Source organism: Anabrus simplex, chromosome 3 (genome assembly GCF_040414725.1).
Source record: "Anabrus simplex isolate iqAnaSimp1 chromosome 3, ASM4041472v1, whole genome shotgun sequence".
In the NCBI taxonomy this organism is placed as follows: Eukaryota; Metazoa; Arthropoda; class Insecta; order Orthoptera; family Tettigoniidae; genus Anabrus; species Anabrus simplex.
Window position 1 is genome coordinate 12,029,628 of NC_090267.1, and position 72,089 is coordinate 12,101,716.

Sequence of the window (72,089 nt, forward strand, 5' to 3'; positions counted from 1 at the left end):
ATTTATTTACCGTCCTTTCCACTTCCTCAAGCATAGTTTCACCAACATCATTTTCCTCGTCTCCATGACCTTGGCTGTTTGCAACACCACCAGGAAGATTTCCTTTTACATTGAGAAGTTGTTCAAAATATTCCCTCCACCTTTCGAGTGATTCCCTGGGATCTATTATGAGTTCACCTGAATTACTCAAAACACTGTTCATTTCCATTTTCCCTCCCTTCCTAAGATTGTTTATTACTCTCCAGAAAGGTTTCCCTGCTGCTTGACCTAGCCTTTCCAGGGTATTACCGAAATCTTCCCACGTCTTCCTTTTGGATTCAACAACTATTTGTTTCACTCTGTTTCTTTCATCTACTTACGAATCCCTGTGAACTAACTATCGGGCTATGCGAGGAGTAACATAACCATGATACCACATGTTAATTAAAATAATGGTTTATTCAACATCCCAACATCTCTATACACATTCACTCTTCTAGTACACAGCTTACTACATCATGTGCAAGTACCGTCCCACTGCACACTTATTAAATGATTGTTACATCCTACTATTGTATCCATTCAGCAACTACAACTGCTTAGGGACTTATACTGCTCTACCACTGACACACATAAATGCAAGACTTAGCTGATCCACAGAGTCTAATCATGTTCATGGAATAAATGCATCACCCAAGGAGTATGCAATATAAGGGAACATTGACACTCAACATCTTTACATAACCTTAACATCTCAATAACTTGACAACCAAGACCTTTCATACAATTGTTAAGAAATACATAGTTTACAGGTTTAGTTAACGCATCAGCTAGTTTCTTATCTGTTTCGATATATTCTACATGTACATGTTTCTTTTCCACTTGATATTTGACAAAGTTATACTTAATGTCTGTGTACTTCATACACTTCTGATCTGGATTATTTACAACCTTTATTGCACTCTGATTGTCTTCAAATATTGTTATTCACCCTGTATCAATATATAAGTCTACGAACAGATTTTCAAGAACATTGCCTTTTCAGTTGCTTGACACAATGAGGTTAATTCTGCTTTTGCAGTGCTTAACGCCACAACAATTTGCTTCTTACATTTCCATTCTACCATGTTATTGAACATCTTAAATACACAACCTGAAGTTGACCTACAATCAAAGTCTCTAGCCAAGTCTGCATCTGCATAACCAGTTAACACATCGCAGTTGTTTGATTTACAATACTTCAGTTTTATGTCCATATTTCATTTTACATATCTAAGTACCCTTCTTAATGCTAACCGTAGCTCATCAGATGGCTTGTTGTGAAATCTACTAAGATAGGACATTGCAAAAGCTAAGTCAGGTCTTGAATCATTTGTTGCATACATAACTTAAGCAATACATTATCTACATAATTTTACACAATCTTCAGCTTCTATCCATGTAACATTTTCTTCAAGTGAATGTAGCTCTTCCTCAATAGCTCTTTCCCATTGCAATCTATCACTACTAAACTTAACATCACTGTAACTTGATGGGACATCAACCTCTGACTGAACAAATAATGCAAGTAGCACCTCTTCTTCTGCCACTTCAACCACCTTATCCATATTCGTGTCATAATCAACATACCACACTGGTTTCCTCCTAATTCATTTCTCTTTTAAAATTTGATGTGAACTCCATGCATTACTTTCAACTTAATTTTCAGTACTGATTTTAACTGATTGAACATTAACATTTTGAGGTTGAGATTGGACTGAAACAGGTCCTATATTCTTGTTCCTTAGCTTAAGTTCATCAAAAATTACATTGCGACCCAGAACAATCTTTCTGTTTTTAGCATCTCATAATCTCAAACTTCCTGCTGGAGCATAGCCTACCATGACTAGCTTTTCACTTTTTGGGTCTACTTTTCTCCTGAACTGTCTAAGCACATGCTTAAAAGCAATACTACCAAAAACTGGACTTCTATTTCGTAGATAAGTTGAACAATAAATTGCTTCTCCCCACATTTCTTTGGGTAACTCAGATTCAATCAGTAAAGTTCTAGCCTTTTCTACTAACGTTCTATTCATTCTTTCTGACACTGTATTCATTTCTGGATTGTATGGAACAGTATATTTGAGCTTTATACCCTTACTCCTGCAAAATTGTTTCATATTATTACTAATATTACTGCTCTAAGTTTTTAGAAATTTTTAGGAAAATGATTTGTTCCATAATTATAATATCAACAAATTTGTCACATACTTCATGCTTATTTCTCAATAGATATACAGCAGTAAATTGTGTGAAGTAATCAGTAAATGTTACAAAATATTCATATCCATCCCATGTTAAAGGTTTAGTCACACCACACACATCAGTACGAACAAGCTCTAAGGGGTTACTTGACTTTTCTCTTCTACCACTAAATGGTTGCCTAGTCATCTATCCAAAAATGCATTTTTAACAACTATAATTTTCAAAACTACCATCTTGTACGTTACTTAATCCAGTAACTGGCTCTTTCTTTGCTAAATTACTTAAACTTTTGTAATTCAAGTGACCTAACCTTGCATGCCATAACTCTAATTCTTTGTTGGGTTTACAATTCTTCAAGGAATTACCATAACCAGCATCAGGTTTTTCAACTTTAATTTTAACAGTGTACAGTGAACCATCACTCTGTCCTGAAAGTATTAATCTATTATTCAAGGAAGCTTTGACATTACTCCTATGAAATATCACTTTGCAGCCAACGTGCTCCAACTTTGACACTGACAATCAATTTTTTTCTGAGCTCTGGTACATAATATACATTTTTAATAGTACAAGGACCAATTGTTCCATTTGCATACATTTTAGCATTAATATTCTGTATACCAATTGCCTCAATGTCTATGTAATTTTTTATACACAAATCTTCTTTGGAAGTCTTAATTTCGTATAGGTATCAAAAACATCTAATTCAGACACAAAATTATCAGAACAACCTGAATCCACACACCAAACAAGATCACTCTCAGTATTACCTTGCTTATTTTTCTCTACATTACCTACAATGTTATCAGAGTTACTCGAGTTTAAATTTTGCTCTAACTCACTTTCACTTTGAACTTCATTTTCATCTTCTGCATAAATGACACTTTGCCACCCTCTTCAGTCTTGAAATTATTGCCATTGCTGTCCATTTTCCATGAAATATTTCCACAGTTCGTGGAAGCGAGTGCGCGACTGTGCTCGACCATGTCCTCTTGACCTTGAAGATCCTTTTCTGCTGTCTGCAGTGAACTTTCCTTTTCCTCTGTAGAAGCTTTTAGATGAAGAATTGGAATGCTCTTTACACTGATATTGTTTATCACCTGGTTTACCACATCAAAAGCAGAGAAAAATATGATCACTTCTGGTAACAAAATTTTGAAGTTTCTTCTGTTTTTCTTCTTCTCCCAACAGATGATTTTTCACAAAATCTAATCTAAGTCTGGTTGAGTTTCCTTAGCTGTCACCACTGAATTATAACTACGAGGCATTGAAACTAACAAGTAATTAATTTTGTCATCCTCAGATAACTCACTGTCAGTGTCCTTCAGTTGTGAGAAATAGTCCTCCAACTTCATACAATGTTCTGCTAATGAACTATAACCATTTTTTTTGCTAGTTGCTTTACGTCGCACCGACACAGATAGGTCTTATGGCGATGATGGGACAGGGAAGGGCTAGGAGTGGGAAGGAAGCGGCCGTGGCCTTAATTAAGGTACAGCCCCAGCATTCGCCTGGTGTGAAAATGGGAAACCACGGAAAACCATTTTCAGGGCTGCCGACAGTGGGGTTCGAACCCACTATCTCCCGAATACTGACTATTCAGAGTAGATCATGGCTACCCTCCATCATTAACTCGTGAACATCTGTCTCCTTGACTCTGGGGGCCCATTCTAACAGGGTCTCTCGATTTTGATACTGATTACAATTAAGTAATAAATAATAATAATAATAATCGTATGGCCTCAGCTACCGTTTGCAGACATTTCGATTTGACGCCATCTGGCTGTCTGCTCGTCAATTTCGACGTTCCGGCTTACTCTGTCTGCCATCTAGCGGACCTAGAGTAAACCGGATCTCTCTTGGGCGTCTATGGCTGAGATTTAATTAATTTTGTCGGGTAAATACCAAATGTATCACCAGAGATCTTTTACATGCCGACATCGTACGACATGGAGAGTCGAATGGACTTTTTTCCGCCCTTCAAAAATCCGACTACCTCTGCCGGGTTTGAGGTAGTGATAGTTGCCAATACATGCTTTGTTATGGCTCTGAAGACGATCCTGGTTGCTGGATCAAAAAGCATCAGCAATTTATTAACATTATACAACCTAATATCGCCAAATGATTATAATGTCAATGGAAAGGTATATCTCTGCTGGCTTCCTTAGGTAAACTAGTCATTTGCAACAATACCAACGGTATGCCTTCCCTGGCTACTTAAACTGGCCATCTATGTCAGTGAACACGACCTTTTAAAAACTTCCTAAAACATTCTTCTGCAATGGTGAGATGGTTCTGCCATCTAATTTCTAGTGATATCTGGTTGTAGTTGGTAACTTTTTTCTGCTCTTTTTTTGTGTTCTGAAGTTGTCAACACTCCACCTGGTTCCTCCTCTAATGTAATCTGCTTATCACAAGCCTGTAACTATATTCTCTAGCATATCAAACCCGGGGGGGGGGGGGTGTATGGAAATTTATTCCATCAGCACTATTTTAATTTAATCTGGGATTTTCCCTACAGTATGATAGTACATATATCACACCCTCGCACTATATGTAGAAGTAAGAGATATTATTGTTAGTATTCAATTTATTATTATTATTATTATTATTATTATTATTATTGTTATTATTATAATCTGCATTTCAATTGTATATTTTGTCATTAATATTTGTAAGCTGGGAGGTCTCCATATATGTGGTATGAGTAATTTGTTATGTACAATGGCTGGGAAAACATTGCTATATTGAACTTGGAAACTGCATGAGTTGTGTATATATCCCAGTCTGATGAGATGAGCTTGTTGTTGTACTCAGATAGTTCTATGACTCATGTGAAGCACCCTAGAGTTTGTTATTGTCTTGGGAGCAAGAAGTACTCCAGGGCATGGTCTTGACAAGAGGATCTACCATGATTGGCTGGCCAGGCTCAATCTCAGCATATCATGTGAGAGCTGAGGTCTTTATATACTTCGACATCACAGCGGAAATGAACCACACTGTATGGGAATGAAGTAGTGCGGACACACGATACGGGAGTGGGACTGAATGTACGGTACTGGAGAGACACTGCTGCAATATACTGGACTGGCCTTCAAACGTGTGGAACGTAGTCTTGTTATGTTCGTGGAAAGTGACTGATATACAACTAAGTATTGTAGCACATGTGGCGGCCTGGCATTATATGTTGATGAATGCTATCTCAGACTTTCCATAATTTATGTTCAGGAATGACAAGCGTGTGTTGCTCAAATCTGTAACAAGTAAAACAAGTGTTAAAGTCTGTGAACACAGTATTACGAGGTACAGTACCTGTGTGATGTTATAAGTGCCGATTATGAGAATTGGCAAGTCATGTTAATACAGAGACAGTGAAGGGTACTTATCTACATATATGTACATTGTTCAATGAACTAACTAAAAATGGTGGCTTATTTCTCGCTTTCATTTTTCCACTGTTTTCTTTGTTGTTGTTGTTGTTGTTGTTGTTGTTGTAGTAGTGAATATGGAGTCTTCCAGTAATATTTTGTTTGTGTATTGTAAGTGTGTTTTGGTGTGTTGATGAGGTGCTCATGCACGGATTTTATTGAGAATATAATTAGGTATTTTAGAATCAGTGGAGTTAGTGATGAACCCAGGTGCAGTTCCTACCTATTTAGTTGTTTTCAGAAGGTTAGGTAAGGCCTGAAGCAGATGTAGCAGTACACAGCATTATGTACACACACTGGGAGATAAAGAATTATCATGCTCTATCTAAATTCGAGGGATCCATTCTGGTGTACTCTGGTGCCCATACTATGGACATTTCAATAAATTATGTTTATTATCTTAATTTATTTCAAGTATTTTATTGAGTTTTTTAGTAGTTTTAATTATTCAGTTATTTATATATTTTTATTTATGATATTTTATTATTATTTATTAGTATTCACAAAATGTTACAACAGAGCTATTTAAGGAGAGCACTTTAGGGCCACCTTGGCCGATTTGCACCGGATATTGAGAGTTTGAATTGACGGAGATTAGTCACAGCAGGAGACAGGGATGCAGTTATCTTGAAGAAAATCCAGTGCTATTAGATAATGGCAGAATTTACCTAAACATCTGATTGTTCCTGCAGTTAGTTCGAAGGAAAGGTTTCAGCAGTTTTTAAATTATCTAATATGCAATCTTTTCTTTCGGGCTGAAATGTAGGACTCTGTTTATATTCCCCACTGGGCAAAGATTTCATGTAAGGGAGCAACCGCTCAATTTTTGAGCTGCATGACTAAAGTTTTCAACCTCTAAATTTTGGAGTCACCTTTTTTTTTTGGTATGGGATTAGCCAGTGTGTCATTGGGCCTTAAGCCCACTTAGGTTCTTGTCTCTTCCAGAATGTTTATTAAGGTGTGCTGATGTTTTGCCTCCTTGCCTTTTTATAATGGCCTGTTATGTGCAACCTTTCCTTCTTATTAAGCCCTTGTAGTATGGGTAATTTTGCCCCTGTTTAATTTTTTTTGGCTCTTAGGGTAACTGTGTCTATGGTTCGGTTCCCCTTGGGAGCAGTACTTAAACTAATTGTGGGGCTTTGTAATAGATAAGCCTGCTATGGGGCAACCAGTATATGAACACTTTGAAGTGGGGTCACCCTTGGGTTGCCAAGTTTAATTGAGATTGTAAATAGCAAATGATTGCTTAATTGAGGCTAGCCTCTATTGTATCTTGTAGCTGAGACTCCTATAATATTGTATCTGCTTGGAGCAACTATCCTTATTCATAACATTGTACCTGTCAGGAGCAACTATGCTCTTTCATAACATTGTACCTGTCAGGAGCAACTATGCTTATTCATAACATTGTACCTGTCAGGAGCAACTATGCTCTTTCATAACATTGTACCTGTCAGGAGCAACTATGCTCTTTCATAACATTGTACCTGTCAGGAGCAACTATGCTTATTCATAACATTGTACCTGTCAGGAGCAACTATGCTCTTTCATAACATTGTACCTGTCAGGAGCAACTATGCTCTTTCATAACATTGTACCTGTCAGGAGCAACTATGCTCTTTCATAACATGTACCTGTCAGGAGCAACTATGCTTATTCATAACATTGTTCCTGTCAGGAGCAACTATGCTCTTTCATAACATTGTACCTGTCAGGAGCAACTATGCTCTTTCATAACATTGTACCTGTCAGGAGCAACTATGCTCTTTCATAACATTGTACCTGTCAGGAGCAACTATGCTTATTCATAACATTGTACCTGTCAGGAGCAACTATGCTCTTTCATAACATTGTACCTGTCAGGAGCAACTATGCTTATTCATAACATTGTACCTGTCAGGAGCAACTATGCTTATTCATAACATTGTACCTGTCAGGAGCAACTATGCTTATTCATAACATTGTACCTGTCAGGAGCAACTATGCTCTTTCATAACATTGTACCTGTCAGGAGCAACTATGCTTATTCATAACATTGTACCTGTCAGGAGCAACTATGCTCTTTCATAACATTGTACCTGTCAGGAGCAACCATGCTCTTTCATAACATGTACCTGTCAGGAGCAACTATGCTTATTCATAACATTGTACCTGTCAGGAGCAACTATGCTCTTTCATAACATTGTACCTGTCAGGAGCAACTATGCTCTTTCATAACATTGTACCTGTCAGGAGCAACTATGCTTATTCATAACATTGTACCTGTCAGGAGCAACTATGCTCTTTCATAACATTGTACCTGTCAGGAGCAACTATGCTTATTCATAACATTGTACCTGTCAGGAGCAACTATGCTTATTCATAACATTGTACCTGTCAGGAGCAACTATGCTCTTTCATAACATTGTACCTGTCAGGAGCAACTATGCTCTTTCATAACATTGTACCTGTCAGGAGCAACTATGCTCTTTCATAACATTGTACCTGTCAGGAGCAACTATGCTCTTTCATAACATTGTACCTGTCAGGAGCAACTATGCTTATTCATAACATTGTACCTGTCAGGAGCAACTATGCTTATTCATAACATTGTACCTGTCAGGAGCAACTATCCTTATTCATAACATTGTACCTGTCAGGAGCAACTATGCTTATTCATAACATTGTACCTGTCAGGAGCAACTATGCTTATTCATAACATTGTACCTGTCAGGAGCAACTATGCTCTTTCATAACATTGTACCTGTCAGGAGCAACTATGCTTATTCATAACATTGTACCTGTCAGGAGCAACTATGCTCTTTCATAACATTGTACCTGTCAGGAGCAACCATGCTCTTTCATAACATTGTACCTGTCAGGAGCAACTATGCTTATTCATAACATTGTACCTGTCAGGAGCAACTATGCTCTTTCATAACATTGTACCTGTCAGGAGCAACCATGCTCTTTCATAACATTGTACCTGTCAGGAGCAACTATGCTTATTCATAACATTGTACCTGTCAGGAGCAACTATGCTCTTTCATAACATTGTACCTGTCAGGAGCAACCATGCTCTTTCATAACATGTACCTGTCAGGAGCAACTATGCTTATTCATAACATTGTACCTGTCAGGAGCAACTATGCTTATTCATAACATTGTACCTGTCAGGAGCAACTATGCTCTTTCATAACATTGTACCTGTCAGGAGCAACTATGCTTATTCATAACATTGTACCTGTCAGGAGCAACTATGCTCTTTCATAACATTGTACCTGTCAGGAGCAACTATGCTTATTCATAACATTGTACCTGTCAGGAGCAACTATGCTCTTTCATAACATTGTACCTGTCAGGAGCAGCTATGCTCTTTCATAACATTGTACCTGTCAGGAGCAACTATGCTCTTTCATAACATTGTACCTGTCAGGAGCAACTATGCTTATTCATAACATTGCACCTGTCAGGAGCAACTATGCTTATTCATAACATTGTACCTGTCAGGAGCAACTATGCTTATTCATAACATTGTACCTGTCAGGAGCAACTATGCTCTTTCATAACATTGCACCTGTCAGGAGCAACTATGCTCTTTCATAACATTGCACCTGTCAGGAGCAACTATGCTTATTCATAACATTGTACCTGTCAGGAGCAACTATGCTTATTCATAACATTGTACCTGTCAGGAGCAACTATGCTTATTCATAACATTGCACCTGTCAGGAGCAACTATGCTTATTCATAACATTGTACCTGTCAGGAGCAACCATGCTCTTTCATAACATTGTACCTGTCAGGAGCAACTATGCTTATTCATAACATTGTACCTGTCAGGAGCAACTATGCTTATTCATAACATTGTACCTGTCAGGAGCAACTATGCTTATTCATAACATTGTACCTGTCAGGAGCAACTATGCTCTTTCATAACATTGTACCTGTCAGGAGCAACTATGCTTATTCATAACATTGTACCTGTCAGGAGCAACCATGCTCTTTCATAACATTGTACCTGTCAGGAGCAACTATGCTTATTCATAACATTGTACCTGTCAGGAGCAACTATGCTTATTCATAACATTGTACCTGTCAGGAGCAACTATGCTTATTCATAACATTGTACCTGTCAGGAGCAACTATGCTTATTCATAACATTGTACCTGTCAGGAGCAACTATGCTTATTCATAACATTGTACCTGTCAGGAGCAACTATGCTCTTTCATAACATTGTACCTGTCAGGAGCAACTATGCTTATTCATAACATTGTACCTGTCAGGAGCAACTATGCTTATTCATAACATTGTACCTGTCAGGAGCAACTATGCTTATTCATAACATTGTACCTGTCAGGAGCAACTATGCTTATTCATAACATTGTACCTGTCAGGAGCAACTATGCTCTTTCATAACATTGTACCTGTCAGGAGCAGCTATGCTTATTCATAACATTGTACCTGTCAGGAGCAACTATGCTTATTCATAACATTGTACCTGTCAGGAGCAACCATGCTCTTTCATAACATTGTACCTGTCAGGAGCAACTATGCTCTTTCATAACATTGTACCTGTCAGGAGCAACCATGCTCTTTCATATGTAAGTTAATGACTGGGAGTTCTCCCAATTAACTTTGTACCTGATTAAAGACTTCTAAGTCCAATGTATTGTAGGAGCTGACAAGCCCGTTGTTAATATTTCAACTGTTCCATGTTATGCCATTGAATTACTCCTAAGTTTTAAGGAAAGAAAGGGGAAGAAATTCCAAATTTTGTTACAGAAAGAGTTTTCTCGAAATGATCCCCTGTCCAGCCATTTAACCCTGGTGCACCGGGCGAGTTGGCCGTGCGCGTAGAGGCGCGCGGCTGTGAGTTTGCATCCGGGAGATAGTAGGTTCGAATCCCACTATCGGCAGCCCTGAAAATGGTTTCCCGTGGTTTCCCATTTTCACACCAGGCAAATGCTGGGGCTGTACCTTAATTGAGGCCACGGCTACTTCCTTCCTACTCCTAGGCCTTTCCCATCCCATCGTCGCCATAAGACCTATCTGTGTCGGTGCGACGTATAGCCTCCCTTCCAAGATGCCAGTGAATACTTTGCTTTGTATACTAATCAATGTGATACCTCGATAGTTGTTGCAATCCTTCCTGCTCCCTTGCTTATAGTTAGGTGCAATTACTGCTGTTGTTCAATCTGAAGGTACCTTACCAACACTCCATGTTAATCTTACTTCTCTATGAAGCCATTTCATCCCTGCCTTCCCGCTATACTTTACCATTTCAGGTCTAATTTCATCTATTCCTACTGCTTTATGACAATGTAATTTATTTACCGTCCTTTCCACTTCCTCAAGCATAGTTTCACCAACATCATTTTCCTCGTCTCCATGACCTTGGCTGTTTGCAACACCACCAGGAAGATTTCCTTTTACATTGAGAAGTTGTTCAAAATATTCCCTCCACCTTTCGAGTGATTCCCTGGGATCTATTATGAGTTCACCTGAATTACTCAAAACACTGTTCATTTCCATTTTCCCTCCCTTCCTAAGATTGTTTATTACTCTCCAGAAAGGTTTCCCTGCTGCTTGACCTAGCCTTTCCAGGGTATTACCGAAATCTTCCCACGTCTTCCTTTTGGATTCAACAACTATTTGTTTCACTCTGTTTCTTTCATCTACTTACGAATCCCTGTGAACTAACTATCGGGCTATGCGAGGAGTAACATAACCATGATACCACATGTTAATTAAAATAATGGTTTATTCAACATCCCAACATCTCTATACACATTCACTCTTCTAGTACACAGCTTACTACATCATGTGCAAGTACCGTCCCACTGCACACTTATTAAATGATTGTTACATCCTACTATTGTATCCATTCAGCAACTACAACTGCTTAGGGACTTATACTGCTCTACCACTGACACACATAAATGCAAGACTTAGCTGATCCACAGAGTCTAATCATGTTCATGGAATAAATGCATCACCCAAGGAGTATGCAATATAAGGGAACATTGACACTCAACATCTTTACATAACCTTAACATCTCAATAACTTGACAACCAAGACCTTTCATACAATTGTTAAGAAATACATAGTTTACAGGTTTAGTTAACGCATCAGCTAGTTTCTTATCTGTTTCGATATATTCTACATGTACATGTTTCTTTTCCACTTGATATTTGACAAAGTTATACTTAATGTCTGTGTACTTCATACACTTCTGATCTGGATTATTTACAACCTTTATTGCACTCTGATTGTCTTCAAATATTGTTATTCACCCTGTATCAATATATAAGTCTACGAACAGATTTTCAAGAACATTGCCTTTTCAGTTGCTTGACACAATGAGGTTAATTCTGCTTTTGCAGTGCTTAACGCCACAACAATTTGCTTCTTACATTTCCATTCTACCATGTTATTGAACATCTTAAATACACAACCTGAAGTTGACCTACAATCAAAGTCTCTAGCCAAGTCTGCATCTGCATAACCAGTTAACACATCGCAGTTGTTTGATTTACAATACTTCAGTTTTATGTCCATATTTCATTTTACATATCTAAGTACCCTTCTTAATGCTAACCGTAGCTCATCAGATGGCTTGTTGTGAAATCTACTAAGATAGGACATTGCAAAAGCTAAGTCAGGTCTTGAATCATTTGTTGCATACATAACTTAAGCAATACATTATCTACATAATTTTACACAATCTTCAGCTTCTATCCATGTAACATTTTCTTCAAGTGAATGTAGCTCTTCCTCAATAGCTCTTTCCCATTGCAATCTATCACTACTAAACTTAACATCACTGTAACTTGATGGGACATCAACCTCTGACTGAACAAATAATGCAAGTAGCACCTCTTCTTCTGCCACTTCAACCACCTTATCCATATTCGTGTCATAATCAACATACCACACTGGTTTCCTCCTAATTCATTTCTCTTTTAAAATTTGATGTGAACTCCATGCATTACTTTCAACTTAATTTTCAGTACTGATTTTAACTGATTGAACATTAACATTTTGAGGTTGAGATTGGACTGAAACAGGTCCTATATTCTTGTTCCTTAGCTTAAGTTCATCAAAAATTACATTGCGACCCAGAACAATCTTTCTGTTTTTAGCATCTCATAATCTCAAACTTCCTGCTGGAGCATAGCCTACCATGACTAGCTTTTCACTTTTTGGGTCTACTTTTCTCCTGAACTGTCTAAGCACATGCTTAAAAGCAATACTACCAAAAACTGGACTTCTATTTCGTAGATAAGTTGAACAATAAATTGCTTCTCCCCACATTTCTTTGGGTAACTCAGATTCAATCAGTAAAGTTCTAGCCTTTTCTACTAACGTTCTATTCATTCTTTCTGACACTGTATTCATTTCTGGATTGTATGGAACAGTATATTTGAGCTTTATACCCTTACTCCTGCAAAATTGTTTCATATTATTACTAATATTACTGCTCTAAGTTTTTAGAAATTTTTAGGAAAATGATTTGTTCCATAATTATAATATCAACAAATTTGTCACATACTTCATGCTTATTTCTCAATAGATATACAGCAGTAAATTGTGTGAAGTAATCAGTAAATGTTACAAAATATTCATATCCATCCCATGTTAAAGGTTTAGTCACACCACACACATCAGTACGAACAAGCTCTAAGGGGTTACTTGACTTTTCTCTTCTACCACTAAATGGTTGCCTAGTCATCTATCCAAAAATGCATTTTTAACAACTATAATTTTCAAAACTACCATCTTGTACGTTACTTAATCCAGTAACTGGCTCTTTCTTTGCTAAATTACTTAAACTTTTGTAATTCAAGTGACCTAACCTTGCATGCCATAACTCTAATTCTTTGTTGGGTTTACAATTCTTCAAGGAATTACCATAACCAGCATCAGGTTTTTCAACTTTAATTTTAACAGTGTACAGTGAACCATCACTCTGTCCTGAAAGTATTAATCTATTATTCAAGGAAGCTTTGACATTACTCCTATGAAATATCACTTTGCAGCCAACGTGCTCCAACTTTGACACTGACAATCAATTTTTTTCTGAGCTCTGGTACATAATATACATTTTTAATAGTACAAGGACCAATTGTTCCATTTGCATACATTTTAGCATTAATATTCTGTATACCAATTGCCTCAATGTCTATGTAATTTTTTATACACAAATCTTCTTTGGAAGTCTTAATTTCGTATAGGTATCAAAAACATCTAATTCAGACACAAAATTATCAGAACAACCTGAATCCACACACCAAACAAGATCACTCTCAGTATTACCTTGCTTATTTTTCTCTACATTACCTACAATGTTATCAGAGTTACTCGAGTTTAAATTTTGCTCTAACTCACTTTCACTTTGAACTTCATTTTCATCTTCTGCATAAATGACACTTTGCCACCCTCTTCAGTCTTGAAATTATTGCCATTGCTGTCCATTTTCCATGAAATATTTCCACAGTTCGTGGAAGCGAGTGCGCGACTGTGCTCGACCATGTCCTCTTGACCTTGAAGATCCTTTTCTGCTGTCTGCAGTGAACTTTCCTTTTCCTCTGTAGAAGCTTTTAGATGAAGAATTGGAATGCTCTTTACACTGATATTGTTTATCACCTGGTTTACCACATCAAAAGCAGAGAAAAATATGATCACTTCTGGTAACAAAATTTTGAAGTTTCTTCTGTTTTTCTTCTTCTCCCAACAGATGATTTTTCACAAAATCTAATCTAAGTCTGGTTGAGTTTCCTTAGCTGTCACCACTGAATTATAACTACGAGGCATTGAAACTAACAAGTAATTAATTTTGTCATCCTCAGATAACTCACTGTCAGTGTCCTTCAGTTGTGAGAAATAGTCCTCCAACTTCATACAATGTTCTGCTAATGAACTATAACCATTTTTTTTGCTAGTTGCTTTACGTCGCACCGACACAGATAGGTCTTATGGCGATGATGGGACAGGGAAGGGCTAGGAGTGGGAAGGAAGCGGCCGTGGCCTTAATTAAGGTACAGCCCCAGCATTCGCCTGGTGTGAAAATGGGAAACCACGGAAAACCATTTTCAGGGCTGCCGACAGTGGGGTTCGAACCCACTATCTCCCGAATACTGACTATTCAGAGTAGATCATGGCTACCCTCCATCATTAACTCGTGAACATCTGTCTCCTTGACTCTGGGGGCCCATTCTAACAGGGTCTCTCGATTTTGATACTGATTACAATTAAGTAATAAATAATAATAATAATAATCGTATGGCCTCAGCTACCGTTTGCAGACATTTCGATTTGACGCCATCTGGCTGTCTGCTCGTCAATTTCGACGTTCCGGCTTACTCTGTCTGCCATCTAGCGGACCTAGAGTAAACCGGATCTCTCTTGGGCGTCTATGGCTGAGATTTAATTAATTTTGTCGGGTAAATACCAAATGTATCACCAGAGATCTTTTACATGCCGACATCGTACGACATGGAGAGTCGAATGGACTTTTTTCCGCCCTTCAAAAATCCGACTACCTCTGCCGGGTTTGAGGTAGTGATAGTTGCCAATACATGCTTTGTTATGGCTCTGAAGACGATCCTGGTTGCTGGATCAAAAAGCATCAGCAATTTATTAACATTATACAACCTAATATCGCCAAATGATTATAATGTCAATGGAAAGGTATATCTCTGCTGGCTTCCTTAGGTAAACTAGTCATTTGCAACAATACCAACGGTATGCCTTCCCTGGCTACTTAAACTGGCCATCTATGTCAGTGAACACGACCTTTTAAAAACTTCCTAAAACATTCTTCTGCAATGGTGAGATGGTTCTGCCATCTAATTTCTAGTGATATCTGGTTGTAGTTGGTAACTTTTTTCTGCTCTTTTTTTGTGTTCTGAAGTTGTCAACACTCCACCTGGTTCCTCCTCTAATGTAATCTGCTTATCACAAGCCTGTAAGTATATTCTCTAGCATATCAAACCCGGGGGGGGGGGGTGTATGGAAATTTATTCCATCAGCACTATTTTAATTTAATCTGGGATTTTCCCTACAGTATGATAGTACATATATCACACCCTCGCACTATATGTAGAAGTAAGAGATATTATTGTTAGTATTCAATTTATTATTATTATTATTATTATTATTATTATTATTGTTATTATTATAATCTGCATTTCAATTGTATATTTTGTCATTAATATTTGTAAGCTGGGAGGTCTCCATATATGTGGTATGAGTAATTTGTTATGTACAATGGCTGGGAAAACATTGCTATATTGAACTTGGAAACTGCATGAGTTGTGTATATATCCCAGTCTGATGAGATGAGCTTGTTGTTGTACTCAGATAGTTCTATGACTCATGTGAAGCACCCTAGAGTTTGTTATTGTCTTGGGAGCAAGAAGTACTCCAGGGCATGGTCTTGACAAGAGGATCTACCATGATTGGCTGGCCAGGCTCAATCTCAGCATATCATGTGAGAGCTGAGGTCTTTATATACTTCGACATCACAGCGGAAATGAACCACACTGTATGGGAATGAAGTAGTGCGGACACACGATACGGGAGTGGGACTGAATGTACGGTACTGGAGAGACACTGCTGCAATATACTGGACTGGCCTTCAAACGTGTGGAACGTAGTCTTGTTATGTTCGTGGAAAGTGACTGATATACAACTAAGTATTGTAGCACATGTGGCGGCCTGGCATTATATGTTGATGAATGCTATCTCAGACTTTCCATAATTTATGTTCAGGAATGACAAGCGTGTGTTGCTCAAATCTGTAACAAGTAAAACAAGTGTTAAAGTCTGTGAACACAGTATTACGAGGTACAGTACCTGTGTGATGTTATAAGTGCCGATTATGAGAATTGGCAAGTCATGTTAATACAGAGACAGTGAAGGGTACTTATCTACATATATGTACATTGTTCAATGAACTAACTAAAAATGGTGGCTTATTTCTGGCTTTCATTTTTCCACTGTTTTCTTTGTTGTTGTTGTTGTTGTTGTTGTTGTAGTAGTAGTGAATATGGAGTCTTCCAGTAATATTTTGTTTGTGTATTGTAAGTGTGTTTTGGTGTGTTGATGAGGTGCTCATGCACGGATTTTATTGAGAATATAATTAGGTATTTTAGAATCAGTGGAGTTAGTGATGAACCCAGGTGCAGTTCCTACCTATTTAGTTGTTTTCAGAAGGTTAGGTAAGGCCTGAAGCAGATGTAGCAGTACACAGCATTATGTACACACACTGGGAGATAAAGAATTATCATGCTCTATCTAAATTCGAGGGATCCATTCTGGTGTACTCTGGTGCCCATACTATGGACATTTCAATAAATTATGTTTATTATCTTAATTTATTTCAAGTATTTTATTGAGTTTTTTAGTAGTTTTAATTATTCAGTTATTTATATATTTTTATTTATGATATTTTATTATTATTTATTAGTATTCACAAAATGTTACAACAGAGCTATTTAAGGAGAGCACTTTAGGGCCACCTTGGCCGATTTGCACCGGATATTGAGAGTTTGAATTGACGGAGATTAGTCACAGCAGGAGACAGGGATGCAGTTATCTTGAAGAAAATCCAGTGCTATTAGATAATGGCAGAATTTACCTAAACATCTGATTGTTCCTGCAGTTAGTTCGAAGGAAAGGTTTCAGCAGTTTTTAAATTATCTAATATGCAATCTTTTCTTTTGGGCTGAAATGTAGGACTCTGTTTATATTCCCCACTGGGCAAAGATTTCATGTAAGGGAGCAACCGCTCAATTTTTGAGCTGCATGACTAAAGTTTTCAACCTCTAAATTTTGGAGTCACCTTTTTTTTTTTGGTATGGGATTAGCCAGTGTGTCATTGGGCCTTAAGCCCACTTAGGTTCTTGTCTCTTCCAGAATGTTTATTAAGGTGTGCTGATGTTTTGCCTCCTTGCCTTTTTATAATGGCCTGTTATGTGCAACCTTTCCTTCTTATTAAGCCCTTGTAGTATGGGTAATTTTGCCCCTGTTTAATTTTTTTTGGCTCTTAGGGTAACTGTGTCTATGTTTCGGTTCCCCTTGGGAGCAGTACTTAAACTAATTGTGGGGCTTTGTAATAGATAAGCCTGCTATGGGGCAACCAGTATATGAACACTTTGAAGTGGGGTCACCCTTGGGTTGCCAAGTTTAATTGAGATTGTAAATAGCAAATGATTGCTTAATTGAGGCTAGCCTCTATTGTATCTTGTAGCTGAGACTCCTATAATATTGTATCTGCTTGGAGCATCTATCCTTATTCATAACATTGTACCTGTCAGGAGCAACTATGCTCTTTCATAACATTGTACCTGTCAGGAGCAACTATGCTTATTCATAACATTGTACCTGTCAGGAGCAACTATGCTCTTTCATAACATTGTACCTGTCAGGAGCAACTATGCTTATTCATAACATTGTACCTGTCAGGAGCAACTATGCTCTTTCATAACATTGTACCTGTCAGGAGCAACTATGCTCTTTCATAACATTGTACCTGTCAGGAGCAACTATGCTTATTCATAACATTGTACCTGTCAGGAGCAACTATGCTCTTTCATAACATGTACCTGTCAGGAGCAACTATGCTTATTCATAACATTGTTCCTGTCAGGAGCAACTATGCTCTTTCATAACATTGTACCTGTCAGGAGCAACTATGCTTATTCATAACATTGTACCTGTCAGGAGCAACTATGCTCTTTCATAACATGTACCTGTCAGGAGCAACTATGCTTATTCATAACATTGTACCTGTCAGGAGCAACTATGCTTATTCATAACATTGTACCTGTCAGGAGCAACTATGCTTATTCATAACATTGTACCTGTCAGGAGCAACTATGCTCTTTCATAACATTGTACCTGTCAGGAGCAACTATGCTTATTCATAACATTGTACCTGTCAGGAGCAACTATGCTTATTCATAACATTGTACCTGTCAGGAGCAACTATGCTTATTCATAACATTGTACCTGTCAGGAGCAACTATGCTTATTCATAACATTGTACCTGTCAGGAGCAACTATGCTCTTTCATAACATTGTACCTGTCAGGAGCAACTATGCTCTTTCATAACATTGCACCTGTCAGGAGCAACTATGCTTATTCATAACATTGTACCTGTCAGGAGCAACTATGCTCTTTCATAACATTGCACCTGTCAGGAGCAGCTATCCTTATTCATAACATTGCACCTGTCAGGAGCAACCATGCTCTTTCATAACATTGCACCTGTCAGGAGCAACTATGCTTATTCATAACATTGTACCTGTCAGGAGCAACTATGCTTATTCATAACATTGTACCTGTCAGGAGCAACTATGCTCTTTCATAACATTGTACCTGTCAGGAGCAACTATGCTTATTCATAACATTGTACCTGTCAGGAGCAACTATGCTTATTCATAACATTGTACCTGTCAGGAGCAACTATGCTCTTTCATAACATTGTACCTGTCAGGAGCAACTATGCTTATTCATAACATTGTACCTGTCAGGAGCAACTATGCTTATTCATAACATTGTACCTGTCAGGAGCAACTATGCTCTTTCATAACATGTACCTGTCAGGAGCAACTATGCTTATTCATAACATTGTACCTGTCAGGAGCAACTATGCTTATTCATAACATTGTACCTGTCAGGAGCAACTATGCTTATTCATAACATTGTACCTGTCAGGAGCAACTATGCTTATTCATAACATTGTACCTGTCAGGAGCAACTATGCTCTTTCATAACATTGTACCTGTCAGGAGCAACCATGCTCTTTCATAACATTGTACCTGTCAGGAGCAGCTATGCTCTTTCATATGTAAGTTAATGACTGGGAGTTCTCCCAATTAACTTTGTACCTGATTAAAGACTTCTAAGTCCAATGTATTGTAGGAGCTGACAAGCCCGTTGTTAATATTTCAACTGTTCCATGTTATGCCATTGAATTACTCCTAAGTTTTAAGGAAAGAAAGGGGAAGAAATTCCAAATTTTGTTACAGAAAGAGTTTTCTCGAAATGATCCCCTGTCCAGCCATTTAACCCTGGTGCACCGGGCGAGTTGGCCGTGCGCGTAGAGGCGCGCGGCTGTGAGTTTGCATCCGGGAGATAGTAGGTTCGAATCCCACTATCGGCAGCCCTGAAAATGGTTTCCCGTGGTTTCCCATTTTCACATCGGGCAAATGCTGGGGCTGTACCTTAATTGAGGCCACGGCTACTTCCTTCCTACTCCTAGGCCTTTCCCATCCCATCGTCGCCATAAGACCTATCTGTGTCGGTGCGACGTATAGCCCGTAGCAAAAAAAAAAAAAACCCTGGTGCTTCTTATTTCTCTGTGAGCCATGAAATTGTGATGACAATAATAATAATAATGTAATTTCTCTTCTTGTTTCTCTAGAAAGTCACTGAAATCAATTAGCAACTCGAGCTCAAGTAAATACTTTACTTGCTATGAAAACGGAAAAGAAAGTAGGGATCAAGGAGGAACCAGTCTGGCTTGAAGGAACAACAAGCACATCATTTGTGAGTATCATTCCAGATTGGAATTTAACTAGTGGTAAACAATTGTATTTTAAGAAATTAGTTCTAATATTAAGAGAGCAATCTTATGAAATACTACACTTTTAGTGTTGAGCACAATGGCAGAACAGCATGGGAAGAGGGAGCAACAGGATGGGCCCAAGGACAAACATGTAAACAAAAGAGGGCAAGGACAGGACGTCCCCTCATTAAGTGTTGACACCCAGAAACTCGCTTGTGGGGGAGGGGCTGAGAATTCTGTGTAGCGTAAAGGTTTGATTAATAAGTTGTATCTTTGATGATAGATTTTTACCAGTGCCAGAAAGAAATCTGTTTGTGTCTTTATGATGTGGCAGTAACTCATGGACAGGACCTGCAAAAGTAGAAATGCACTAAAGTGTAACCAACTCTAATTTACAATCAATGAATTTCTGCAATTCGTTATAGGGTAGTGATGACCTGATTGATTGCATTCTCACAATGTTTTTGTAGCATTCTTTTTTTTTTTTTGCTTTTTTTTTTTTTTTTTTTTTTTGCAATCAGGTTCCAGAAGTCTCTTTGAGGAGTTTCTCTCAGGAGCTTCTGCAGATGTACTTGGTATATAACGGGCATCATTTTCCTTAATAGGGTTATCAGGGATTTTGTTCTCAGCATTTATAGAACAGTTAATAATGACTTGGGACTGAATGGTCCCGTCGGGTGCCCAGGGTCCATTCTGTTGTCTATTAACATCTATATAAGAGTACGATTTTTGTGTAACCATATCAAATATGATATCGGCTGGTGATATAATTGACATATTACCGGACATATTACTGAGCAACCTATGGCTTGCAATTGTTGCCAGCCCTGACAGCTCTCCATGATTCAGGAGGATGGCTAATTTGTGATGTCAGTGTTCTTACTACAATAAGAACCCGGTTGTGGAAAGTATGTTTTTAGTATGACCTCACAGTCAGGTTACTGGAAGTAATCCTCAGTACTGCGTCCAATCCAGTGATCCAAGAGTTATTATTGCATTAAGTCCATCATAATGTTGAAGATTCAGTATTCGCTGATATAATCACACATAAGACATTGCATATACTTGATTCCATCTCCCATAGTACACATAAAAATAACTTTTATAAACATAATTCTGCCCAGGTCTTACAATCCATAACCTCAGTTGAAAAACCTCTAACACAAGATAACATCATCTTAATATTATCTCCCATACGTACAAATCCATGTCACAAACAGTAAACAAAACATTGCAGTCTTGCACATCCTAATATAGTTCCATTATTGAAATGACTGACTTCTGCTTCATCATGGGAATATGGCATAAAATTTGCCATAATTAATATTATCTGTCAATCATTCTGAAGCGTTTACTCCTTCCTACAGATTATTTGTAAACACATCACTGCCTGTACTACACAACTACAATTACTAATAGAAAATATAAAAGAAAGAGGAAACCTAACAAGGAAAAGTAATCTAATCCACTTAACTCTTCCATCTTGCTCTCGTAGATGTTGACATAGTTAGTCGGGCAGGTCATTCATATTGGCATCATCGCACACGTGTTTCATTATATCGAACCATGTCAGGCATTACATTTTCCTGTCCTTTTGCTGCATACCAGTAAGAAGTTGAAATATCAGTTGATATCGCTAATAATTTAGGATGATTGTTCTGAATTGAATAATACTTCCCCTACCGCCTCTTGGCAGCCTTCAGAGTATGTACAATTTGAGAGGGAGTTATGTAAATTCATTAACACGAGGAGAAGGGAACAACTGAACTACAACATCTGGTAAAAGTGGGTTTGTTACTCCCGTTTTGGATGTTATTTTAGGGAAATAAAATAAATCATATTTACAATGTTCCATAAGCTACTATCAAATTTTCAAGCCTTTAAAGTATTTGTTAGTTCTCAAACTTGACGTATTCACTCCCTTAAGCGATCACCCGGGCAATATTAATTACACTCATGTTGAAAGACTAGAGATAGGGAGTTCATATTCACAGGACATGTTCATTAGTATGTTCTGCATAATAAGATTTATATTTCAGCCACCTAGGTTCAGCATGTGTCCTGTTGCCTAGTAGGCACTGGGTCCTCCATTGGCACTGATAACTTGTTCCATGCGTGATGGCAACGATGTGTATATGTCGTGAATGGCGTTCTGGGGTATAGCCATCCATGCTGCATTCACCTGGTTCCACAGTTCATCTTTGGTGGTTGGTATTGGGTCACAGTGCCGCACCCGGCCTTCCAACATATCCCACACATTTTCGATTGGCAATAAGTCCGGTGATTGGGCTGGCCAGGGCAACAGTCTGACATCCTGTGACAACATGAAGGCATGTGTTTGTGCAGCAACATGTGGTCGCGCATTGTCCTGCTGAAATGTGGCGTCTGGGGTGTCATGCCGAAAGGGTATGGGGACGGATTTCCGGATGTCATTCATGTAGGTCAAACTGGTCACAGTGCCCTGGACACGCACCAGCTGTGATTTGTGTTTGCACCCCACACTATAAGGCCTTTAGTTGGCTCTCCCCCTGTACATGAGCAGCAGTTTCCCGAATGGATGCATCATGCTCTCTCGTGCCAATAATGCATTCTCTTTCAAACTCACTCATTTTATGGTACAGTTCTCGCATGCATCTGCTCAAGTCACACTGGACCATCACCTTTGGTTTATAGCAACAACGAGAGCTGCAGGCACACTTTACCATTTGGTGGTGAAGTGCCAAGGTATCAAACTGAACGTTGAACCTGAGGGCCGACATGCTTCAAATGAGAGTAATTTCTTCAGAAGACACTAATGCACACGTCTTGTGAATATGAACTTCCTATCTCCAGTCTTTCAAGGTGTTCTTTCTTTTTTATGATCATGGGTGTAGTAGATGGAATCCTATGCATGCGCTTTGTAACACGAAAAATCCCGGCAAGACTGGGATTAGAAAATAATTGGAAACTGAAAACATGCCTGAATTGAGTAGGAAAACCTTCCAAACTACGTCCTACATAAAATAATGACAATAAAACTACAATTATCAATCTCACTGTACCGAGGGATTTGGTTAAAGTGCCAAACGAAATAGAAGATATTGAAACAATGCAACAGCACAAATATGACCTATATGGATGCATGGCATACTACATACATGGATGAGAATAGAATATGTGACCTCCAGAAATCGCCCACTAAAATGTGATTATCTTCCGTGATAAGAATGTTAGCAACATATCCTATTTACTTTATGTTGGATATTTCTAAATAACTGACTTCCTGGTCTGGTGTAATAAATGTACAGTATACTCTCAGCTGTTTATCTGTAGTCATTTAAAAGGACATCCCTTTAGTGCCTGGCCTATAAACCTACATTCAATCCAGCCCATCTGTGTTTCACATTACAGCCCCTTTCTGCTGGGACAAACTCTGTCGATTATATCGATTCTTAAAACTCTTCTCACCAAGCTTGATATCTGCAGTCGCTTAAATACAGCCAGTGTCCAGTATTCAGGAGATAGTGGGTTTGAACTTCACTGTCAGCAGCCCTGAAGATGGTTTTCCATGGATTTCCATGTTCACACCAAGCAATTGCTGGGACTGTACCTTTAGTGCCTGGCCTATATACCTACATTCAATCCAGGCCATCTGTGTTTCACATTACAGCCACTTCTAGCCCTTTCCTGTTCCATCATTGCCATAAGAACTATCTGTGTCGGTGCGATTTAAAGCAACTTGCAAAAAAAAAAATCTTCTGTCACAAATATTCTCAGTAGTTTCTCTTAATTATCATAATAAAAGGCAGACTTAATATTTCACATAATTCTTCTATTTCCTGCTTCATATTTCATCGCGGATCAACAGCAGTTTATTCTGGTTCGCAAACACACATTCTAACACTTACTTCATCATTGGCAAGTCTAAGTCTTGGAGAATCCTAGATATCAGAGGAAATGGAAATCTATCTGCTCTCACAAAAGTTCCCTAGCTTTAATTTGGGATGGGCATGACTTCAAATCTTACCAGCTTAAGCAATAATAATACTAATAATCTTAAGCCTTGGTCATGCATAACAGCATTATTAATTAATGAGTGTCACTTAAAACCAGGTATTCCTGGACACTGAAGTAAGAGATAAAGGACCCTAACATTCTGTACAAAGGAAACCTTAATAAATTATTTAATATCAAAAACAATACAGGAAAGTAGATATATTGGATAGTTCGGCTGCCACCTCCACCTCCGGCTCCCTGGGGCCTGATCCTCTTCCTCCTCCGGGGGGCCTTCCCAGGAGCCTGTTCCTCCCCCTCCTTCTCAGGGGCCTCTTCCTCCTCCCGCGGGAGATTTGAATTTTGGCGCGGGATTTGAATTTGTAAACAAAGCCACGTGCTTTTTGACAGATGTCATCGACAACAACGCATTGCTAACCTCACTGCTGCCATCTTGACGGGCCTAAACCTCAGTGCTGCCAACTTAAACTCACTAGCGCGAGATTTGAATTGGTAAACAAAGCCACGTGCTTTTTGACAGCTATCATCGACAACAACGCATCGCTAACCTCAGTGCTGCTATATTGACGGGCCTAAACCTCAGTGCTACCAACTAAACCATACTAGCGCGAGATTTGAATCAGTAAACAAAGCCACGTGCTTTTTTGACAGCTGTCATCAGCCATCTTGCATCGCTAACCTTAGTGCTGCCTTCTTTATGGCACTGCTGGTAATTTAAAAAATTGTGTCAGCTGTCATCTGCCATCTTGCATCGCAAACCTCAGTGCTGCACTCTTTAGCTACTTACCTTTGGAATGTGGTGGAGGGCAATTTGAAAAATTCTGCTTGACAGCAGCCATCTTTAATCAACAGAGCACCGTGCTGCCCTCCTTAGCTACATACATTTGAAATGTGGTGGTGGGTAATTTAAATTCCATGTGCTTTTTTGACAGATGTCATCCGCCATCTTGCATCGCAAACCTTAGTGCTGCACTCTTTATGACACTGCTGGTAATTAAAAAAATTGTGTCAGCTGTCATCCGCCATCTTGTATCGCAAACCTCAGTGCTGCACTCTTTACCTACTGACCTTTGAAAAGTGCTGGAGGTAATTTCCACGTGCTTTACAAACCCACGTGCTTTTTTGACAGCAGCCATCTTTAATCAAGAGAGTATCATGCTGCCCTCTTTAGCTCTCTTGTTTGGAAACAAACCCACATGCTTTTTTCACAAGCAGCCATCTTTAATCAACAGAGCATCGTGCTGCCCTCTTTAGCTACTTACCTTTGAAATGTGGTGGTGGGCAATTTGAAATATTCTATTTGACAAGCTGCCATCTTTAATCAACAGAGCACCGTGCTGCTATCTTTATCGTAGTGGCGGGCAATTCCGTCAGCTATCACCCGCCATCTTTGATCAACAGAGCACCGTTCTGCCCTCTTTAGCTACTTAACTAACATGTGGTAGAGGGCAATGTGCTTTATTGACAAGCTACCATCTTTAATCAGCAGAGCACCATGCTGCTCTCTTTAGGTACATACCTTTGAAATGTGGTGGCGGGCAATTTCTATGTGACAGCTGTCATCCGCCATCTTGCATCGCAAACCTCAGTGCTGCACTCTTTAGCTACTTACCTTTGAAATGTAGGTGGTGGATAATTTGAAAAATTATTTTTGACAGCAGCTATCTTTAATAATGAGAGCACCGTGCTGCTATCTTTACGGTTATTACCTTACGCATGTAGTAGCGGGTAATATGAAAAATTCTAAACAGCTGTCATCCGCCATCTTTAATTAACAAAGCAACGTGCTGCTATCTTTAGCTACATACATTTAACATTTTGTGGCGGCAATTTGAAATTCTATCCAGCTGCCATCTTTAATCTACTGAGTACCGTGCTGCTATCTTTAGCTACTACTTTTGAATTGTGGTGGCGGATAATTTGAAATTCCGTTAGCTATCATCAACTTTAATGCATTTGCGAACCTAACCTCTCATCTACCATCTTGAAGGAGTGCTTATTCGAAACCTGGTGCTGGTACTTGCAAGGCATAACGCCCGAACTACACTAGGGAGCGCCTAGCAGTTTCACCCGCTCCTAGTCCTGTTTTTCAACCGGATACCCTTCCTGACACCAGAACTGGTGATTTGAAGTTGCAAAAATCTGTTTTACAGGCGGATGCCCTTCCTGATGCAAGATTTGAAATCACAAGAATCTGTTTTACGGCCGGTCGCCCTTCTTGATGCTGGTTTTTAAATCACAAGAATCTGTTTTACAGCCGGATACCCTTCTTGACGCTAGAACTGGGAGTTTAAATCACAGTATCTAGTGTCTTACATCATGAACCATTGTTTTACAGCTGGATGCTCTTCCTGACGCCGAAGGGCCGGTATTTAGCCGGTTGCCCTTCCTGACGTAACAGGACCGGGATTTTTTTTGCTAAGTCACTTCCATTTTGCTTGCACAAGAGCATGTCAGATGCAAGTCATGCTGAGTAGCATTCGCCTATGGCTGTAGTTGCTTCTGCATGCTTTAACTCGAATCCTAAAACAGATCCATTGGATAGGGACCGTCAACCAAAAATTAGCGCCTAACAAATTGCCTGCGTAAAGTTGCAAACATGTAGATTTAGCTAGCACTTTGTTGATGGTCGCTGTAAAATTACCTACCACCACATGTCAAAGGTATTAAAGATGGCAGATAACAGCTGTCAAAAAAGCACATAGAATTTAAATTACCTACCACCACATGTCAAAGAATAAAGTTACGTGTCATAAAAATGGCAGCGCGATGCTCTGTTAATTAAAGATGGCTGCTTACAAAAAAGCTCGTAGAAATTACTGCTACCTCATTTCGAAGGCAGTACCGTAAAGAGTGCAGCACTAAGGTAAGCGATGCAAGATGGCGGATAACAATTACCACCACCACTACATTTCAAAAGTATAGCAGTACGGTGCTCTGTGGATTAAAGATGGCTGCTGTCAAGAAGCATTTTTCAAATTATCTGCCACCACATTTCAAAGGTATGTATCTAAGGAGGGCAGTACGATGCTCTGTTGATTAAAGATGGTGGCTTGTCAATAAAGCACATCGCCCTCTACTACATGTTAAAGGTGAGTAGCTAAAGAGGGCAGCACGATGTTCTGTTGATTAAAGATGGCGGATGACAGCTGACGGAATTTTTTAAATTACCAGCGGTGCCGTAAAGAATGCAGCACTAAGGTTTGCGATGCAAGATGGTGGATGACAGCTGACGGAATTGCCCGCTACTACGATAAAGATAGCAGCACGGTGCTCCGTTGATTAAAGATGGCAGCTTGTCAAATATAATTTTTGAAATTGCCCGCCAACACATTTCAAAGGTAAGTAGCTAAGGAGGGCAGCATGATGCTCTGTTGATTAAAGATGGCTGCTTGTGAAAAAATCATGTGGGTTTGTTTCCAAACAAGAGAGCTAAAGAGGGCAGCATGATACTCTCTTGATTAAAAATGGCTGCTGTCAAAAAAGCACGTGGGTTTGTAAAGCACGTGGAAATTACCGCCAGCACTTTTCAAAGGTAAGTAGCTAAAGAGTGCAGCACTAAGGTTTGTGGTACAAGATGGTGGATGACAGCTGACACAATTTTTTAAATTACCAGCAGTGCCGTAAAGAGTGCAGCACTAAGGTTTGCGATGCGAGGTGGTGGATGACATCTGTCAAAAAAGCACATGGTATTTAAATTACCCACCACCACATTTCAAAGGTATGTAGCTAAAGAGGGCAGCACGGTGCTCTGTTGATTAAAGATGGCTGCTGTCAAGTAGAATTTTTCAAATTGCCCTCCACCACATTTCGAAGGTAAGTAGCTAAAGAGTGCAGCACTGAGGTTTGTGATGCAAGATGGTGGATGACAGCTGACACAATTTTTTAAATTACCAGCAGTGCCATAAAGAGGGCAGCACTAAGGTTAGCGATGCAAGATGGCTGATGACAGCTGTTAAAAAAAGCATGTGGCTTTGTTTACTGATTCAAATCTCACGCTAGTAAGGTTCAGTTGATAGCACTGAGGTTTAGGTCCATCAAGATAGCAGCACTGAGGTTAGCGATGCATTGTTGTCGATGATAGCTGTCAAAAAGCACGTGGCTTTGTTTACCAATTCAAACCTCGTGCTAGTGAGGTTAAGTTGGCTGCACTGAGGTTTAGACCCGTCAAGATAGCAGCACTGAGGTTAGCGATGCGTTGTTGTCGATGATAGCTGTCAAAAAGCACGTGGCTTTGTTTACCAATTCAAATCTCGTGCTAGTGAGGTTAAGTTGGCTCATTGAGGTTTAGACCCGTCAAGATGGCAGCAGTGAGGTTAGCGATGCGTTGTTGTTGATGACAGCTGTCAAAAAGCACGTGGCTTTGTTTAGAAATTCAAATCTCATGGTAGTGAGGTTAAGTTGGCTGCACTGAGGTTTATACCCGTCAAGATGGCAGCAGTGTAGTTAGCGATGCGTTGTTGTTGATGACAGCTGTCAAAAAGCACGTGGCTTTGTTTACAAATTCAAATCTCCCGCGGGAGGAGCAAGAGGCCCCTGGGAAGGCCCCCCAGGAGGAGGAGGAACGTGGCCCTGGGAGCCGGAGGTGGAGGTGGCGGCCGAACTGTCCAATATATCTACTCAGGAACCCTATCTTACCAAAGGTATATTAGGGTTATAGTTTAAAATTATGAAGGGAATTCTTAAAAATTTAGTTTACAAAACAAACTGCACATACCAACATTGTCTATTTAGTACATGATACAGAAGTTTAGAAAGTTCCAGGTTACAACAATTCAGCTGGCATTCTAAAAAATATCTTCTCTTTGAAGCACTGGACAGTCAAATATCAAATGATTCACTGCCTGAATTGATCCAGAAAAGCATAAGTAGCCACCTGTAACATTAAGTTTAAAGCATTCCGAGTAAGATTTAAATTGTCCATGACCGGTGAAAACAAGGTTCTGCACTAATGCTTTACACAATAATCGATTTTAATGTTTTGGAAAATTTATTTCTTGCATAACATCCTTGCAAATCACATTTCCATAAAATATTCCCGTGGTGTAATATATGTAAATAAAAAAATAGCATTTTAGATATTTTGGTTCTCAATATCCAAAAGAGATGTAGCAGCTGATTTAGCTAATGAATCTGCTTTCTCATTGCCAGTAAACCTAGTATGACCTCTAATCAACGATATACAGATGTGCGAACACTGGTGAGCTTTTGCTCTGATATTGACAGCTATTGGATTTGTCATATTTATTGTTTACTGAATACAGTGTAGCTTAATTAGTACCCACAATGAGGTGATGGCTAATTTATTGCTCAATAATCTCATCCCCATCACAACACTCCATAAAACTTGTAAACCTACTTAAACTACTTTGCTCCTTTCTAAGTGGAATTCAATTACCTAATGGAATAAAGTAAAACCCAATGAAAAATGCTATTCAAACATTTAAAAGTCACATCATTTGCAGCTGTGGCCTGGCTAATATGAGGCCTAATATGAAATGGCTGCCACTGCCACAATAATAGTGATAACTAGCTGATGTACCCGTGCTTCGCTACGGAATTCTAAATTTTATACAGAATTCTAGGTTAGGTAGTGTAAACGTGGTAAGCAAGATTGTATTAAGTTGCATAGCTCTTAATGTTGCCCTAGAAGCACGACGGGCAAGTCACCAACGTCTTTTCTCATATGAAGACTGGGTTAGGGAATTTTCATTGCAATGGTAGGCCAGATTGCCTACCGTCAGTCACAATCAGGTTGGGGAGTTTTCATTATAAAGGCAGACACTCTCCGTCTGCCTTTATAGATTCTCAGAGAGACTCTCTTGGTGGGTTTCCCAACTGAAATGAACATGGGTCATTACAGTGACGTCAGTAGGAATGGCGCGATTAAAAACAATGCCTTCATATGAAATACTCGATGAAATGATAAACCACACATTTTCTCACTTATAACGAACAATACTATGCTATCGAACTAACACTCCAAATCTACAGAGCTGGATTGACCAAGACGCAGACATCTGTGATCCGTGAACAATCTTCGTCTATTTTTCATCGGGGGGGGGGGGGGGGGGATTGGTTCAAATAGTGGATAGTCCTAGGGCAAAAACTATGCCCGTTTAATCTGTTTCCTGGGAGTACCCGATGAGTCGGAAAATCTCAGTTCACTACACTGGCGGGGGAAAGCACTATCTGACGTGGAGGCAATTTTTCCTTTCCTCCAAGCCAGAGAAGAAACCACATCTTCGCTGCTAATTTGGAATAAAATTGTCGATTTAATGAAAGTGAAGATGAAGAATCTTTTCCTAAGAAACTGCTCTTTTCAAGGTTGAATTTTGAGTTATTTAGAGAACTATGATACTATAATTTGGAATAGGGCTAAATTGTAATTCCAGACCAGTTCATACTACTACTCCTACTACTACTAACTGAGCCTCTGACCTAAGTGCGCACACTGCTCATTCAAAACAGCGCGTCAGAGTAGGTATCGAATAGCTGACATGCTATGATGAACCAGTGTGTTACGTACCAGCAGTATCAGAAAATGTATGAACCAGAGGATTGGCATGCTAAAGAAGAAAGTTATCTAACTTCTCAGCTATTTACTGTCAATATTCAGTTAGACTGTTATACTCGGTACACAGCAGTAATCTCATCTATCGGAGTTGAATGTCAGCATAAGAGTCAAAGAACATTACAACAAACAACGATCAGTGTAATGTTATTGTTGATCTATGTTACGCGCTTTCACATTATTAATTGTCTTCCACCGGGCGAGTTGGCCGTGCGCGTAGAGGCGCGCGGCTGTGAGCTTGCATCCGGGAGATAGTAGGTTCGAATCCCACTATCGGCAGCCCTGAAAATGGTTTTCCGTGGTTTCCCATTTTCACACCAGGCAAATGCTGGGGCTGTACCTTAATTAAGGCCATGGCCGCTTCCTTCCAACTCCTAGGCCTTTCCTATCCCATCGTCGCCATAAGACCTATCTGTGTCGGTGCGACGTAAAGCCCCTAGCAAAAAAAAAAAAGTTGTCTTCCGGTTCTGAAATACCACTCTTATCATAATCGGTGCAGTAAAACTGAATAAAACAAATGATCGGAAATTATATTCTCTATAACTTTTGTTATGTTGTACTTTTCCATAGGACAAAGAACATAGGTATTTAAAAATTAAATTTTAGGTGCCTTCCCTTAAACTACGATTTCACCCAGGGTGAATAACATTGTTTATAGCTTAAACTGTTGTTTCTTATTCCCCGACTCTATATACCGATTTTCATTAAATTCTGTTTACCCATTTTGTCGGGGCTCGGCGTTGATATGGACTTATCAACAAAAATCCAAATTCATGAATATCTGTGTTATCATAGTCAGTACGGTAAAAATGCATAAGACGAAAATGATCAGAAATTTACTTCTATATAACTTTAGTTATGTAGTATTTATCGATATGACTACTAATAATATAAATATTTGAGAATTGAATTTTAGGCCTTCCCCTAAACTACCATTTCACTCAGCATGAATAAAATAATTTATAGCCTAGATTGTAGCGGCTCACCCCCGATTCCACACACCGATTTTTATTAAATTCTCTTCAGCCGTTTTCTCGTGATCCGTGTACATACATACATACCTACAGATAGACAGACAGACAGAAATTACGGAAAAGTAAAAACTACATTTTCTTGTTACTGTGGACATGATCGATACAGAAATACCATTCTTTTCAAATTCTGAGCAATGTACAGACAAAACTCTTATTTTATATATATAGATTACAGTAGTTTTCATTTTGTAGCATACTTCCAGAAAATGTAGGCTTTGGTATTGCCTGGAAACTATTATTTAAAATAGTGATGTTTGTCATTTTCCATGATTCTGGCACATAAGTGCAGTGTTCAGTCCTTACATCATTCATCTGTGGGACAGCTGCAAACCTCCAACATTATCTCTCTTGTTGTTTTCCACCTGTTCTGAGCATGTGACCATGTGGTTAGGGCCACACAACTGTGAGCTTGCATTTGGGACATAGTTGCTTTGAACCCCACTGTCAGCAGCCCTGAAGATGGTTTTCTGTGGTTTTCCATTTTTACACCAGGCAAATGCGGGCTGTACCTTACGGTAATTAAGGCCACACCCACTTCCTTCCCACTCATAGCCCTTCTCTATACTATCTTCACTGTGCGACCTGTCTTGTATTAGTGCGACGTAAAGCAATATTTTTGAAAAAGTTGTACTCTCCGCCTGTACAAAGTATTGAGCCCTTATTGAAGTTCGCACTTAATTAATCAGTCATTTATTCGAATGCACAGAGAATATTTCATTTTTATTAAGTACTAGTAACTGGGAGGAAGCATCTACATTCAGCAGCACGTCGCAATTTCTGCAGGGAGCTTGGAGCTCGGGTTTGTTTGCTCGCCAGCTAAGTTTAGAAGGTGGAATTTGACATGACGCACACAAAGCCGAATAAGGGATCAATAGAATTCCAACGGACAACATTTCGTAAGCCCGGGCGAGAGGCTAGGGTCGCTTATAAGAGATGTTTGAAGTAAGCGTCAGATATGCGATGTGTTGAGCCAGTGAAGTGGTAGAGCCACCGTCGATATGGCGAGGCATTGGTTTAGGCAAATAGCTTAATATGATAATAGTGGAAACTCCTGCGAGAAACTGGCGACACGCTTCTGCGTGCCATCTAGCGGTTCGAGAGGCTAACTACTCTTGCTACTGCTGTCAGCTGTGTATGCCAGAAGTGTCTTATTTGTACTTCAGATAGTTTTGTGCTTGTTATGTATCACGATTTTGGAAATGGCAGGAAGAGGAGTTATTTGTGCTATGTATAGGTGTTTTAATTACAGAAGGCAAAGTAATCGCAAGTCATTTTACAGATTTCCTAACAAAAAAGTCCTGTGAGTATAGGCCTACCTGTGCCTGTATTTTTTTTTCTATTTATGAGAACATACTTTCTTTAAAATATTGTTATGATTAAACCTATGCATTTAATCTATTTTTAGATGTACTGAGTGGGTTGTGAAGAGCAGAAGGGCAGATTTAGATGAAATTCTGAGGACCAAAGGACCAGAACATTTAAATAAAAGCTATGTAGTGAGCTCGGACCACTTCTCAGAAAAGGATTTCAGAAACAAAAATCTCTTAAGCCAAGGGTAGGTATATAATATTATATTTTCTTCTGGTTTTGCTTATCAACTTGCTTGAAGTACAAACATTGTATTTTTCCATCATTATAACTTTTATCACTAGTGAATGCCTGATTATTAAATGTTTATGATTGTTACAGAATTTGCCCAGGTGCAGTGCCATCACTGTTATGCCACAATGTCAAACAGACAAACCTGAGGAGTAGCCCGAAGAAAGGGAAAGGAGAGCCTGAATCTACCCCAGAAATTTCAGATGGGTTACCTGTACCAACAGAAAGTGCAGTCCAACCAAACAAAACCCCATGGCACTACAGCCCTTGAAAGGCCTTGGCCTACAAAGCGACCGCTGCTCAGCCCGAAGGCCTGCAGATTACGAGGCATCGTGTGGTCAGCATGACGAATCCTCTCGGCCGTTATTCTTGGCTTTCTAGACCGGAGCCGCTATCTCACCGTCAAATAGCTCCTCAATTCTAATCACGTAGGCTGAGGGGACCTCGAACCAGCCCTCAGGTCCAGGTAAAAATCTCTGACCTGACCGGGAATCGAATCCGAGCCCTCCGCTACCCCTACACCACGGGGCCGGCTGAAAGTATAGTCCAGGAAGATTATAAAGTGCCCGCAGAAGAGAGACTGAGTAAATGCTGTTCAAACTCAATCTTGAAATATAGGAATTCTCAGAAGTTGCTATCCAAGTACAGATCAGTGAATGAAAGTTTGAGAAGAAAACTGTGAGAAAAGTGTTGTGGACAACAGTGTTGCTCAGAACTTTATAAATTTTCAACCAAATCAAGGGAACCGTGAAGCTCACGGTCGAAGATATTCGAGTACTGACAAAAGTTTGCCTTAGATTTGCATTATTGTTCACCAAAGTCATAAAAGTTCATGCAAAACCATTTTTCTTTGCCAAGTACCAGGTCATTAAGAAGCTGGTTACAAAATGCTCAAGTGGAACCTGGAATAAATAAAATGGTTCTAAGCTTGCTGGAAATAAAAACTAAGAAAATGAGAATGGAGGAGAAGGTTATTTCACTGGTATTTGATGAAATTTCCATCAAGTCATCACTGGCATATGATCCTCAGGATCAGCTGGAGGGCTGAATGAATGTAGTGTAGGTATATGTAACAGCTTGCAAAATTCCTGACTGACAAGTATTTCAAAGTCCTTATAAAGGCATATGTGAATAGAACCAATGACTCAACAGTGAAAAATATTGCCTGTAAAAATACCAAGTTTAAAAAGATATTGCATGTGTGATTTGCTCTTGAAGACTGTAGGTCCAAATCATAACATGACGATCTAATATGTTAATTTTATAATACATTTGTTTTATTCTTATTACTGGTTCATTCAGAGCAACATCAACCTTTATCCTTCCCTATATTATGTTACAACAACGACGCAAACGTCTTAAAGTATGTATTTCGTTGGGTTGGAGGTCGAAATGTGTAGTGTTGGAATAGCGCGTTATGTTAGTGTTCCCTGCGAGCCGCTAGAGGGCAGCACTACGTGCTGTCGCCGCTGCTCTGCGTGCTAAGTGAAGAGAGTTTCCACTACTATCATATTAAGCTATTTGGTTTAGGAAGGAGGTGGCCCCAATCGAGGATACGACGGTGTCTTCAACGACGAGTTAATAAAAACTATGACCACGTCAGTTATTTACTCTGTTATTCGGGGAGATTCTGTGCAGGTAACTTCGTAAGAAGAAGTTTTTATTTACGCGAGTGATCGTGTGGGGACTCGTAAGATTTTGTTGGAAGACATTCAGTCTGCATTTGATATACTCAAGTTTTCTAATACTGGGAGAATGGCATTTAACTTACGATTAGCAAAGGGTGAGGACAGTTCCATTTAATCATTTCAAAATGCACAGTAGCCTGCCTGTGTAAATAGTTCTCCAAGGGCGTAAACTTTAACAATTTCCAGTCCAGCCTTTTATAAATGGGAAATATTTGACCTAGTTACGGGAGTAGATAAGAGAAGCGGTTCCGCGACTGAATGGGAACTGGTTTCACGGTCGGTGGAATTTACCCCCGGCTGTAGTATTCTAGTAACCGGCCGGTTGATCTTGAGCTAGTTTCTACATCGTGAACGAGGGGATGTTTTAGACGACATCCGGAAGCAGAAGCAGCAACGGAAAGTACGACATCACCATTCTACCCCTCGATGGAGACAAAAGGACTGATCCAAGTCTTTTCTGAAGGCAGCATTGTCATCGATATGGCGGGCTAAAAGCAAGATGGGGTCGGCTGTCTCCAGAGGACGAGCGGCCATCAGTCAACATAACAGATGAGTACAGAGTTTTAATGTAATTATGTGAATGTGAACATATTTAATGTTGCAAAAGGGAATAGGTTAGTTTGATATTTAATTTCTGTAGATGTAGCTTTGTTTGGAAGGACTATGTCCTATTTAAAGTAAATGATAGGAAGCTTGTTATTGTAAATATAATTGTAACGTAAATGTGGACCGTTTGCACGAGGTCGCAGCTTGCTTTCTTAAATTTTATTCTGATTTATTTAGCTGAGTGGTTAGCGTCATTTCTTTTACGAGTCAGTTTCTTATTTTAGCCTCATATATTTGTTTTTGATTTGTTTTGCTTTGATGTTAGAGATGCAGTGTACATCTCGGAGCTTAATTGTATATGCAAATGGGAATTCAAATTAAAGTCACGAAGGGCTAGATTAATGTATTATTAATAGGAGCTCAAAGTGTACGGAAACATGCCGTCACGTTTTCTGGGATTTATTGCATGATGTGTGAATGAGAGTGTGTAAGGTGGTGGAGTGCGGATCCATGAAGTTGTTAGTGTCGTCTTCATGACTATTTTGTATACCTAGGTTGTAAATTAGTAATTGATTCATAAGTTCCTCTAATGTTGTTTTGTATTTCGAGCTCCGACAGAATAAAATTTCTGTAAAATTTAAAATTTATTATTATTATCATCAATATGAGTTTCTCGCGATGTAGGATTGAGATATTTCAGTAACTTTCTGATGTTCAGACATGATCGATTGTCAATGTGGCAATTTCTTAGTTTCAGTTTTTCATATTTATTACAGAGTTGGCCACTTTATTATTCATGTTTAACTTTGAGCGCGAGTGCTTTGATTTGTGACCAGTGCGGTCTTGTTTCTTTCCATGTGACCAAATGTTAGACGACATCCTTCATATTTCTTCAGTTTTACGCAACTTTAGGACATGAGATATTATTTTCTGTGATTTTGAGTAGAGGACATGTTTCTCATCTGAAAGGCCTGCATTTTCTTGCTTATGTGACTTGCCTCGGGTAGACTGTTGAGCAGCGTGTGTAAAGGGTTGGACCCCTGTAGTTTTGGTATTGCTGCTTTATTTTGGGAGACGTGGATCTCCACTTTGAGTCATTCCGCCGTGTATTGGCGAGGGTGATATGTTTGTCTACCGAGGAGAGTTTTATTTGAGCGACCTATACTTCGTGATTTTATTGTTTCTCTCCATGTCTCTACGGTTGTTATAGTTGAGGAGAGTTTTATATCGCGATATTTGTTCCGGATTTTCTTTTACGATATAACCGTGCTGAGGAATATTTTGGTGTCATGCCGTCTTTTCCAGGATACAACGTTGAATTATATCATTTTTTATGTATTTGTGTCACGAAATTTCATTTCAGGAATCCACGTTGATTGTGTGCGTGATACTGTAAGGTCCAACTGTTTATTGATTTTATGTCATCTTTTTTTTTCAGGAACCTGCGTTGATTAGGAAGTGTTGCTTAAAGTGTAATTATATTTCCTTTTATTTTTGTTGAGGCTTTGAGCGGATGCAAGTTGGGTGAATGCCGCAATGCTTTCCTTGGTGAACCCTGGAAAATATGACAGCATGTTTTTGATTCTTTGAATGTATACATTGCCATTTACATGTTTTTGATTTGTGTGGTTCCGATCCACTTTGTTTGTAGTGCTCATGAGATTGTTCATGCCTCAAGATGTTTATATTCAGCGTGTTATATATTGTACAGTTAGGTTAGTTTTGTCCCCCCTTTTGCGCATTAGATCACATCTTTAGGGACCCCACTGCAGTGTCAAGTGTGCAGAAATGGGGAACTACTCATCTACAGTTAAAAGTGTCAGCGAAAAGTAAAGCCAGGAGCGTGGTGCGAACACGCAAGCCCATGTGTTAAAATTAATGAAACTTCAAGATTTGATTTGATATGTTAAGTATGTGTGTCAGCATACACTGTAAAGTTGTAATATATTCTGATTCTCAAGATGGAGTTTATCCAGCTGGAAAGAAAAAACAATCTGAGTCATGTAAATTTGGATCATTTGATACTTTGCTGTTTTAAAAAAAAGATATTTATCTTGTTTATTTTTAATAAACAGGTTTTCCTCCAAAACTGAGGTCGTGCTTCGCCTTGCTTTATTTGTAGATTTTAATTGACCTCACCATGTCCATTTTTAGTTATATGTTCCCCATCAAGATCCAGGGTGTATGTATTTTAGGGCATTATTTTTATCATGTGTGGACTGAGCACGCCTGGGATCGGCTGACTAGTCTCGGGCAAATTACCTTGATGGTAGAAACAGGGACAGTATATTCATTTTGAAGTTGAGCAGTGAAAGATGCAAGATGCTCATAGTGTTCAATCCTGATTAATATTGTCAAATTGCCACCTCACTTGCAAAGGATATAGGATAGCTCTTCACCAGCTGCTGTTCTATTGTGCCATCCCACATTCATTGTTGCATGTAACTTATTGATAACTGAGATGGTGTCCAAGTATATATTACAGATTTGGTCGAATAACAGATTATTGAAATACTCTGGACCGTTGTATTTGTGCTGTACAGTTACTTATTTATTCAAATTGTTACTCTAATTTAGAGATTATATAATTTAGCAAGTCGAGTTCAGTAATGAGGAAAATTACTACGTTGTTTAGCTCCTTAACACTTTATTGGCATCATTCCTATTTTTCTGTTGCTTTGAATCTTGCCTGAGATGTACGATGCTAATTAAGGTTACGGAGCTGAACATTTCAATTATTTGATGATGATGATGATGATGATCATAAATGCTTATTTTTTAAAGGGGCTTAACATCGACGGTCATCAGCCCGTTTCATTTATTTAGTCCATCATTGAAGATGACTTGTTTATCTACAGAATCTCATGACCGAGTAAGAATTTGAATTAAAGCTATTTTATAGAAACAAATATGAAGGTTATAGGCCGACACTCACTGTGACTGGCTGTCGGTGAACAACACCTGATTGTCAGCTGTTCTCTCCTGCTTTTCTCTATCCCTATTTGGTTTATATTTTCCAAATTCTCACTCTCCTGAATTTTACATGCCTTTCTCATTTTGTATATTCATCATGCATGTGAATCCTTTACTTAATTCTCTCTCTTTATTCCTTCTTCTGTTCTGTTGTGTCTTCCTTGTTGTTCACCTGCTTTCCTCATTCTGTCCACATTTTGCACTTACCTCTCTCAGGCTCTGATTAGTAGGATGCCTTGTTATTGTCTGTTTTCCAACTAATATGTCTGTCAAGGGGAAAAAGTAGCGACATGGGTTTTTCTTAGAATTGAATAGAGCATCTGTTAATGAACTAGAGAAAGACTCCAGCAATGCAACAATGGTTAATGGATTTCAAAACTTGAACTGTTGTTAGAACAGCTATGGTTATAATAATCTGGAGTTGGCAGAACCTCGTTAGAACATCCTGTTTGGAACAGGGCATACAGCAGTCAAATTTCAATGGCAAATCAAATCTGCTGGGCTGAGTGGCTCAAATGGTTAAGGCACTGACTTTCTGAGCCCAAGTTGACAGGTTCGATCCTGGGTCAGTCTGATGGAATTTGAAGGTGCTCAAATATGTCAGCCTCATGTCGGTACATTCACACCACATAAAAGAACTCCCTTGGGACAAAATTCAGGCACCTCAGGGTCTCTACAATCCATAAAAGTAGTTAGTATGACATAAAACTTATATAATAGATAATTTTAAGAGCTATAATTTTCATGCCATGGTTCCCAAAGCAGACATATTGTTTTAGTCAGTTCTCGGTCACCACACAGCAAGTGAAAGACAGTCATAATCAGTTACAGAGCTCCAATTATTAACATAATCATCAGGCTTGATAGCATTTTCATTCCTCAATAATCAACCACTGACAGCTCAAAATGTACCGCATACTTGGGCATCTCGTCTCGTCACTGCCAAGTCTTCCCACCTCAAAATTTGCAACAATTTAGTAACACTTACTCCTTTGTTGGAGATCTCCCAGAACAAAATGTGCTACTTTCCTTTGAATTTCTTCTAGTTCTCATATCAAGTAGTCCTGGTGAGGGCCCTATACACTGGAGCCACACTCTAACTGTGCTCTTACCAGATACTAATATACCCACTCCTTTACATCCTTACTACAACCCTAAATACTCTCTTAACCTTTCTTAACTTGCAGGATTGTGAGCGACTGCAGGGGGACTTAAACAATGTATTGAGATGGACAGCAGACAGTGGGATGAACAGCCAAGTTGTAAGTTTCACCAGGATGAAATGTCCTCTCAGTTTTAATTATTGTGTTGATGGGGTGATAGCTTCTCATAGGGAACAATACAAGTACTCAGGAGTTAATATAAGGAATAATGTTCATTGGAGTAATCATATTAATGAGGATAGTTAAGAAATATCATATCGTTATCAAAGTGAAAGTGTAAGAATGCATAATATTTATCACTGAATCAGAAATATAGATGACGTTCGGTAGTTCCGATCTGTGAATGTCTAAAATGCAAGTCAAGAGGGAATAGCAAACTCATCAAGACATCAGATGGCAGTACCATGGTGGTATGTTAAGCATAATAAATCACAAAATTTCCACACAGGCAACTTATTAGTTCATATATGTTAAGGTTTTTTCATAGGTGTTCTCTCAGTGAATGATTTGTGTTCTGAATTAGGCAAGTATCCATTCTTATTCTTTAGCGGAATACTGTTTTCCTCTCACTTTAGTGGCTCTACTTTCAAGATTGTTTTTTTTTTCCTTAACACTGCCCAGTTTATTTGATGGACAGGCTATATGACCTGTATGCTCTGAACTGTGGCTGGTGCTCAAGATGAAACTGGGGAGGATTGGACCTTGATTTTCTGAAGTGTCTTTCACCAATAAGGTCTGCATTCATGTTACATGTTTGAGTCTTGGTTATGCATTTTTGATACACTTTTGATGCCCAGGACAGGTACGTTATTTACTATCAAATTCATAATTTTTTCTACACTTGCCACTTACGCCAGGATCCTTTCATTCTCTTACCTTCTTTCTGATATTTTTATGGCTGTATGAGGATAAACACAAGTTTCAAGCATGGTAGTGCTAGTGAACTGATATGACAGTTGCATAATATTACTAAGGGCTGCTGCTTGATGCTTTGCTGTTATGAGTAACATGGTTGCCTTTCTTGTATAAAAGTTAACATAAAATCAGGAGGGGATGTTCTCATAGATGTGACTGATCGTAAAGGAACTCGGCAAAGGGGAAATGAGTCCTGAAAGCTTTAAGCATGGTTACAGTATCTCCACGTACCTTGCAACATTGATTTATTTTTTAGGTATTTGCTACATTAGCCACTAGAATTTTAATAATAATAATATTGTTTTTACGTCCCACTAACTACTTTTACCATATTCGGAGAAGCCCAGGTGCTAGAATTGAGTCCCCACAAACCTACTATGCTGGCGTAGCACGGGGAGAGGTGATACTCCCACGTGGCGCATCCTAGGTGGCGGATAGGGGTTCCTAACCGGCTTGCCGGCGAACTTGAGGGAAATAAAATACCTCTTGCGGACCAAACACACAACCTCCTGTGGGTGGGGGATGCAGACGAAGAATACATCCACTGTATCCCCTGCCTGTTGTAAGAGGCAACTAAACGGGGTGACCAAGTGATGATTGTATTAGAACCACAAAACTACATGTGCATAGTACCACTATGTTAGGTACCAAATAGGTTTGTGATTTGTACCACGCAGGAGCACCGTGCAGTCAGGCTTTTACAGTACCTGTGATTAGTACCACTATATGAGCGACACCATGGTTCTGGCTTGCCTATGATTAGTATCCACTATATGATGAACACCATGGGATAGCACGAGTCGCTGTGGTTAGTACACTTATGTGATGAACACCATATGTTTGCGTTGGCTGTAAATGGTTCCGCAATGTGCGAAACACCATAGGTCTGTGTTACATGTGCAGATTTCATTACGTATGAGTAATACCATAATGAGTGGAATACCATGAGTCTATGCTACTTTTGATTAGTACCACACCATGAAAAATACCATGTTACTACTTTCCTACCCATAAGTACCATTACGAGGGGCCGTTGACCAGGATTTTGGACCCCTTTAGACTGCAAGCATCATTGATTCAGTATTATGCTATAGACTCAGTCCCTTGGTCAGTAATAGTATTGTTTTACGTCAGTTTCTGTGACTGAGGCTTTGCGGGTCGGCTCGACTGATTGTTTTAAATTCATATCCCTCCATTCATTCTTCATCCTCACGTTTCAGGTTTTAAATTCTGGTCAGTGGAGAATTTTGGACTTTTATTTTGTCATTGCATTTCATCACATTTTGTACCTTAGGGGCCAGTTACCTAGATGTTAGACCCCTTCAAACAACAATCATCATCATCATCATCATCATCATCATCATCATCAGAATTGAGTCGCGCAGGAGTTTCTTTACTTGCCAATAAATCTACTGACACGAGGCTGATGTATTTGAGCACCTTCAAATACCACCGGCCTGAGCCAGGATCGAACCTGCGAAGTTGGGGCGAGAAGGCCAGCACCTCAACTGTCCGAGCCACTCAGCACAACCACTAGAATTTTATTATATTTTGCTGAGAATTAGCTTGAAAATCAGCTGTGTTCTTCAACTATTATTAGTAAAGTTTAGATTTGTACGCTGTACAGGTACATCATTGCCAGTTCTGTTGATGAAAGGTGAACTAAATTCGAACCTGTCACCTATAGTTAAGGTTTACTTCTGATGAAGCGAAATGTAAAGTTTATCTGTAGTTTATCTCATTCATGAACCAAAGATATCAAAAATATAAACATTGCATACAAAGTTGAGTCTACATCTGTTGAATGAAAATTACACAAATGGTGGCAAGTCTGATGATCACAGTGACAGCGGACTGTAGGAAGAGAGGCTGAGAGGACAAAGTGTGGCGTTGTGTGTGATTATCCGTGCCCTTTCAAGTTCCTTCTTCTATTGTCCATTCCATCTTGGCTTTTGGTCACAGTGTTCCCAGGTTCGTTTCCTGGTGGGGTTGAGAATTTTAACCGTCATTGGTTATTTTCTCTGGCACGGGGCTGGGTATATGTGTTGTCTTCATCATCATTTCATCCTCACCATGACACGTAGGTCACCTACATGCTTCAAATCAAAAGATCTGCACTTGCCAAGCCGAACGTGTCCTTGGACACTCCCGGCCCTAAAAGCCAAATGCCATTTCATTTTTTCTTCCTCTATTTCTTGCTCTTGTCCTCTGTTCATTTTTATCCTATTATCTATTCATTTTCCTGTTCCTGGCCCTTCATATAATTATTCCATATGTACCGGGCGAGTTGGCCGTGCGAATACGGGCGCACAGCTGTGAGCTTGCATCTGGGAGATAGTGAGTTCAAACCCCACTGTTGGCAGACCTGATGATGTTTTTCCATTGTTTCCCATTTTCACACCAGGCAAATATTGGGGCTGTACCTTAATTGCGGCCACGACCGCCTCCTTCCCATTCTTAAGCCTTTCCTATCCCATCGTCGCCGTAGGACCTATGTGTGTCAGTGTGATGTAAAGCAAATAAAAAAATTATTACATAATATGATGCTTGTTCATTTGCATTTATATCTTAAGAGATAAAATAATGTTTACTTTTGTGAAAGCGTATAATTTATTTTGTTAGCTGATTCCTTTTTATTTATATATTTTATTCTTGTTGCCTATTAACTCCACATTTACTTTCCATATTTTTCACTTCTAGCCTGCTGCGGATGTTAAGGATGAAATATCCATTGAGGAACACACAGTTAAACAACTGGTCCCTTGTCTTAAAGAAGAAGAAAAGTAAGTACGGTTTATCTTAATTAGATATTATTCTGCGAATGCTACACAGTGTTCAATTATAGTTTAACTGTACGCTAGCTCCCTCTGCGGACAAGTGATAATGTTGGTCTTCGCATCCCAACATCTCAGGTTCAAACACAGCACAGGTAGTTTGATTTTCCAAGGGTAGATAGAATGTCCATGAGATACTCTGTGTTGTATGACATTGGCAAGTTTACCCAACAAAATGCATTGGAACTCTGCTTTTGTTGCCCAAGAGAGATTCTGTTTATTCTGGCATCTAGCAGGCCTAGAGTGAATAGAATATTAAAATTGATGAGCAGGCAGCCTGATTCCTGCATACAGTAGTTGAGGCCATTCACTCCTTAGCTCGGTGGTAGATGTGTGAGCTATTTTTGTCAGTATTATCATTTCTCGAGAAGTAGTGATTAGAATGAAGATAATTTTACAGGAACTTAGAGTAGCTAAAGTCTATTTCTAGATATAGTATAATTGAATATTTGTGTGCAAAATATCTGAGGTAGATCTTTACGTTTTTAAAGTGCACGTGTTTAGAATATTGTAGTTAACTTGCACTTTAACTGAAACAATTAGTATCATACTACTTTCATTATAAAAAATGCAGATCAGTTGTGATTGGTTGAATGCGATCAGCAACTATTTCCTAGAAATAATTTTCTCAGAATTATAAAACCACTATCATATGTACCTGTTCTTTGCACGGCAATTGGTAATCTATTTCATGATTCCTGTAATGAGTTTATGCAAAATTGTATGCCTGTATTGAAATGTTTAATACGCAGAGGCGGCTGTTTTTCGCAAAGCGTGAAATCGTGAAATTATAGCAAAATTTTACAAACTTGGCTCAAAACGCAAAACTATTTAACCTTAAAGCAAACTCGCCAAATTATTGAAGACATTATGTGGAATCACTCTTTGATACAAAAAGCATAAATGAAAGGTGATTTAGATAATGATGAATTCTCTCATCCCGTAAAGCAAATTCCTATCGTACGAGAACTTTCAACATCAGAATATGTTGAACCATACACAGTGTTTAGTTCATGTAGAGCAGGTAAATATATTGATATAATTGCCATTCTTCTTTCCCTGAAATCTGGATATGGGCACTTTGTAGAAGGTGCAGTGAAGGCTTTATGGATCGCGGTCAGTAATATAGTGTTTGGCAGGTGAACAGCTCTGATTCCCAGCAGTATGGAACCTTTTATGTGTAAATTATGTATGTGCACTAGGCCTTACTTGCTAATGTGGCAGGATAGAATTTTTCAACAGAAACAAGATTAACATTTTATTCTTACATATACATACAAAATATGCTATAAATTATCTTTTAGTTTAACTTTATTGCTGAAAAGTGGAAATAAAATTTAGCGAAATTCTTGATGAAATAAAATAAAAATAGCGAGAAATGAGGCAAACATTTTCCCCACAAACAGGTGCCTCTATTAATACGGCAGTAACTTGAAGTGTGGCCAGTATCCAGTATTCGGGAGATAGTACGTTTTTCACACCAGGCAAATGCTGGGGCTGTACCTTAATTAAGGCCATGGCCGCTTCTTTCCCACTCCTAGTCCTTTCCTGTCCCATCGTCGCCGTAAGCCCTATCTGTGTCGGTGCGACGTAAAACAACTAGCAAAAAAAGAACAACAACGTGGAGACTGATTTCATTGAATGATACAGTTCCTGGTATGAAGTTTTGCATAATTCTCCCTATTTCTCTGTTACATACTGTTCTTCTGAAACCGGGAGTTGCATTTGGGCTGAAGACTCATTAAACCAAGATAACATCCCTTATTATCTGTTCTACTGAAAAGAGTAAAATGGTTCTTTAATTACACCACTTAACCCATCTGGAAATGACATGACAGTCTGTATTAATGATAACTCCCTTGTAATCCTCCTATCAAAAGGTGCACATAAAAAAACTTTTAAGAAATTGATATCCATGCAGGCTGGTAGTTCTCCATTAAACGTAGTCATGCGTATTTTGTGGGAGGGTAAAAGCATTGTTTTGACTTCCTATAAACCCCCAAAGCAATCCAGGTTTAGCAATAATATTGACCCCAATACCTACCCAAGGACAGTTATAACAGAGATTACTTCCTACTTGCATCAGAGTAGCAATAGACTTGCCATTTATTGGAAATGTCTTGAAATAATGGAGATATAACGAATGTGCAAGCCATTTGTGAGAACATCCTACTTGTATTTGGTTACATGCGTTGACTAGTGTACCCATTTGTATTGAAATAGCAGTTCTGTGTGAAGAAGTAATTATGAATGATGTGTCACAAAACAAGTCTAATTACACTATTATTTATTATCTCAACTTGAAGGACACTGCCTGGTTCCTGCAGTTACTGGGTTCGGCGGACCAGCATGAACATGAATGTTATTTACTAGTAATCATGCTTTTACCATTCCATTAATTAATAAACCTTGAATACCTTATACAGATGCTTGTTTTGTTGTTTAACGGAGTCCCACTCCCATTTGACAGGTGAGGGACTCCTTGGAAACAACTTGGCGAACGAAATGGAATTCGATGGGGAGCTATCAATATTAATGGGGCTTATGGAAGAAATAAAGTAGGTGCGCGGCTGTGAGCTTGCATCCGGGGGATAGTAGGTTCGAATCCCACTATCGGCAGCCCTGAAAATGGTTTTCCGTGGTTTCTCATTTTCACACCAGGCAAATGCTGGGGCTGTACCTTAATTAAGGCCACGGCCGCTTCCTTCCAACACCTAGGCCTTTCCTATCCCATCATCGCCATAAGATCTATCTGTGTCGGTGCGACATAAAGTCCATACCAAAAAAAAAGAAATAAAGTAGAACTGGCTGAGTCAGCAAAGAGGATGCATCTGGATGTGCTAGGAATAAGTGATATTCGGGTAATGGGAGATAACGAGGAAGAGATAGGAGATTATAAAGTGTACTTAACGGGTGTTAGAAAGGGAAGGGCAGAGTCTAGGGTAGGGCTCTTTATCAGGAATACCATTGTACGCAACAACAAAGTTTCTGTTAGGCATGTAAATGAGCGAATGATGTGGGTAGATTTGTCAGTTAGAGGAATTAGGACTAGAATTAAAACCGTGTATTCACCATGTGAGGGTGCAGATGAGGATGAAGTTGACAAGTTTTATGAAGCATTGTGTGACATCGTGGTCAGGATCAACAGCAAGGATAGAATAGTGGTAATGGGAGATTTCAATGCGAGAGTTGGGAATAGAACTGAAGGATACGAAAGTTGTTTGGCCAATGCGGGAAGGATATGGAAGCTAATGGGAATGGGGAGCGTTTGCTGGACTTCTGTGCTAGTATGGGATTAGCTGTTACGAATACATTCTTCAAGCATAAGGCTATTCACCGCTACACATGGGAGGCAAGGGGTACCAGATCCATAATGGACTATATCTTAACAGACTTCAAATTCAGGAAATCTGTTAGGAATGTCCGAGTTTTCCGGGGATTTTTCGATGATACAGACCACTATCTGATCTGTAATGAACTAAGTATCTCTAGGCCTAGGGTAGAGAAAGTGAAATCTGTCTGCAAACGAATAAGGGTAGAAAATCTCCAGGACGAGGAAATTAGACAGAAGTACATGGATATGATTAGTGAGAAGTTTCGAAGAGTGGACAGTAAGCAGATTCAGGATATAGAAAGTGAAAGGGTGGCATACAGGGATGCTGTAGTAGGAACAGCAAGGGCATGCCTAGGAACAACTGTGTGTAAGGATGGGAAAAGGCGAACATCTTGGTGGAATGATGAAGTGAGAGCAGCTTGTAAACGTAAAAGGAAGGCTTATCAGAAATGGCTCCAAATAAGGGCCAAGGCAGACAGGGATTTGTATGTAGATGAAGGAAATTGAGCGGAACAAATAGTTGTTGAATCCAAAAAGAAGTCGTGGGAATATTTTGGTAACAACCTGGAAAAGCTAGGTCAAGCAGCAGGGAAACCCTTCTGCACAGTAATAAAGAATCTTAAGAAGGGAAGGAAAAAGGAAATGAACAGTGTTTTGAGTAACTCAGGTGAACTCATAATAGATCCCAGGGAATCACTGGAGAGGTGGAGGGAATATTTTGAACATCTCAATGTAAAAGGAAATCATCTTGGTGGTGTTGTGAACAGCCAAGCTCATGGGGAGGAGGAAAATGATGTTGGTGAAATTATGCTTGAGGAAGTGGAAAGGATGGTAAATAAACTCCATTATCATAAGGCAGCAGGAATAGATGAAATTAGACCTGAAATTGTGAAGTATAGTGGGAAGGCAGGGATGAAATGGCTTCATAGAGTAGTAAAATTAGCATGGAGTGTTGGTAAGGTACCTTCAGATTGGACAAAAGCAGTAATTACACCTATCTATAAGCAAGGGAACAGGAAAGATTGCAACAACTATCGAGCTATCCCATTGATTAGTATACCGGGCAAAGTATTCACTGGTATCTTGGCAGGGAGGGTGCGATCAGTTGTTGAGAGGAAGTTGGATGAAAACTAGTGTGGTTTCAGACCACAGAGAGGCTTTCAGGATCAGCTTTTCAGTATGCGCCAGGTAATTGGAAAATGCTACGAGAGGAATAGGCAGTTCTGTTTATGTTTCGCAGATCTAGAGAAAGCATATGACAGGGTACCGAGGGAAAAGATGTTCGCCATACTGGGGGACTATGGAATTAAAGGTAGATTATTAAAAGCAATCAAAGGCATTTATGTTGACAATTGGGCTTCAATGAAAAGTGATGGTAGAATGAGTTCTTGGTTCAGGGTACTTACAGGGGTGAGACAAGGCTGTAATCTTTCACCTTTGCTGTTCGTAGTTTACATGGATCATCTGCTGAAAGGTATAGAATGGCAGGGAGGGATTCAGTTAGGTGGAAATGTAGTAAGCAGTCTGGCCTATGCTGACGACTTGGTCTTAATGGCAGATTGTGCCGAAAGCCTGCAGTCTAATATCTTGGAAGGTGAAAATAGGTGCAGTGAGTATGGTATGAAAATTAGCCTCTCGAAGACTAAATTGATGTCAGTAGGTAAGAAATTCAACAGAATTGAATGTCAGATTGGTGATACAAAGCTAGAACAGGTCGATAATTTGAAGTATTTAAGTAGTGTGTTCTCCCAGGATGGTAATATACTGAGATTGAATCAAGGTGTCGTAAAGCTAATGCAGTGAGCTCGCAGTTGCGATCAACAGTATTCTGTAAGAAGGAAGTGAGCCCCAGACGAAACTATCTTTACATCTGTCTGTTTTCAGACCAACGTTGCTTTACGGGAGTGACTCAGGATATCTTATTCATAAGTTAGAAGTAACAGACTTGAAAGTAGCAAGAATGATCACTGGTACAAACAGGTGGGAACAATGGCAGGAGGGTACTCGGAATGATGTGATAAAGGCTAATTTAGGAATGAACTCGATGAATGAAGCTGTACGCATAAACCGGCATCGGTGGTGGGGTCATGTGAGGCGAATGGAGGAGGATAGGTTACCTAGGAGAATAATGGACTCTGCTATGGAGGGTAAGAGAAGTAGAGGTAGACCACGACGATGATGGTTAGACTCGGTTTCTAACGATTTAAAGATAAGAGGTATAGAACTAAATGAGGCCACAACACTAGTTGTAAATAGAGGACTGTGGTGATGTTTAGTAAATTCACAGAGGCTTGCAGACTGAACGCTGAAAGGCATAACAGTCTATAATGATAATGTACGTATGTATGTATGCATGTATGTATGTATGTATGTATGTATGCATTAAAATAATTGTGTTAACAGCAGGAGTGACTGTATGAGCTCTAAACCATTACAGTCTGTAGGGAGACGGACTAAATTTCCCAAATGATAATAATGTAGGTTCAAGCCTCAGGTTGCAACAATCCATGCCATGAGTGTGGAAATCATAGCGTGCATAGTTGATGACGACTATATCACAACATTGCTGACTGCAACACGAGATTATCAGCGGTACACACATGGAACACAGGACCTTTTCTGTCATCGCCAATAGCCTGATGAAGGTCAAACTCCTGATGAGCACTGCGGCGTAAGATTGAAGACAGATAAGTGGATCTTATTACCTGAGGACTAAATAGCAATTTCACATTCAGTTTCTTATTTATTATGCTGTTAATAATGTAAGTATACAATGTAGTAATGCCGAAAGGGGCAAGTCATTTCTAGCATAGTTAAATATGGATGCAACCATTGGGATGTTGTATGCATATAGCTTTTTATTTTGTAGAATGTCTTGGAGGAATTTAATTAGTGAGGATGACATTTCAGTTGAAGCAACCAGAGGACAAGGGAATATATTCCGAGCATTGCAAAATAAGGTCATCGAGAAAGGCTGCAACAGATTGGTTCAGGGGAATACTCGAGATTGAATATAGAATAAAAGTGTTGAGAAGTGCACAGGATATTTAAATGGCGTGGTTGAAAGAAGGATGGACGATCCGTTATAGAAATAATAACATCTTAATGAGTGAATCACGGACGTAAACGCGGAGTAAAGATTTGTGCCTGCTAGTGTAAGGTGAAGAGATTTCCTGTGCGAGCAGTCTTGAGCTAGTTGAATGAAAATATTTCCAAGTGTAGAGAGGGGGGCAGGAAATATCAGCTGTAAAGTCGGCCTGTAATGAAACAGTCCCGTAGTTTAGTTATAATGAGAGGGTTTAATTAGTGAGCCAAACAGACGTGTTGCATGAATAAGTGTGTTTATGTGACCTTCCTGTTAAAAGGAATATCGATGTTCATCCATTACCGGGTGAACCTGATGATGCCATCTAGATGCCGAGAACCTGAATACATTCCCCATGCTCAAAACCTGTGGACATGTACTTTTATTTGTGTGTCATTCTTCTTTTTAGAAACATGCCCTCTTACTTCTTTGTGTGTTGATTTTGTTCTGTTTGTTTTAATTTCTGCTTGATGATAGTGTTTTTTGCGACCGTGTCTGTCGCTTAAGGGGAACTATCGCTGAGTGCTAATGAAGGTCGTGGAGTTTAGTCCTCTTGTGTTTGAAGGAATACAGCTACTGTCGTTTCGGTGGGAGGTAATGCCTGGTCTCATAGCAAGTGATTTAATTTTGTGTGTGTTCATATGCCCTGTATTTGTTTTTAGTTATTTGGTGAAGGCAAAATTTTATGCTATTTTTAATGAAATGAAATGAAATGAAATGTCGTATGGCTTTTAGTGCCGGGATATCCCAGGACGGGTTCTGCTCGCCAGGTGCAGGTCTTTCAATTTGACACCCGTAGGCGACCTGTGCGTGATGATGAGGATGAAATGACAACGAAGACAACACATACACCCAGCCCCCTGTGCCATTGGAATTAACCAATTAAGGTTAAAATCCCCGACCCGGCCTGGAATCGAACCCAGGACCCTCTGAACCGAAGGCCAGTACGCTGACCGTTCAGCCAACGAATCGGACCTATTTTTAATATTTTTAGATAACTAAATAGAGGGCCATTGGCCAGTAACTGATCGGCTTATTTTGTTGTTACATCTCTGTGTTATAGTGTGTCTTGTTTTCTCAGTTTCCAGTACGTGATGTCTAAATTTATGAGGGTTTTATACCCCATCATTGTTTTGTAGTGTGTTTCTAGTTATGGATTACGGTTGAGCATATCTATGTCTTAGTTTAATAAACTCGTTCATACCACTTACATTGAATAGTTAACATTCATAGTTATGTTCTCAGATCCCTGTGGTTATATTTAAGATTTTTGGAGGCCCATTACGGATGCTTCACTGTTATTGCTATGCTCACCTTAGGACAGGTGGTTGTGAAGAATATGAACTGGGATGAAGCACAGGTATAACAACCTCTGTTTACTAAATGAATAGTTACAAATTATTCGGTTTGAAGATTTGATCTACAAGCAGAACTATTCCTCCCAGTTGTTATACTACTGTGAGCTTTTACTACTTGAAGAAAGGGTACGATGTTCATTAATTACACAAGAAGTGACATCATAGATAAAACTTGCTGGGACATGTAGCAACTGAAAAATACAACCAATGTTGTGGATATATTCAACGCATGATATCTTCAACCATTTCAAATTCCATGGTATGTATTTTAAATGCCTCAGAATAGAATGACAGATCCAGAATGTGTGTTGGTACACTTTGGTGCATGGACTGAATATGAAAACAACATCTAGGAACTAAATGTGTTAGGGCTTTAAGTGGTATGTACATCATACAAATCACTTCTGCGATAATTGATTAGTAACAGCCTGGGATATCTCTCTTTTCAATACTCCAACACAATGGAGACTAGTGCTCAAAATTTTGTTGTGAATCCATACTGAAGTCAGCGGTTTCATCTACCACATCCTCAGTAGAATTCTTACTTGTCAATTCCTGTAAACATGTCGCTGGAAGAAACGGGAATTACTTCCAATATTAATAGCATACTATCATGCAATGTTTTTACAGTTGTAACAGGAACTGTCTGAACATTACGAAAGAGAAGAGATTTGAAAGTAGATATAAATTCAGGGATATCTTGATCGACATTATTACTGGATACATTATAAACAGCAAGAGAGATGTTTTTCAACTTATAGCAGTGGATTAAAAATTCTAGTTCACCAGATAGACAAGCACTTTTGGATTTGAGCTTAGTACACTACGATTATGTTTCCATGTCAGGTCACAGGGTGAATAAGTCCTGCTTTCGGTATACATTATGAGCGACTATAGCCTATTTGATATGCTGAAAGCTCCCAGATATTCATACTGTGACTACGCGACGGAATTTAAGGAAATATTATAAAGACAATGAGACCTTGCACATTAAAATCAGTTAATTCAAACAGCAATAACAGGTCAATTATCTGTAATCAATGCAAAAGAAACATCTATAAATAAATAAATAATTCGTTCACTGCAACTATCTAATAATTAAATAATGAATCCATACACAAGGCATAGATACGCACCAAGAACATTACTCCACTGTAATGGGCAAAATTGTGGAAGGTATCGGGCATTGTCTACAGTGTATTTTAATGACCTTATTATTAATTTTATTGAATGATAAATTCTCCTTTCACATAGAAACAATTATAATGAAATACATTTCATTTGTAATTACAACGGACAAGTTAAGCAAATTTTTTTGAGTAGCTCTCATTAAAGAGCAAAAAGAAGAATATTTGAACTTAATTTTATCAGAATTAATTTTTATCATTTCAGAAGTGAGATGATATCTTAGATGACCTTAAATCTCACCAGTTATCACAATTAAGGACATAAGTAGCATATGAGTTTATCAGCGAATAATAACAGTTTTAACTTCATAAACTTACCTTTATCTAATCTATTAAATTACTAATTTTCAACATAATCATATATTCTACCAAGATTCAATCAGGAGATAGCTGAGACGCTCCTGCTTCTCTGTATTCATTTTCAGTTTCACGCATGTTTAATTAATGTTACGAAATCTTAGCTTTCTTTCTGTACTAGCAATCTTTCACTTGATAGTTTATCATACTGTCACAAGATGGCATTAGTGTCCTCTCTCGCACCTTTGATATTTCTACCTCCTTGATTTTCAGTCTATTAATGATATTTTTTCTTTGAACTTGGGGAAAAGGCAAATTGGTATCCAGAATCTCAATGCTGGTCTTCTTACTGTATTATAATTTTTATAATAGATTCAAATTATGTTATGCTGGAGATTCGCACAGAATCTATTATTTTTACTTGGTAAGTTTGTGACTATGCCCACCTTATCTTGCGTAATTTCTGTGCCCTTTTTACCCTGCTTTTTCAGTCAAAGTTTGGTTACCGTTCGGCGGAACATTATGCCTTGAATGTATTGTCATGTTTCACCCTTCTGTTGGGTATGCCTATTTTCGATGTCTAGCCACATTATGTGGGTGTTTCTTACCTTATTTGTATGAATCACTTCAGTATTGTGGCACGATACGGTCTATTCGAATATTGTTTGTGTGAGTGGCATCTCCGTTTGTACGTGCCTGGTATTTTGGATATCTTGTCAGGGATTTCATCGATGTCTTATGCTTGGGCCGTTTAAGGTTTCTAAGTCTGCTTTGTCAATGCTTACATGGCGTTTATCATCAATGCTGTTTTCTTGAGACGTTGTGGTGCTTATGTACGTTTGGTTTTCTAACTGAATATCCTATAAACAGAGTTGCTGGGATGGAGCAAGTGCATAAGAGAAGGATGAGGGGAGAGCGGTGGATGGTACATAAGGATTGCGAAGTATTAAGGGGCTCAGCTGGGAAGGCTCTGAAAGAACTATAGATTAAGTGGAGGTAATGAAGAAAGAAACTTTCTGCACATTGAGGACGGAGTACAAAAAGAAAATCGTCGAGAGTAAAAGGCTATGGACTATGGAGCAAACGGAGTTAGTTAATAGAGAATACAGGTTAAATCAAGTGGAGAGAGTATGGGAAGAATAAACAAACTACATTAAGGAGGGAAAAGAGTAGTGAAAGTTAGGATTGATTATGACCAGTGAGTGATATACTTCAGCGGTTTATTAGGGCCTAACAACAACTGGAAGTTGGGGGATGGGATAAGGGGTCCTTGGAGAAATATGGAAGTTAGTAAATATGAACTTGACAAATATATCTCTGTAGAGGAAGTACAGGATGAGTTAGGCAAACTGAAGAGTCGATCGGCGGGAGAAAAGAATGGTATAAATAATTGTTTTGGAAAGAGATATATAAATGCGGGCAGATGAGAGAGGGAATAATAAAATTGTTCAACAAGATCTTCAATACCTAAAGAGTGGGAATGTGGGATCATTTGTCCGATATACAGGGAACTATCGAGGAGTAACGCCACTAGACTCCTTGAGTTATACAGGGCAGAAGAGTATTCAGTAATATCAATGCTCCAGGGAGGATTTCGGAAAGGAAGGATGACAATAGATAACATTATGACAGCTAAGATGATAATATATAAATACTTAAGTAGAGAACGAGGCTGTGAGTACCTAGCAGCCATAGACTTTGAGAGACGGTGAGTGGAGTAGCAGTTTGGGAGTCTCAACGAATATGGTACGAGCGATCGGGCTGATTTACCAAAAGGAATATTGTTGCATTGAGATAGAAGGGAATTTAATTAGTGAGCCTATTGATTGTAAAATCGGGGTAAAAAAGGATGTAAACTCTCACCGTTGTTATTTCTGCTGTTCATTAATGATATTTTGGAAGGGCGCGGGGGTGAAAATGGGCAGAATACAAGGACTACAGATCACAGGACTGATTTTTGCTGATGATGTCATCCTAATGTCCTTCACAGGAGGGGAATTGCAAAAGAGGAAAGGTGTTGTCGGAGTTTGCAGGGATGTGTGCATTAAACATTAATAAATCGAAGGTGCTAGTTGTACGAAAGAATAGGAGGAGGAAAAAGGAAAGAATTGGATATTACAGGGAGAGAACATAGACGTAGATAAGATATATTACTTGGGAGTGCTGTTAAATAAAAAACGAGGATGGGAAGATCACATTAAGAGGGCAAAGTTGAGAGGCATCGCAGCACTGTCGGTGGTTAAGATTTTAGTGACAAAATTCCCGGGGATAAATTATAAGATTTTGAGACTAGTATTAAAAACGTTGGTGCTAAGCAGAGCGTATATGGGGCAGAACTGTTGGGACTTGAAAAGGAAAGGGATACATTAAACCAAATTATATATAAATCTAGTAAGGTAATTATGAGATTGCCTCAGTGTACAGCGAATGTGGGGTGTTATTTTTATGGGGAGAATAAGTAGAAGTAGGTTGTGTCAGAAGTGTTCTGAAATTCTGGATGCGGTTGAAAAGAAGGAAGGGTGGCCCAGTATTGCAGGAAGCATACAAACAGCAATTAATTGATATTGTACCCGTTTAAATGGTGCCTGATTGAATTTGGGGAAGCTGGAGTAATTTTTGTAACGGAACATTGGTTTATAAGTGAGTATGCATCAGCTGTTACCGTGCCGTGCCGCTGCGGGCGAGTGTGAACTAGGTCAACAGGCCGGTGAAGGTCGCCACGTCACGCAGTTACGTCACCTAGCGCGCCGACAGCCGAGAGGGGAACGATATTCTGGAGAAATCTACTTGCCGGTGTGAAGGACGAATCACGTCACAAGGAGGTCAACAGCCAATAAAAATCGAGGAAGGTGCTGAAAGGTCTTAAGATCTTTCTAGAAAGAAGTCGAAGCAGAGTCTCTAAGGAAAAGTTGAAGAGAACATTACAGTCTCGAACGGAGAATCGAAGAGAAGAGTCTCTAAGGAGAAGTCTAATAATAGTCTTCCGGAAGAACGTCGTATAATTTTAACCTCTAGGGAAAAGATGAATGTTCGCGGACAGTGATATTAACTGTCTATTTCTTGTATGGCACCACCACTGTTTTATTTGAGTGCTAGTTCAACTTTTCTTCAGCCAAATTCAGTATAGAGCGAGGTTGTTACAGCCGCACATTTCACCGTGTGGAACTTGTGAAACCACAGACAGTTCGTGCGCTCATTTACGGCGAGTGTTGCAGTAGAAATCTATGGAATGTCCCATTGGAAATTATAAGAGAAGAGAACTACCTGAAGTGAATATTCGAGAGGAAACCTGGCCTATAAAACATCGTAGTACCAGTAATAATGTTCCGTCAGCTTCAAGACTTACTGTAATCTTGTGAATGTGTTCAGAATTCGAAGCTCGGGGTAAAACTGAACCTGAGTGTACATCATTGTGCCAGTTAAGTGTCGTAAATAATTTAATGGTATGCAGCTAGTGTGGATCCTATTTTCTGATACCAAATTTCAGTTTCAGCTACCTCTGTGAAGATTAGCCGACAACATGCAACGACGAGAGGAAAATCCTGGAATTTTCTGGAACATTGTTGGAGTGATTCAGCGCTGCTGTACGTAGCCGTAGTCATGATGGGTTAAGCCAAAATGTGCACGCCAGCGCGATGAACTTGTCCGTCTACAAGCCTCCATAGCGTAAGAAGAGGACGCCGACGCCCATAGCTGCATCCCGACTTCCACGATTTCCATCGGAACCATAAGTACCATTGTAGAATTTCTTCTTTCAGTAGATGACTAGTAGATTGTATTCTTCTCAAGAATAGGTTGTAAAGAATTTCTCAAAGGTGTGAGAAAATGATTTAGGAAGGATTTCTCATAAGTATGACAAAGTAGTTTCTCAAGAATTTTTTCTCAAAATATGCCAATATAAATTAGACAGAAAATTTTGTCAAAGATGTGCTAAAGTAAGAATTAATCAATGGGTAATCCGTATAGATTAAGGAAGTAATGAAATATGGTTATTTCATGTTCAGTGTGACATTGTTTTGTTGCAATTATAACGACAGTATCACTAATTACGTGATAGATTAAATGTTACAGAGAATGGCTTCGGTTGGAAGTTCATTGAAGGTGTAATTGAATCCATTGAATTCGCTAAGCATGCCAAGGACTCATAGTCATTTTGTTAACGAGAAGAATGATCATTTGAATTATGTTAAAGAAATGTGATAATGCAATTTCTTTCCTAGCATTGTCCAGACTGAATTTTATTTTCATTTTAATAAACCAGTTTGTTATTTTGTTCTGATTCTTATTCCACGTTATGTCTCCTATCCAGTCACCAATGGCCCTGCAAATGTAAATCTTCTGAAGGTCGGTCCCGTAATAGCAAGTTGGCCCTGCGAACAGTCCACCCTTTTGGGACTCTCGCTCCGCCGACTGAGCGACCCCGGAGAAGGGGACAATATGTACATCGAGGTGTGGTTGTATAAGATTAAAAACTATATTGAGAGTGTAGGAATGGGTTATGTTTTGTCTGATACATAGAAGGGGAAAGGAGATAGTAGAGAGCTCTGACAGCTAGAATTAAGGACATAGACAAAGAATGGTAGACCAATGCAGGAAAATAGCTTCTCTTAGTTTATTTTATGATGGTGTCAAAGTCTCCATTATTAACATAAGTATTGGGGACAGGAAGCAGAGAGGGGAATTAATTTGGTGGCTCTAGAGTCTACACAGAAATAAGGGTTGATCAGGAGGAAAGATAGCTCATTATGTATTTTATGCCGGGATAAGACGGATGACTTACATTCGGTAGGGCGTGTGTGGAAACAGAAATGTTGAGGAAAAAGTTCCTTAATGACAAACAGCAAGAAATTTGTAGAATCAGTGATTATCATAAAATTATTGTGTGTATCTCGAAGGAATGGAAGTGCTGTGAAAAGATTTTGCGAAAGGGAAGTGAGATAAGAAGTGGTTGTGTAAGTGCACAGGTGGATAGGTGTTTAAATGGTATTGAGGACAGCCTAGAGCCAGCAGTAGGAAGGACATTCCACTCAGCATAATGCATTGTGTTGTCAGAGACGGTTGGGAGCCGTATAACATAGTACCAGACTAGCCGACTTACACAATGAGGCTGTGGGTCAAAGCCAGGTGTCTGCTTGCAAATGTAGATTGACATATTTTGCCAACCTTTCCAATTATAGCCTTATTCTAAGTTATTTTGTTACATAATCTAAATGACAGGTTTCGTTTCATTTGGCAACTTTGCTATTACTTATTTGTTACCTGTTTTTTCGTTCAATCCTTATAATTTAGAGTCAGAAGGGAGGAAACTCTGTAAAGACTCAATGAATGAAAGAAATGTACGTTTTGCTGTGTACATATCTAGTCTGGTAATGAGGGCCCATTTACGGTATTACCCCAGTACTATCATATTGAGTGACTGTATTTTCGGTGCATTTCTACATGGCACTTTGGATCTGTAAGACGCCCAATTCTATATGTTTGTCGTGAGGTTGAGTGGAATAGATCGTATTCAGTTCCACAATGGAAGAGAATGATTTACCTACAGTTTTCATTTTACTCTGGATTAATGTTTTATTTTGCTGACTTGTCTTACATCCCATTAATGTCATGCTATTGTGCGACCTAGCGGTAACCTTATTCTTTCTTCTCTGCTCTTTTAGAGATAGCCGTTTTATTTTTCTGCGCGAATCCTTTCATACATACATAGGACGAAAGGAGTCCCCCAACTCCAAACAGTTTCCTGTGCGCTCCGATCGACGATTTGTCGGACCTGAATACTATCCACCATATTGGCCCTCTAGTATTAGACTCTGGTATCTAATATTTATCGCCTTGCATTACCGCGATCTTTCTATTTGCTTCTTTCTCCGTGTTATATCTGCTGATGGGTAAAGTTGTGTTTGGAGTAACGAAAGGGAGGGGGATGTCACATAGAGAACAGATGAAAATTAAATATGGCAGAAATAATGTATAAAATTGATATCCCTTCAAATTAACACCCATCTAGAATGAAACAGGTCAAACGTGCACCCTTAAAAGGTGAGCTGTTTGAAACCAAAGGTGCTTTACACCACAAATACACACATTCATCTGAGACACATCTGTCTTCAATCAACATCTCTTATTGAATCAGAGTGAATTTTAGAAAAATAAATTGTATCTCATCTTATTAACAAGGCTCGCTATGATGACCGAGCAACAAATTACCTTTCAAAATTTGAATATCTTTCATACCATCACTCTCCTAAAAAATTTATCATAGGAAAAACATTTCCCTAATAAAATTTCTTCTATCATAAGGTTCTATGAAGAGAACCCAACTCACAAAAATGGAAAAGAGAGTGGTACTCTAATTTTGACACCTCCTGTGATGCCAATGAGTGACAGATAGCCGAGAAAGACATTAAAACAATTAAGAGTTTTACGGAATCAGAGGGACTCTGTTTGCACAGGCCTCATTATCTATCCCCAGATGAATTACGGCTTCCCTCATCCTAGAAACGTTGAAAGGACTCAGCTGTTTCTGAATAACCACATTGAGAAACAACTTAATTGTAGCATTGTGTTGACATTAGCACTTAGGGAAATTCTCTAGAAAGGTCTGTGTTTCTATGAGCAAGTTCCAATGCACATTCTCGACTTCTTTCTGTACTTGGAACTTACCCATATGTTTCAATGCTGACTGTATAAATTCATAGTGCCATATTCCCTTATCTTTATTGTGCTTACCTGTTCTCACATATATCATGAATAGAACACAGCCTCCTGTATTCTAGGGACATCAAGCAAGTCTTTACTGTCTACTGAAATTTCACTTGGGCTTCTCTGGCTCTTTAATTATCTGTTCTCACATCTGGTCAATAATGATTAAAAGAGGGACCATCCTTAAATAGTTGCAGACATTTTGTGTTGATTCTGACTTAAAAGATATCGTGAACACGCCGTCCCTAACAGTTCTCAGGTTCGTCGCCATAAGACCTATCTGTGTCGGTGCGAAAAGATATCGTGAACACGCCGTCCCTAACAGTTCTCAGGTTCGTCGCCATAAGACCTATCTGTGTCGGTGCGACGTAAAGCAACTAGCAAAAGAAACTGTTCCAAGGTATTTTATTTCCACACTTAAGAACCATGTTGGCCTGTCCTTAGAAGTTTCATTGGATTTATCTTCATTCCATGGCTTTTTATTTTATATGCCTTGCAACAACTGTCACATATATGCAACAGACCTTCGGTCTTCAGTGCAACATTCTCCACACATCACATGTCTAGATACAATATGTTATTTTCGGCAGAAAGTAACTGCATCCCTTTACGTACTCGTCTCCGTAGCAACCTGAAAATGCTACAGGAAGAACGGACTTTCTTAACATTCATTTTCTTACTTATTAAGCAGTATGTGTGGCATGAATATAAGTAATACTCTAACAGAGTTTTTGCGCTTCTTTATTGAAGTCCTGCGCATTTTGGGACGTCTCATGATGAAATTTCGGTTGTATAGAGATCTGCCGAAAGAATTATGAATATGTGAATCTCGTGATTTTCCAGACTGTCAAAATTTTGGCTGAGAAATTTGTCGCATTTTTTACGTTTGGTATTCACTACATAAACTTGAAATGTGTGTGCTGAACAATAATGACCAGTCGGATACCAGTGGAACTTTGAGTACAATACGGTCATGAAATTGAAGTAATCATTAACTCTAATTTACGATCATTAAGAACTATAATGAAGTAACTGATGTAACTGCACATGTGTATTCTTGTTCAGCAGAAGTACGAATACGTAATTGTCTCAGAGGATCTGTGACTAGCACGTGTACTATGTTGGGCTTAGAAGACGGACAGTATTCATGGAGTTACAATGTAAAATGTTGAAAATACTGTATGAATCTTTCACTCTTTAATATACATGGTTCTGTTTTTTTTAGGGCAAATAATTAATATGTAATGTGTATATTTCAGTGTGGAGAAATTCTCCGTGCTGACAGATGCTCCATTCCAATTGGATGTTGTTGGTCGTAAAGTATTGGATCGAAGAAATCTGTTGTCACGTTCTCTGAATGATGTTGGATGTGCTGAGCACAGGGGAGGATTTGAACGACTACATTGTTGTAATATGTGTAATAAGACGTTTCGCCGAAGTTACAACTTGAAACTACACCTTATGGTTCACTCTGGGGACCGGCGTCATCAATGTGGTATTTGCGGAAAATCGTATACACAAAGAAGCCATCTTAATGAACATCTATTACGGCACTCCGGAAAGCGGCCATTCCAGTGTAACGTCTGTAATATGTCTTTCGTGAGGAAATATTCCTACGAAGGCCACCTATTACGTCACACTCCGGTAAAATTACAAAAATTACACGATTGCACTGACTGTTCGATGTCATTTTCGAGTCAATGTAGCCTTGAAAGACACCGGCTCACTCACTCTGATAAGCGGCCATTTCAATGTGGTGTTTGCGAAAAAACATTTTCACAGAAAAGTGATCTGGCAAGGCACTTGCTGTGTCACTCCGGAGAGCGCTTTTTTTCCTGTAATGTCTGTGAAAGAGCCTTCTCCCAAAAGTCATCTCTTAAAACACATATTATGACACACTCTGCAGATAAGCCTTACCAATGTGACGTCTGCGGAAAGGCCTTTTCTCGACGAAGCAGGCTTAAAAGACACATCCAGTCTCATTCCGGATTTGGGCGATTCCAATGTAGTGTTTGCAAGAAGTTATTTGCCCTTCCAAGTTCCCTAGCTACTCATCGGCTTTCTCATCCTGGCGCTCATCCATATCAATGTGCTGTCTGCGAGCAGGCCTTTTCGCGGAGAGTTGATTTGAATACTCACCAGTTATCGCACTCCGGGGAGGGTTCATTCCAATGTGGTGTCTGCGAAAAAGCTTTCTTACAAAAATCTGCTTTTAAGAAACACTTACTCTCTCACTCCACAGATCAGTCATCCTGATGGGATGTCTGTTCCTACTCTCCGGAGAACAGCTACACAAATGTATCTGTGAAGGAGCTTTCTTGCATATATCCTCTCCTAAGGGAAACGTGCTATCCCATTCTACGCCTCTTTTCTCACACTAGAGAGCATCTATTAGTGCTGCGTTTGTCTGTACGCTCCTGCATTTTCGCTCAGCAGAATAACCATAGCTATGTTGTCTCGCCAAAAGCTCGTTTGCCCACCACGGCTTCCTGAAAACACTAGCTACCACAATCTGGGGAACGGCCGTAACAATGTGATGTCTGCAGTACAGGGCTATCTTGTACATACATGGTATCCCATTCTGGGGAATGATATTTAGTAATTCCGATCGCATGGCTAAGGTGCGTGGATGGTTTGAGGGTATATTTCTTCCTTCATGACGTGCTAATTTATATGTAAAAATTATAATTTGTTATTTTATTGTATTTATAATGAGGTGCTGGAATTTTGTCCAGATATTTGTTCATCCCAGTAAAATCTATTGGCACAAGGATGACATACTTAAGCACTCTCAAATACCACCGGACTGAGAAAGAATTTAATCTGCAAGTTGGGATCAGAATGCCAGCACCTCAAATGTCTGTCACTCAGATGTCTAAATTGCATGTTGACGTGGAATCCGGTAGGATGGTGGGAAGTTGAATACCATCTACTCTACAGAGCAGAAAAATCGGAGGACTTACATAGTCCTATGAAGTTAATAATTCAAAAGAAAATAACATACAATATTATTGCATGGCTCCATGTCGTAATACTAGATAGTAGTGGGATTCCTTTCCAAGAGAGCACCAGAAGGGGCCCAATATTGTCTTTTAATAAGGAAATATCGAATTTAGAACAACGCGACCAGGGCCAGATGCCATCTAGAGGTCAGCAGGAACACCTCCAGCAGGGCAACAGTTAGTTCCTCAGAACATGAAATGGAAGAAAGAATCACAATAAAAATAACACATGATTTACATGCCATGATGGATATTTAAACTGCCAAATTAACGAGCATACTACGTGAGGAAATTAGCACAAGCATTACAATTCATAAGGGTGAACACATAGGCCAAAATATGTTGGATGATATTCCAGGTAATAAGTCGTTCCTAACGAACACAGAAGCAGATAAAGCAACTTCCTCAAATATGTCATCCATAGAAGTCACAACGCACCTCAGCCGCACATGCAAAGAAATCATGGAAGATTCATGATTCACACAAAAGAAACCAATGCCTTCCAACATACAGCCGACAATCTTAACAACAGTAGATGCACGATTAATCAACTCTACATGATGAACGAATCATAATTACAAGCAGCAGAACCTAGAGCTTGGAGATACATAGGGCAACTACACCTAACCAAGTTAAATGGGACAAATATTATTGGATGTGAAGAATTACAAAGTAATAATATAAAAAGTAGTAATACCTTTACATGAAATGGCAAAGGTTTACACTCCAGAAGCGTGGCTTAAAGGCGTCGTCGTGAGACGATACCGTCCTTTCGCTCCCAAGAAACAGGAGTCAAACTCCCAGCCTAACCTTCATATGGAATGTAGAAGTTTTAAAGAGCGCCATGGAATTGACAAACAATAACCTCCTTCACTCACATGATTTTCTCATACTATTAGAGACTCTAATCCACCAAACCCATATAACTAAATCACTTCTATGCGCTGCATATACCAGCAACACAAGGACAAAGAGGGAGACCAATGCGCGGTATTTCATGCTACTACAAACCAAGACTATGTAAAATTGTAAGTACACACCAAGAACAGAATATGATGATAAAAAACTTTAAATGGATCTCACTAACACCCATTGAAGAATTAATAGCAATAAGCATGTCCTCCATAAAGCAAATAGCTCCGGGCAGAGATGTAAAACTTGCCGGAGATGTAAACTGCAGACTTGGCAATAACAGTCATAGAGCGAACGAGCTCCTGGAGATGATGACTGAGGAATGTGTCAACCTTGTTAACAACTTCGAAGATAGAACTTACTTTACATATACGGGCAGCAGTACTATAGACTTAATCTTTTACAAAGGTCAGAGCATTAAGCTAATAAATTACTATGTGTGTTTCACTACAGAAGAGGCGATGATAAGGAAACACTGTCCTGTCTCGATGCAATTTAATGTCTCAAAAATAGACAAGGAAGAGAATTATACAGATGCCAAACCCTCATTGCAGAGAATAAAAGTGTAGTCAAACAGCAAACCAAAGAACAGAAAGAACTTGAATAGAACATGAAGTATAATGTCATAGATGTAGCCACACTATCCCTGGAGGAGACAATCAGATCAGCACTCGGGTATAAGCGGAAGAGAAGATCGCCAATATGGTTCAGTAAAGATTGCTATAAGAAGAGAAAGAGCACTATTAGGGCCATGCATGCAGCAAAGAACAACAAGAGCATTGAGACAATAAGGCAATATATCGTCATCAGGAAGGAATACAAAAAACTGCTATCGGTAAAACGCAATTAACATATGGAAAAGGAAGCGATAAAAATTGTGAAAGATGCCATCAAGGACCCGTTTGTAGCATTAAAGACTAGGAAAATACAAAGCAGTGGAAAGATAGAAATGGATACATGGGAAAATCACTTTAGGAACATCTTAAATGTTGATGAGGATGTCAATACTGACAGGATCATATGAAGAAGTAACTTAACCGTTCAAACGGAAGAGGTGAACAAAGCTATTACGTCACTAAAAAATAAGGAGGACATAGAACCGGATGGCATATACATTGAACACATAAAAGACTCATCAGAGACACCCGAGATTTCAAGCCTAATGAACCTCTGTTTACAAGTATGCAACATCTCCACATCTTGGAGTACCTTGACTATGAAGATGTAGAAGAGAAAAGGCGACCAGTCAGACCCCATGTCATATAGAGGAATAGCTATAGAAAATTACATGCTGAAAATAATGACAAAGATTCTCAAAAAGAGCCGCACATGCAGTAGAACACAAACTCCGTGAGGAAAACTTTGGATTCCGTAAAGGAAGGAGCACCCTTCATGCCATCAACAACCTCATCAATTACATTGAAAAAGCCCTTAGACATCCAAGAAGCAAATTTCATGTCATATTTGTTGATTATACAAACGCTTTTGACACGTTAAGCAGACCACTAATAATCGTGAAGCTGGAAGCCATAATGGGGAAGGTCAAACTCACGAATCTGATAAGCAACATACTGACGACAAATTACATACACATTGATGACCAAGTCGTGACTTCGAAACTGATTATGCAGACCAACGGAGTACTCCAAGGAGACCCACTAAGCCCCTTGTTGTTTAACATTGCGACGTACGATGTGTTAAAGGTTATTCAAAAAGGAATGGATGATTTGAAAATATACTTATATGCAGCCGACATGGTCCTTGGATCAAGTTCCCTGCATGATGTGCAAAAAGATGTAGGCAATCTAGACAGGGGGCAAAGGATAACAAGATAAAAATTAACACAGAGAAAACAGTGAAAATGACATATTTGGGAAGGTGGCCGAGAGGCCGCAAGTGACAGGATATACCTAGGATCTACAGTCCTTCAGACTGTCAATACATTTAGGTATCTAGGACTGACCCTGCAAACAACAGCAAAAACCTATAGAATTCAAATTAAGTCTAGAGCAACGGTGGCCACCAAAGCCATATATGATATTAATACAATTACCAAGCTTTCACTAGAAACGGCTATGAAGCTATTCGATGTGAAAATTGTGCCAATTGCCACATATGGACTGGATATTGTATGGGATAAACTGGGTCTGGCTGAGCTGAAGACGATTGAAGCAGTTAAGTTGCGCTTCGTGAAAACTGCACTGTGAATATCAAAATACAAAAAATCAAGGTTTGCAAAGGAGACCTTCTTCATCGAGGACCTCCGAATGAAGCGAGGGTTTCCATCCACAGATGCTCGTGAAAAATTACTGCAGGACAGTGAAGAAGAGGGAAGAAATGTGGCTCGATTTTTACTCAACGAAGGCGATGATGAATAGAACATGGACAAAGACTAATCAAGACATGCGACATTTTGTTAACTCAATGGGTATCACCATAAACTGTGCAAAACTGAGTACTTTCTTGACCCTGACGTAACCTGTGTTTGCAAGTTGTGCAGTGAGCATTGGAGTCGATATCAAATAATTACATACAAAAACCGGGGATTATCCATTGTCAGCTTCTGTAATAGTGAGAGGTGACAGTACACATGACAAACTTTGTTTATACCATACATGATTTGTGTGCTGTATCCTAATTAATTATTATGATTAATAAATTGTTCATTATTAATAATGGCCGATTAACAAAAAGAAGACTAATCATGCCCTACCCAAAGAATGTCTGTTGAATACCAAAATTGAATGTGTTTATAATTGCAAATGTTAACTCTTACAATCTCCCAAGTAATTGTCCATGTAATGAATAATATTTCTGCGGTAGTAATATAGTGGAGGAATGTTACCTTAAATATTATAAAAAGCCATTGTGATATTCTGTGAAATCTCTTCAGTTGTTACATAGCAGATTGTACTTTACTTTATATTATTCCTCCTTATTATTGGTTAGACTCGTTGACTGAACGGTCAGCGTACTGGCCTTCGGTTCAGAGGGTCCCGGGTTCGATTCCCGGCCGAGTCGGGGATTTTAACCTTAATTGGTTAATTCCAATGGCACGGGGGCTGGGTGTATGTGCTGTCTTCATCATCATTTCATCCTCATCACGACGCGCAGGTCACCTACGGGTGTCGAATAGAAAGACCTGCACCTGGCGAGCCGAACTTGTTTTCGGACACTCCCGGCACTAAAAGCCATACGCCATATCATTTCATTATTGGTTAAATAACAAATATCGAATAAAAGTTAAATTTTATAGTTTGAATGGAGTAATGAACAATATTATAACTTATGTAAACAAAAAATTGTGTGTGCACATCCGAAATTTCCCAATATAGGAGTGCTTCTCATGTCTGTCTACAAGACGCAACAGCAAATACAATCTGACTAATCTACCTGAAAATAATACAGTATATAAGAATTATGCTCAGTGTCTGCATCGTGTATATTCATCTCAATTTTGGTTTGCTGATATTAATTAAGAAGAGATCCTAATATACTCATAATTATATCATTCCTCCCAGGAGGTGCGAGAGAAAATAATCACTGTAAGATGATCTTAACTCCAGAATCTCACATTCTTCAGGTTTGATAATTTATTTAGATGATCTTTCATTCATGTTCAAAAAGGGTCACTTCAAGAAAGCTCAGCTATTATTTTTAAATTTTACCACGCGTGTTGCCTATGCGGTTAGGGGCTCACAGCTGTGAGCTTGCACACTTCATTCACAATCCTAAACCATTCCTATCCCACCATCACCATAAGATCTGTCTGTGTCCGTGTGACGTAAAGCAAATAGATATTATCTCCTTTCATACATTATGTTGGAGGACACATATTAATCATTAACCACATCAAACTTCAATAATGTATAAAACATATCCATACCAACGTATTAACCATGCTCTCTGCAACATTATCTAACTTGGATGAAATTTTGAGGATGGCATCCCATATTTCCTTATAATTCATTTTTATCTACGAGTAATACACTGCATTCTCATGCATAGAATTACAGAGTGAAGTGCACTATTCTTTATGTTTTTCTCGTTTTGTCAGAGCATTCTTAAGTAATTTTCACACACCCAGATTACAGTACCATGCATAAATACTTGGATTCTATTTTGACAGATGTCATGGAAGTGCGTACAATATGAGGTTTGTGAAATAACTGTTTCAGTACAGCTCTGATTGTTATATCCATTATAACTATCATGGCATAAATTAATAATAAAGAATGTTGTAAGTAAATAAAAAATCCTAAAGTCTTTCTATTGGCACTTGAGATTTCAGATTACGCTTTCTACATAAATTGAATAAAGTAAATCTGGTCTTCTTGTATAAATTTCTGAGTATCGTCCTACTCTTTTGTAAATTATTGTACACTTTACGAAAATATTGTAAATTGAGAGTTTGTGATACACTTCCACTATGAATAATGCACTCAATTGATATTTCAAAGTTCCAATAAATGAGAATATATGACGGGAGCACACAGTTATTTGAAAATCTGTCTTGACTTGAAGAGTTGTAAAACGTTAATTTTCCAAGTAAAATATTAAGTAAGTGAACCTTTAATGTTCTTTGTCAGTAATGACACTGTTTATAAAAGTTCTGCTCAAAGTTAGAATCATGTTTTTAAATGGAAGAAGCACTGATATCACCTGACATACTCCTTCTTGTTGAACTCGAACAGTTGAATACTGCTCTGCAAGCAGCAATCTGGAACTCAACTGTCAGTAAACACCACGATGTTCCATAGTACAACGTCCCTGGAACTGTCCCTCGTAGTACCAAGTTCACGTTGATCTGCATCAAATCTCCGTCGATCTCCGTCGTCTCGAGTCAGGATTCCTCATGTTAATAAAAAATGGCTTTAACACGAGAAAGTCCAACTGACTAGGTTGAAATGTGCACTATTTGACTTTGCACTGTTATAACTGATTATTACTGTCTCATAATCACCATTCACTGGATGAGGAATACGTCGGAGCAGTGTGTATTATCGTAAATCATGATAATGATACCTCACTGCACAGTTCATCTTGACACTTACTGCACAGTGTTCGTATTGTCAAAATAACTTTCATTCGAAGCACAGTTTATCATGGCTCACTTTCACAGTAAAGAAAGAAAGAAATAGCTCTCTCTCGTAATATCTCGTAATGTTACTTCTCACTATCACAGTTCGACAATAATTTGTGCATGAATTCTATACTCCACAATATCACCGATTACGAAGTTCATTATACAGTCTATCCACACGGGTTGTTTCAAATAGTACAGTCTGTTATGACGATACAAGAACAGTATTTCGGCACAAATTAAAGTGTTCTAGACGCTGATGATACTCAAAATAGTCACTGTGTTGCGACCTACACTCACTATATTCGCAGTCGAAACAGTTCAAGATCATTACAATTAAAACAGCCGTGCTAATTTCGAATTTGTTATGGTTATTCACACGAAATTAAGATACTTGTCAAGTTCAAATATTGGTGATATACTACAAGTCTTATGATTTTGATGTTATACACACATTAATTTCCTAAGTTTGAATGTCTGACGAATTGCAAGCCCCACAATTTACAAGTTACTCACTGGCATCCACAGAAACTAAGTTTCAACTTGCCGTCGAAATTTTATAAGTATTACGATGTCCGGCAGCATGAATACTGAGTTCGACTCCACTCGTCGCCTGCAGCATGACATGCGAGCCAGCTGTGAAGAATGCGAAATGAATCGCTACGGTCTGGCCTGCTGCTTATATCCCGTACGAGCCAAGGCTGCTTGCCACGTCACTGGGGGAAGTGTGATTCCTTTCTCGCTTATATCTCTTGAATGCCGCAATGGATTTTATTGAAATTAACATACTTTTGCGTTCAGAACATGAGCTACGCGATGGTGTATATCTCATTTCCGTGTTTTTGTCGGCTGGAAAGTTAGAAATTTTTTCCCAGTACATTCGAGAGAAAAGCGTGCAACATGTGGCAGTGACGTCATCCGCAGTTTCCTTGCTCGTGACATGTCCAGCTCGCCACGAGGAACTTCATATTACGCTCGCACAAGATGTCCGCCATACGAACATATATTTCTGCCGTCCGTTTTCCATATATTCCGGCAATTATAAAACAATGTACAGGGCTGGAACAGTTCCTTGTACAATATATTACTTTTGCTAGAACGCACTACGTTTCCAAATAGCTACCTTACCTTTCTTACACTAAATCAAGCCCTAATCTACTAATAAACACATGGATGATATTCTAAGGAACTGAAGGAATAAAAGAAAGAATGGAATAATATTAGACAAATATCTACATATAGGAAGGTAAGTAGACTCTACACATCACACGAGTCACCTCGGCCGCGTGGTAAATTCTGCCCTGTCGTGATAGTTTCCTCAGGACTTCAGGCCAGTCTGCGGTTGTTTGTGCCCCGATATGCTTCACTGTTCCATGATACATATCTTGGTCACGATATATATTTCCGTACCGGACGAGTTGGTCGTGCGGCTAGGAGCGCGCAGCTGTGAGCTCGCATCCGGGAGATAGTGGGTTCGAACCTCACTGTCGGTAGCCCTGAAGATGTTTTTCCGTGGTTTCCCTTTTTCACACCAGGGAAATGCTGGGGCTGCCCCTTAATTAAGGCCACGGCCGCTTTCTTCCCATTGCTAGGCCTTTCCTTTACCATCGTCGCCATGAGACTTATCTATGTCGGTGCGACGTAAAGCAAATAGCAAAAAAGTATATATCCGTAATCTTGCAATTGATCCGGAACTTTAAAACGTGATAAAAGTCCGCCACACATTCCACTGACATGACTGTAGGAACGTACGCTAGGCACATGATTATTAAAGATTTGCTCTTCTTTAAATTTCACTGAAGCACAATATTCTTATTACATTTATAAACAAATCTGTCAAGATTTAATAAAACAATGATCATTTTGATGTAACACACTATGGCGTGTCAAGTCCCAAAATCATTAGTCTTGCTAAGAATGGGCTTTGTTCGCGTTAGTTACCTCTAGTTGTAACATTGATATTGCTCGGTTGAGGTCGAGATACTGTGCTCAACATGTTTGTATACGTTGCCTTTTTCCTTCCGTGGCGATATTAGAAATGGCTCAAAGATCCAATCCTACTGGTCACTGCCAAAATTAATTTCTTGTCATGCACTTTAAAAAGGAATCGTTGGAAACATAATATTTAATCCAGATCACTGCGTTCTTTAAGTGAACCCATAATTCTACCTTGCTGGAATTACAACTACAAGATGAAGCGCATCCATATTTTGATTGTAAGCTCATCTCGCGTTCTGTGACGTGACAAATGACAGCGGGAAGCGGCCCACCAAAGATCGAACGAGGTCGGAACATTTCGGGAGATCTCGGGTAATTAATAATGAAATTCTGGAGAATACCCCTCCTTGCGAGAGATTTTTGGCAATCTCATTAACAAACAAAGAAGTCATTAAGAATTTTGTGAAATATTTGATGAAGCTAGAGTCCACACGGTGGAAATGTATTAAATTAGGCTTGGAGAGAAGGTAACACCTATCTTGGCCGTGAGGTATATAAGTGCCAAGGACATGCAGTCAAAATGCGCGGGAATCCTCCTGCACGAAATTAACTAATTACGCCCGTTAAGGAAACAGGAAAAATCAGCAAACAACACCATCATGACTGGAAAAGTAGGTAGAATCTCTGGAGTGAGTCTGGAAGAAATAGGTGCAGTGGTCATCGGTTGGAATTATTGCACCACAGTAGATAAGGCTAAGCAGAACGTCCCTTCTACGTGCATAAATAGCCCCTCCTCAGGCAAGAGCGTCAGTCATTCAGTGGTCTGAGAGTGTGAATCTGCGTCAGGCGACATTAAGAGGAAGGCTAGATGGACTTGTAAAATCTCTAAAGCTAGTTGACTTGAGGGTGGAATATATTACCGAGTGGTGCATGGTGAACGGAGAAAAATTAGATATTGATACCATTGTATCCACGATATCCATCTCGGTCGCGGAAGAAAATCATTACTTCTCATAGGGAGACAGCAGATTCAGAGACAGCTCTTATGAATTTCTGTGGACGATGTTATTTTTGGTAATAGATAAAGGAGGATGATAGTCTGGCGGAGAATAGCTCGTGTCTCACAGTCACACCTGTGAAACATCTGGATAAGGAGGAGTTGGAACATCTCGACACGAAGCGGAACGCTTTGACCATTGCATAATTGTACTTATACGTCCCACTAACTACTTTTACGGTTTTCTGAGATGCCGAGGTGCCTGAATTTTGTCCGGCAAGAGTTTTACGTGTCAGTAAATGTAACTTTAAATACCAAGGGACAGAGCCTGGATCGAAGCTGCCAAGCTAGGGTCAAAAGGCCAGCGCCTCAAACATCTGAGCCACTCAACCCGGCTAAGGATTTTCCTTTTGTTACAGCAGCTTCCCTATAGTATCACACTGTAGAGAATTACCTAACATGTTTACCACAAATCCTAAGATATATTCAATAATATTCTGTGATAATAATCCTAACACACTATTTCGATAGATGCAAGCTTACCAATCCTTCCATTCTATTTTAACACTAATTTTGACGTCCTTATAATATGTCTCTAAAGATGAGAAGAGACAGTTCTTATTCAATTACTAACACCAGCAAAACAAAAACTTAACTCGCAACC

General features: G+C 39.1%; 1 long non-coding RNA gene across 1 annotated transcript; it reads left to right on the plus strand.

Annotated features, from left to right (window-relative positions):
* Window positions 1-20,070: 20,070 nt before the first annotated feature.
* On the plus strand, window positions 20,071-56,432 carry LOC136866936 (uncharacterized). Its single transcript, XR_010859589.2, has 3 exons — window positions 20,071-20,192; window positions 43,397-43,479; window positions 56,279-56,432. It is a non-coding gene; the product is annotated as an uncharacterized lncRNA (long non-coding RNA).
* Window positions 56,433-72,089: the final 15,657 nt, after the last annotated feature.